Genomic DNA, 69,295 nt, shown 5'->3' on the forward strand with positions numbered 1-69,295 from the left:
GCAAAACAAAAACAACTGCATGGGAGAGCGAAGGCTAATTTAATAGGATTTAATTCAGAGAGAGGGAGTAGTGAGGGGAGCTAGAAGCGAGGCAATTGAAGGCAGAGTCTTTTTCATGTATGGCAGGAATACCTCACAAATTACAGAAGGAGGGACACAATGATGCTGATGATTACCTTTGAGGGCCACAAAACAAATCGGGCCTTTTCACATTCAAGGCCATGGTGTGTCTAATCAAATGAAGGCAAAAGCCAGTAATCCGAGCATTAGAGGAGAAAATGAACCGCTGCTGTCACCCATCCAGATTCACACGAGAGCATGAGGAGTACATCGAAGAACAAAAAAAAAAACCTTGTACACACACACACACACACGTTTGTCATATTCTTGTGAGGGTCAACCATTGACATAGTGCAATAAGAATATATATATATGTATGTATATATATATAAATGCAACGTTAACGATTTCAGTATGCAATTGGTTCAAGTAAACATTACTTCTTTTCTCTTCTTTTCTTCTAACTTTGTGAGTACTTGCAAAATAATATTAAATTTAATCCAGAAAAGTGAGTAAAGTATACAGTATGAGTTTTGGCTACATATTTACATGAATTCATTTATCACAGATCTTAAAGCATTTATGTAATTCTAATAATCTGCTTTTTATGGTGTTAAAATCACAGATTTGTTTCTGTCATATTTACTGAACCACTGAATCAGTTTTTTTTAGTGCTGGAATGTAGATGGTGGTGCAGAGAGTAGCATTGCCAAATCGCAGCTCCAGGCTCCCTGGTTTGATCTTGAGATCGAGTTACTGTCATAGAGATTCACACGATCTCCTCATGCTTGTGTGGGATTCTGCCAGGTTTTCCAGTTTCCTTCCACCTCCCAAATACATACCTATAGGTATATTCTTCATTCGAAATTTCCCCGAGGTGTGAAATGAGCATGCAAATCTGCGTGTGCATCCCATTCATTGTGTACTCCAGCCTCATGCCCAGTGTTCCCGGGATAGTCTCCAGATTCATCCTGACCTCTGACCAGGATAAAGCTGTTACTGAAGATGAGTAAATGAATGAATGAATGAATGAATGAATGAATGAATGAATGAATACACTTGGTGTGTAAATGACGTATCTCAAATATGACTAATTAAAATACAGATTAATAATATTAATCAAGTGATGTCACATGATGAACTAAAAGGAGATGAAACAGAGGGAATGATGGCATTGTGTTGCATCCAGCCTCAAACTGAGCTTTACTATGAACAATGACAATATTAGAAGATACTCTAACCAAGCAAACAAAATCCAACAACAGCCATTGGTTAAATGTGTTCAATTTTTCCATGACATCAGGATGCATGCAGTAATATATAGAATATAGTGGCAACATGATGTAGGCCTTAAACTTAAAGTCGCACAAACAGGTGCTACGGGAATGTTTCCCTGGTCTCTGCTTGGCAGATAATGGAGGCTGTTTGGCTGTCCTTTCTTGTTGTGTATCAGCCGTGTCTGATTCAGGAGCCTGAGCTCTGGTTCAGAGGGGCAGATTAGGTCATCAGTTACCTGCAGTGCAACCATTGTGTCCCGGCGCTAGCTGCCTGCTTTGGGAGTCGTTCAATGTGATACGTGGCTAATATCTACACAGGGACACAATGGGCTTGGCTGCCTCTGCCAGAGCATTTGTCTTTGTACATGGGTCTTTTTGCTCACTGCTCCCATGCAGTGCCGAGGAACCTATCCGGCAAATTCGTTGTACAGTTATTATATTTTACTTCGGCACCCACTTTTCATAGTGACAGTTCTCTGAGAAAGAGAGAGCATTGTGGGAATCACATAACGCCCCAAATTGCCCACAGGAGCAAGAATAAACAATATACCACCTGCTCAGGAGACTAAAACACCTTTTTCCCTGCTTGGGAGTGTGCTACAATACAACATGGGAATAATCAGAATGAAAATGTTGTACAGAAAGATGGTTACTCCTCTAAACTCCAGGTCTCTTACGCCACGTGTTCAATGGAAGCAGCCGAGATCACAGCATTTGAATAATACCAGCTGAAGGCACCTTTTTTACTAGCAGAAGGGATTAAAATTCCGAAACGTGTAAACGTCTTTAAGAGGCTGGCGCTCGGTGATAAAGCATGACATTCGTCTCTGAGGGAGAGAGAGAGAGAGAGAGTAAGAGGCATATGAGATGAGCGGAGAAGAAACACACAGACTTTGGCAAATGTGGTCTCTTCAGGATCTTCTGGGCTGGGCTATACCTTCACTTTGACTGCTTGCCCTTTTTCAGCAGCTGGTAAGCCTTCAATTAAATGACGGCTACCTTTTTCAAGTTAGTAATCCTCTTAGCACAGAGCCTACCCTTTTGCCATGTACGGTTTCAGTGCCTGGCAAGACAGTGCACAAACTCAGTGAGCAGAATTATACCACTCCATGCTGCTGACTTCAGCAGCCTTAGCACCGATAAACACATCACACACATATAAACACACCCTTTCACTATGTTCACACTAGGAAGTAACTGGCAACCATTCATTTTCTATGAATATGTGTGACACTGAAAGTGTGGTCAAACATTCCTTGAGTTCCCTACTCAAAAATTAAAAAAGAAAATTCCCATTTACTGTCTGACGCACAAAGATAAAAGAAAAAAGCTTAAAACCGTGGTTTCATCATTTCCTGTCATATTCAATCACTCATTAAATGTGCATAGAGAAATTACTAAATCAAATAAAGCTTTGAAGGAAGTAGCAGAGATCTTTGGTGCCTCTGGTGAGTGATTGCTACTACAGTTAACTGTGTTGACTGGTTATATGATTAGCTTGGCTAATATGCCAACGAAGCTGATATGACATCTAGCTACTACCGTTTCTCATTGAGATGCTGGATACAGGTGACAACAAATCCACAAGCGGCAAACTAAATGTGACTTGTCCCTTGTTAAAGTGAACATAGGGTTGAGTTACTTCCTGTGAATGACCTGATGGTGACCAGACAGAAATGTCATCATTAATGTCACAGTATATCATCACTAACCCATCATCACCATCATCAACAGACTCCAGGCCACTCTGTAATATAAATGAAACAAGATGTAATAAGGTCTTGGTGAGGAAAATAATCGAGTGGACCTCAGGATCTGGTCATGTGACAATAAGACATTCAGCTGCCCATTTTCAGACTGTACCACTCTCACCCTCTTGATGCTGTTCAATGCTCTTCTGTCTCCACTCCAAAGAAAAAGAGGGCAGCTTAAGACTAAATTTCAGCTTGTGTGATTGGACAGTTCTGTAGACCTTTCCCTTTGCGCCAAATTGCCCTTCCAATTTCCACCCCTCTACAATTTAGCCAATCTGAGTGAGGAAAATTGCCATTGTTAAATATTTCATTTCCTTCCGTGTGAATTTGGTTCTATCAACATCTCAAGTTCATTACATCTAAGGAAATGGGTGGACCGTAAAAATTACATCAAGGCTATATATGCAACTCGATGTTCTTGGACATAATAGGGTTGTATCCATTATAGTAAAGAGTTCTTGCAAGTGTATAGCAAACCCTTTTCAGTTGGGTCTTGGTCACCTGGTCTAGGTATAGTCATGATTACAGCTCTCATTCACTTCAGATATGTCCTGGTGATCATGTCAAAATTGCCAACTGTCCACTGTTATAATGGTGCTCCAAACTCGGGCAGAAAGTCACTTCCTATGACAGCAGTCACAGATTTGCGATTCATCCGCTAACCTAAAAGGTGGCCAGTATTCTGGCTTTTTGTAACCCTGGTGCTACAGTATCCTGACAACCTGCACTGAAATCACAGCATGATTCCTAATACTTTTGACTTCATAAATAATTGCTAGCTTGGCCTGCTCCTGTCAGAGAAACTGGACGTTACTTTGCATGTCATCCTAATGATCACTCTGCCAAACAGGGTCGGCAAAAACACAGTGTATGCAGACTAAAATCACTGCAATATTGGCTTGGTCAAAATGGGCTAAACCACAGGGCAGGAGCGAGGGGAGGGAAGAGGGTCTCCGCATGAGAGAGCTTTGTCACATCAAGTCACAGAGCGTGGAGGAGCTGACACACGCTATAATCAAACATATTTACCTCCACACACACACACACACACACACACACACACACTCACACACACACACGTATTGGCCCAGGGCTTTCAACACTCCGGCAGCTTAGAGTCTGGGAACAATAACACTGGACACACAATACAAACACTCACATCTCAATGTTCAGCGTAAATACAGCGAGAGGTGGAGAGGAGGAAAAAGAGGGAGGGAGGGGGAAAAGTGAGTGAAAGAGCATAAATAACAGAGGCTAGTGACCCATGTTTGGTGTGGCAGTGGAAGAAGAGGAGATGGAGATCTGCAGTAGTGACACCTTCCCAAACTCTCTTCCTATTGTTCGGTTAGGAAAGACCTTGGGAATTGTTCAAATGATTCTTCAACTTTTTCCTATTTTACACAGTCAGTACAGTCGATCTTTTTTGAATGCCACAGTCTAATAGACTCATTAGAGTGAACAGTGCAATTGGGAATACACTGGGAAGGACATGAAAATTTGATAGAACATAATGTAAATTGGTAATGGTGAATCACGGGAACAAGATAAGCCAGAATCTGACATTATTTCAGTTTCATGTGCATGAAGACAGGTTAAACTGGGATTCACTGATTTACAGGACAGCTTTCTGGCTCCTTTGATTCTTTTTCAATAAAGTACGATTATATTAACACTCTGCAATCCATCCATCTTCTATATCGCTTATCCTACAGGGTCGCGGGGAACCTGGAGCTTATCCCAGGGAGCATGGGGCACAAGGCACCCTGGATGGCATGTCAATCCATTGCAGGGTATGATCACATACACATTCACACACATTCATACACTATGGACACTTTGGATATGCCAATCAACCCACCATTCATGTCTTCGGACTGGATGAGGAAACCAGAGTACCCAAAAGAAACCCCCGCATGCAAGCTCCGCACACAGTGGCGGGAATCGAACCCCCAGCCCTGGAGGTGTTTCAAAAGCATTTTAAAACAGTTTTCATCCTGTTTGTCCAACAGATGGGTCAAGACTGGCACGCTTAATGTGCAAACACACAAATCACTAAAAGCTAAACAGTGCTACATACATAAACATATGCAAGTGATCAAATCCAATTATTTATAATCAATACTGAATTATACTGTACTGTGCTATACTGCATACAGAGTCCAGACCGGCACAAGGCTTTAATTGAGTATTTGTTCTTTAATCTTTGAAAAAAGGTTTCAGTTTAAATTGCATCTGTAGCAAGCATTCACATTTCTATACTGAATTGACCAGAACATACTGAGGGAGAGACAATATTCAGTTTATTCAGTTAAAATGTATGGGTATAATATCAACTTGGAATAATGAAAATAGTTTGAAAATGCTATAAAGTTCTATTACAATGGTAGAGGCATCTATAGCAGAATAAAATTAAGGCATGGTAAGGTATAAAACTATAGCTGCATCTGAATATCCCTACAACCGTACTATACAGATGGCGAAAGGCATTACGCCAAAGGAGTAATATGTCCGAATTTTCAGTATTCATAAAACAGTAGGCGTGAAATACCCAGGTGGCATACTGCTCCTGCTGAGATTCTGCAGTATGGAACCAATGGACACTGCGCTCATAAGACAAAGGGACTGCCACAGTCAGAACCAAAAATGGTGGAAGGCATCAGGTCACCTCTTTTTAAGTGTAACTGCTACAGGTACTAAACGCTGTTCATTAAAATTAAATGACGTCATAGGTCACATGACAATGCCAACTTGGCAGATGTACAATAGTCCGGATTGTATGGCCAAGCAGTAGGTACTGAATAGAATGCAGTAGGTACTGTCTCAGTACCTGATTTCGGACGCAGCCAATAAAATTATTTAGCTGGAAAATAGTAAAGAGTTAAACTAGAAGGCTCAGGAGAAAAGCACACTTTGGTATTCATGGTGTTTCTGTAGGATATGAAATATATGGGGATGGGAAAGGACAGAGGTGAGTTCCATTGTGTCAGGTTGCAGCCCCATTGTTCATGCAGTACCATCTTTCTTTGAGATACGGAATATGAGAAACACCATCAGTGTTTAAATATCCCTACTTCAGACTGCTGCAACATTCCAGCCTGCTACAATAAAACATGGCACTGTTATTTACAATCTGTGCACGGCTGCACCAATTAGCAGCAATTAACACCAGGCATGGAGCACCTGCAGCTTGTTTTTCAGTGAGCGCCGGGCCAATGTTGGTGGAGCACATGGTGAGAAATCCCTCCAGGCTATACCCGTCTTTCTCTTAAACATCTCAGCATGATCAGTGCAAGGAGCAAGGACTGGAGGTGTGTTTGTTCTACATGCCAATGACCAGAACAACCTGCAACAACGGGTAAAACAGCTGCGAAGGAGAGAGAGAGAGAGAGAGAGAGAGAGAAGGAAGGCATGGGAGAAGAGGTGAAGTGGATAAGATGTGAAGGAGAACAGATGAAAGAAACAGCTGTATACAAATGACAGGCGCACGTCACATGCAGACACCCGCTGGGAGAGGTCCGTGTGCGGTCATCGAGCAGCTTCAAAAGCACCGGAGTCAGCCGCAATGCACAAAGAGACTCGAACACTGTTCTCTGTCCTCTCCCTCTCTATTTATTTCTCTCTCTATATATACAACATGCTGCCTACATACTGGCACTTGGTACAGTGTGGGGAAAAAATGCTGAAGGATCTGCAATATGAAACTCACTTCTGCACCAACAGGAAAATCCCTGCATTTTATGGACACCAGTATTTGATAGAGTACAGGAAAGGAATGAGATATTGGATAAGAATAGGAAAAAGGTCATTTTAGTGTTGAAAAACGTTTTAAGAAACATAGGCATATCAAGTGACCTACATGTTTAGATAAGACTTCTGAAACTTATGTGTATAGAACCCGAACAAGAACAGACACTACAGGCTGAAGGGATGAACAATCCAATCTGTGCACTTTTACATCTCTATGTGGGAGCTAGATCACCTATTGTAATTAAGAAAGTGGTCCAGTTTCACCAATGATGCCATAAAACGTGAAACACAACTAAAAGGACTGGAGTTAAGCATCAAGCATTGGGATGGGGAAAAAACAACAACAAAAACAACAACAAATCAAATACATTTAGAAAAGTTGAAATTGCAGCTTTCTGAGGTTAGCATTAAAAAGTTTACACGTTAAAACGTCACTTTATGATAAAGAAAACAACTCTTCACATAAACATGATTTAAATATTCTCAGTGATTCCCATCCTTCACGTCACATGGAAATTCTCTATAGTTCACTATTGTTTTACTCTGTTACTATTATAATTATAATGTGGTACTTTACTGTCACATCTTCTGGTAAACGATGTGGTGTTTATATCATCTGTTATAACATTTCAGTTAAGTTTTATCTGCACAACAGTCTTAGACGTTCTGATTGCAGATTTATAGAAATCTACAGTGCCCTCCACTAATATTGGCGCCCTTGGTAAATATGAGCAAAGAAGGCTGTGAAAAATTGCTGTCTTTGTTGTTTAACCTTTTGATCTTTTGTTTTAAAAAAATTACAAAAATACTCTGCTCTCGTGGATATCAAACAATTGCAAACACCATACAGGTTTATTAAAAAAAAAAAAAAACTAAATAAATTAAATATAGGTGTGCAACAATTATTGGCATACCTATGAATTCATATGAGAAAAATATATTTGACGTAAACCAAGGAATACAGCTGTGATGTGCGGCAAAATGTTGTTGAGCTTCACAGATTGGGAAGTGGCTATAAGAAAATAGCAAAAGCATTGAAAATGCCCATTTTCACCATCAGGGCAATAATTAAGAAGTTCCAGTCAAGTGGAAATGTTATGGATCAACCTGGAACTGGACGTGTGTCTATATTGTCTCAACGCACTGTGAAGAGGATGGTTCGAGTGGCCAAAAAATCTCCAAGGATCACAGCTGGAGAATTTCAGAAGTTAGTTGCATCTTGGGGTCAGAAATTCTCCAAAACTACAACCTGAAGTCACCTACATCACCACAAGTTGTTTGGAAGGGATTCAAGAAAAAAGCCTCTACTCTCATCCAAAAACAAACTCAAGAGCCTTCAGTTCGCCAGACACTACTGGAACTTCAAATGAGATCAGGTTCTATGGTCAGATGAAACCAAAATAGAGCTTTTTGGCAATAAACACCAGAGGTGGATTTGGCACACACTGAGAGGTAGCCATATGGAAAAGTACCTCATGCCCATGGTTAAATGTGGTGGTGGCTCTTTAATGTTTTGGGGCTGTTTTTCTGCCAGAGGACCTGGACAATTTGTTAGGATACATGGCATCAAGGGCTCTATCAAATATATCAAAAGCCTGACTGCCTCTGCCAGAAAGCTTAAAATGGGCTGTGGTTGGATCTTCCAGCAGGACAGTAATCCAAAACCTACATCAAAATTTAATGAGTCTTTATTGGTCACATATACAGTAGAGCACAGTGAAACTGTTTTCTTCGCATACCCCAGCCTGTCAGGAAGCTGGGGTCAGAGCGCAGGGTCAGCCATCAACACAAAAATGGTTTACTGACCACAAAATCAAGGTCATTCCATGGCCATCCCAGTCCCCTGACTTGGGGAGAGTCCACCAGCATGGACCTTGAAATTTAAAGGATCTGAAGATAGAGATTCTGTATGGGAGAATGGTCTCAGATCCCTTGCATTGTATTCTCCATCCTCATCAGGCATTATAGGAGAAGACTCAGAGCTGACTCGATTATTAGTATTATTATTAAAAACTCCACTGAGTGACATCTCTTAGAGGAACCTTGATGTGTAATAAAAGGTATTGTAACCATACGTCATCATTCATACATCACACAATAAATTGTATACAGTAATCTTACAATAAATCTGTTCAAACTGAGGGATGATCTAGTGACCATAATAGTAGTAAAATTATCACAGACATACCTTAGTAACGATTTTATGGCCAGGTTATTTATGGAAAAGTATGGTTTTCTTTCATTCAAAATATTTTTTCATGAAGATCATTTTTAGAAAGATTCCTGAATAATACATGGTATATAGGAACATAGCGTATAGGAATAATGCATCCCTCCAAATGTAGGAGGTGATCTTAATAGAAGTTCACTATGTACCATTCAGCCTCTTTAATCTCATCACATTCGGCTGACCACGGCAAACAGGAAGACAGTCTAAAGCATGAGAGAGGGGCTATTATTCTGAGGGGCACCACCATGGCAGAAGGGACTGTATTTGCTGTCTTGTGTCTCAGCACCAAGCAGTTTTGGATGTAATTCCCTCACCTGGAGTGCGGCTGGGTGGGGGGTATTTACCGGGGTTGTTGGGGTGTTGAGGGGGTGTCTGAGAGCTGAAGTGGGTGCGGGTGGTGTGGCTAAGAAGGGGGTGAGTGTTACCAGGAGAAGGAATCGCACCTTCACGACACCCCATAGTAATTACACACTCGAGTGGCTGGACTGTAGAGGAAATTGAAGGCCTGAGCAGGAGCCCAGCTGCCTTGCTCTCCCTCCCCATCAACGTGCCCGTGATTGAGGCTGCTTACACACACACACACCCACACACACACACACACACATACCCTCCACTTCCCTCAATCCTCAGAGGAAATGCCGCTTTGTGTCCTGGTAATGAGATTCTCACACACCAACCTTATTTACCATCCCAGACAGGGGAGCAGCGAGCAGACGAGAACAGAGGAGGAGAAGAGAGGAGAGGGAGTAGTGCGCTGCACAACTTTACCTCTCAATTACAGAGACACTAATCAAACCAGCTCCAGAAGTGTGCCTCTGCGGTCTCATGTCTAAAGTACAGCAAATGGAAAAAGAAGTTATTTCATAAAATAGTAAGAAATATATAAATAAATATAAGAATTTAAGGTCTCACTGTGGAGCTGCATAGACAGACTCTTACTGCCATGACTCATAACTTGACCACATTGTCATCTATGTCAGTGGCTGAGCACAGGATAGCCTAGCTTGAACAAAACTATGCTGTCCCAGCTAACATTATTTGAACATTCAGTAATGTGCTTGACAGGTTCTAAGAAGGTTAGGCTGAAATTCTACCATCATGTTGTTCTAAAAACTCTGGATGTAATACAGTTTCAAGAGTTCGTTGGATGGTTGTTTCAAAGCTTCTAAAAGGGCTCTACTTGGAAACATTTATGAAAGACAAACTCTGTTGTAGGGTTCAACATAGAAACTTTAAGGACTCCCTAAGAGGTTTTGCTTTCAGAAAACATTCCAAGTAAAACCTGTTTGATCACTAAAACCACTGACTATCCAAAGAACTCTTCAATATATTACTATATAAGACTATATTACATCTGATGTATTTAGAACATGGAAGGTTAGGTTCCCCATACAACGTTCTTGCATTGTACTAAAAACATCCCAAACCCCTCTTTTTAAAGATTGTATGGCACCCAGTGGTTTTAGAACATTGCAAGGACATTCCTTCGATGTTCTGAAAACATGGGATGTAATGGAGTGTTTTCAAAAAGGGTTCATCAAGAGTTCTTTGGATGGTTGGATTCTAGCTTTCTAAATGGGATAACATTCAACGTGGAACTTTTTATGAAAGGCAACCCCTGTTTTTAAGGTTCTGCTTAGAACCCCTAAGGGCTTCCCCAGAGGGACAAACTGAAGAAACATTTTAGAAGCATTTGTAACAGTTCTGAAATGTTTGCATCTGAACGTTCTCAGAGTAAAAAGATATATTATTAAATTGTATGAACAACCCATCCTTGTGGTATTTACCACTTTTGAAATTGAAATGTTGCTGTTTCCCAGTGACTTTCCAGAAAGTTCTCAGGAAATTCAGTTTGCGGTCAACATTAAGTGTACTTAGAATGTAATTTTTGTCTTTTTTCCAACGTATCTGGGACATAAGGTTGAAATTCCCAACCATTTTGTCTTGTTTCTGCTGTCTCTCTGACTTTAAACTGTACATCCAGTAGAACACTTAGCAGCTTTTGTGCTAGCTAGCTAGATCATTAGTCATTAGCTAGCATTCATGCTAGGTGTTTGTCTTTCTGATTCCTACAGTGTTCTCACTAACAGTGTTCTTAAACAACAGTGAGCGTATCTTTTGCTAGCCTACAGCTAAAAAATTTCATCAACCATACAGGAATATTACAGGAACATGCTTAAAACTCAACAAAAAGTTCATGAAAACTACTGCTGGCATGTCACATTCTTGCTTTTTTTTCCATTTGGAGTGTATCTGTGATGAAATGTGTTTCTTCAAACTTTTTTGTCTTCACACAAGGTGAGTAAGGCAGCTCGCTCGGCCTGCCTGCCATTAACATGGTGACCAGCAGGCCTTCTCTACCGGCACAGTGTGAACACACACTTGTCACGGCAGCCTGGGAACGCACACAATTAAACACGTCAGCATGTGGTAACTGCCCCAGGCCAGCCGGGACATGGCTCACACTGCCGCCACGCTGCCCCTGGACACCCCTCTGTGTGAGAGTGTGTGTGTGGGTGTGTGTGGATGCACATTCAAGAAGAGTTGATGATTAAGCTAGTCTGCGCAATATACAAAACAAAGCTTGCCTGTGACCCCAATTTACACCACACCACTCCAAGACCCTGCAAGTCAAAAGTAATGGATGTACCGAGAAACCATCAGCATCTGCATGACCCATATTTCTGACATCCCAGTTAATATTTTCACATCTATAGTGATAGAACTCTGTCAACTCTCAAGCTATAAGCCACAAGTTAGTCTGAGCGATTCAACATCCGACACCCGCATGTCTGCTCGGCAACACGTGTTGTTTTTGTTTGTGATAGGCAGAGGCAGAATTACCACGATAATGTGCAAAAAAAAAAAAGTCAATTAAATTAACTGTGAAAGGCTATTTATTTTGACCTGAGGATACATTTCTTCTCCGTTCTAAGAAATTATATTGAAAGTAGCACAGTCCTTACATTGGCAAGAGAACAAAGAACGAGGCATTGGGTGAAGTTGTGCTTGCATCATACTGCCATCATGTGGGAAGACAAGGTAGCAAAGTGCTGCACCACTCTGTTGGCATCATCTAAACGGAAAAATATCCATGACGAGCGCCATAACCACTGCTGACATATATATTTTTTTAACTATCATGTCACAGACTATCATAGGCCAAAATATTTTGTGTAGTAATATGAACTAATGCTGTAAAAGGGCTGTTGGATAGAAAAGCACAAGAATTAGTGTTTGCTGTTTTTGGCAGTCTCATAGTAATTTGGCTCCATGGGTCTCGAAGTGGAGTAGATGTATACTGCGTTAAAATATTTTCAAATGTTTTTGTATCATATCAACAGCACTTTCTCATTTTATTAAAAATATAATTGACAAAATAGTTCCCGTAAGAACATTGATACTAGTTGATTGTGGTGTATAAATAAAAAATGACCAAATAAAAAGCAACAACATAATGACAGACACACAGACAGACAGACAGACAGATAGATAGATAGACCCTGCTGTATTTATGTCATGAACTGGGTGTCTGTGATTGTATGCATGTATGCAGTGATTTGTTTGTATATGGTTGTTATTTGATTGTGTTTTTTATTTCTTTTATTCTGTTATTTTAATATTGTTTACAATTTTTTTTCATGTATTATGTTTAAATGCATTACAGTGGAGGAGATCACGATCAACTAGTATCAAACTATTTTAGACAACTGGAATATGACTGCAGGGGACGCGGTGGCTTAGTGGTTAGCAGTTAGCACGTTTGCCTCACACCTCTGGGGTTAGGGGTTCAAATCCTACCTCTACCCTGTGTATGCGAAGTTTGCATGTTCTCCCTGTGTTTTGGGGATTCCTCCCTCAGTCCAAAGATATGCATTGTAGTCTGATTGGCATTTCCAAAATGTCCATACTGTGTGAATGCAGCCCATCCAGGATGTACCCCGCCTTGCTCCCCGTCACTCTGTGTAGGATACGTGGTAAAGAAAATGGATGGCATCTAAAGATACTTTGTATAAAAATGAGGCAAAGTGCTAGCAATATAATACAAAACATTTTGTGTAACTTTCTTGGGATCTCTTTGTAAAAGGTTCCAATACAAAAAAAAAGCTGTAACAGCTCCAATTAATATGCTGATACACACTTGCCTATTGAGCAGAACATTTAAATATTTTATTTATGTTCATGTAATAATTCTGTGCTATGATACACACTGAAAGGAGTCTTAAGTCTGTTCTAGGTGACTAAATGTGGTCGGGGGAAAAAAAATCAACTGACGAAGCTTCTGGAGTGAGTGACAAAATGTCGTGAAGATTAAAACACCAATGGGCAAGATGTTCAAAAAGACCTGGCTGATTGAAAACCATCATACACACAGTTCTTGGTTTTTGCTGCGAATCTCTAATGAACACACACATATGCAAACACACACATACAGAGTCATGGCTGCACACCGACACATGCTCATCTGTACTGTTGGGGTTTACAAGGAATATCTTAAATGTGATTAATTAAATCCTTCAAATGGAAGTACAGTATGGCACGGTAGAACGTTTTCTATCACAAGCACAGAGAACTAATCCCACGGCACTGACCGTGCAGTCATACAGGGAGGAAAAACGCCTGGCTTGTAGAGTCTTGTTATCCGTCTACCTGCTGGCTGGAGAACTGGCAGAATAGAGTGAGAAAGGCTTATGTTGCCTCTCTCCTGATGGGCTGCTCTTCAGTCAGTCACACACACACTGCTCAGGATATCCTGCAGCTCCAACTGAGTCACACGCGCGTCCCACAGCGTCCTCATCAGCTTCCAAACCCTGGGTCTTAACTAAGAGAGAGCAAGAACATACACTCAAAGACACCCCCCCCACACACACACACACACAGTTATATATTCAGCATGTTCTATAAAGGTTCTAGCTAAATGTGATCAAATTATAAACATGTGTCGTGGAAATTAGACAACACTCACAGACTCATCCTCTAAAGGTAAAAAGGTTTATTACAGAAAGATGGTTAATACAGGATAGAATAAAGCAGGATAGAATAATGAGAGCGCTCTGAAGTGCTTGTGCTGAACCACTACTATATATGAAAAGCAGCGCATGACACACTTCTGTGTACCGATAAGAAGCGGTTTGAGGCAGTTCAAACAGGCTTTGTTTTATGGTCTTGGAAGATGTGCAGACGAACACTGAACAGAAGAACATGTGTGTGTCTCTGTGAGCAGATAAACATTCTGTACTGATCTCAGTGACATGACATGGCCTTCTTAGGCGTTATCCTCAGATGAACAGAAAAAGAAAAAAACTATTGCAAAGTAAAAATGAGTAATTTCTCTCACATTTCCCACATTTTATCATTACAAGATATTATAACTAAAATTAACAGAGAAATTACTAGGCTGTGAATACATCAGAACTTCAGAATCCTTTCACAGTTCATCTGAATTCATCATGAAACAGACATGAAGGCGCTACAGCTGTTTTGCAGATATAAAGTATCCTGTTGTCAAGCAAGCTTACTTTAGGGTGAAATGAGAATTGTACTGGTCAAATAGACGTGAAATGTATGTCAATGGGTCATCATCGTCAGTGTCGATGGCAGAATCTAGTTCCAAGTCAGGTTTAAGATACAGCTCGGGTTGGTCTTCGTAAGGGTCATAGTCACTTTTTGTGGACGTTTTAATTAGCATCAGTGTTTGGTCATCAGTCATTGCTCTTAAAGCGGAGAAAACACCGTTTTGGAGGGTTGCGTATCACAAACTGCATGCGGTCAATGATAGAATAACCATTATGTGTCTGCGTGACGAGGGGACGTGTGACGTGTGGGTAGCACTGTTGGCAATGACAAAAGGCGATACAGAACAGTTTAAAGAGGTGGACAATATCTTGGCATAGGGGCTTTTAACTACTAATGTCATACAATCTGCAGCAATAGTCTACTAAAGAACTTCATGGGCTTATGTGGGACCTATAGAAATCACATCACCTTAGGCATTTTCGTCCTCCTATTTTGCAGAGCGCTGGCAGATGCGTCATGCTGCTCCTGATGTCTTCCAATGTCCAGGGTCTGTGAACTAGCGTAGGGCATCCTTCTCTGGCCACTTCTAGCATTGGGGCATTTACCACGGCATGCACTGTCCCTTCTCTGTCCAATTTTGTTGGTCTGAAGCCCTCAGGCAGCAATGTTGTTGATCCCTTCACTTGGGATCTTGGATGTAACGCCACTGGTGAAGTTGGACGGCTGGAACATAGTTCAGTGGGGGTTGGTGGGTCAGTTCTGACAGATTCGGATGGAGTGGCATAGGCTGGGCTGCATCATTGTGAGGAGGTGCCTCTGAAACTGCAGGTACCTCCCTCCTTACTGGCTGTGGGCGTCGCGGTGGGGCGGAGTCCAGGTTGGGATCGGCTTTCTGCAATTTAGCACACTGAGAAACAGATGAGGGCCCTGCCTGACATTTTTTCTCTCTTTTTTGTGCCTCTCTATGTCATTCATCAAATGCCTTCCAGTCTGCTAAAAAATGCACTTCGCTCTTTGTTTAAGGGTCTCTCTCTCTCCTTTGTCTCTAAATTAAGTTTCAGTTGTTCTGTCTGAGACTAAAACTACCATTTTCAGGGAAAGCACATTTTTTTACCCATACATCATATTTGTTCAAACATCGTTCCCCTAAATCACATGCATAAATGTGATATTAGGATCAACATATGAGCACCCTGTACATAGCATAGCATGTCACAGGAGTGTTTTGCTACGTTTTCCCCATATATATATATATATATATATATATATATATATATATATATATATATATATATATATATATTTCTTTATAACCTTCTATAATTATATAACTTTCAAAGTCCATCTCTTTTTTTTAATTATTTTTTTTTTATATCAGTAAAATTTACTTGTGTGTTAAATTTGCCAAATATATCATGTACCACTGATATGATGGAATGAGTCAGTGGGGCATGCCACTTGATAATAACCCGCCACAAACATACTGCGCCTCTTGTGCTTCTTAATAAGTACTCTCTTTACTTATTTATTGCTCGAACCGGACTCTTTCCGTTAGCAAATATTTTTACTGTTATTATCTCTCTCTCTATAGATACCCGTCGGTATATATCTTAGTTTTGAAGCTGTGATCTAAGAAACACCAATATCTCTCAACGTAATATACCCATTTCTTATATCATTGACTCCCTTCCATACAGACAGTAATACACAATGACTTTATAAAATTCTAATTCATTGACTCACTTCCATAGAGACAGCAATACACAAAAACTTCATAAAATTCTAATTCTAAATTCTTGATGATTCCTACCAGTCAGTGCTAAGGCTGCATCTGTCTTTCGCTCTGCACAACAAAGAGCAAACCGCCTGCGTGTCAACGCGGGCTTTAGGGTGAAACTTTTCCACGGGCGTCCTCCGGTTTGCTTGTTGTCCAGAAAAGCTGAAAAGACTTGTGCAGCCCAGCCAGGAGACTCCAAATTGTCGTGGAAATTAGACAACTCTCACAGACTCATCCTCTGAAGGTAAAAAGGTTTATTACAGAAAGATGGTTAATACTGGATAGAATAAAGCAAGATAGAATAACGAGAGCGCTCTGAAGTGCTTGTGCTGAACCACTACTATATATATGAAACGCAGAGCATGACACACTTCTGTGTACTGATAAGAAGCGGTTTGAGGCAGTTCAAACAGGCTTTGTTTTATGGTCTTGGAAGATGTGCAGACAAACCTTAAACAGAAGAATATGTTTGTGTCTCTGTAAGCAGATAAACATTCAGTACTGATCTCAGTGATATTACATGGCCTTCTTAGGCGTTATCCTCAGATGAACAGAAAAAGAACAAGAACAAAACTATTAAAAAGTAAACATTAGTAATTTCCCTCACACATGTTTATAATTCCTTTTAGTGTAATTTAAAATGAAATATGTATCAATAACATGCTGGACATGCTGCTATAAATGTTGATTATTTTCCAATAACAGCATGCCACAAAGTGTTTTATTCCTCTTACACCACTGCATTTTTTTTTTTAAATTAAAGAACATCACATCATATTTTTATCCATTTATAGTTATATTTAATGTTATGAAATGTTCACAAAAAAAGCCTGTTATAACTTACATTAAAGCAGCTCCCAAACTAACCTCTCTCTCTCTCTCTCTCTCTCTCTCTCTCTCTCTCTCTCTCTCTCTCTCTCTCTTACTCATACACTCGTTCAAAAACTATGCAACTTACCATGTTACTAGGAACCCTAAGAAAAAACCTCTCCATCACGTTATGATTACAGCTTTACATCTGATTGTTACAGGATTGACACTGGAGACTCCTTCCAAAAAGGATAAACAAACATCTTCTCTTAGAAAGCTTCACCATATCAATGACTGCACACATGGTTTTTAAAGTAAAATCTCTTTATGTGGAGCGTCTGCCATACAAGTCCATGTGTTGCCTATTACTATAGAAATGATAGTAAGTATGAGTACATTGGTATATCTGGGATTTGCCTTGCTGCCAGAACAAACAACGCTGTGGTATAAATACTAATATGAAATGTATAATTAAGACGCATCATGATTTTGACCTAGCCACAAAGTAAGACCTTTTACTGCTTCAAGTTCTTCTTCAGCAAAAATGTGACTTATGAAACAGCACTGTGTGGTATGGAAATGAGGTTTACTGCACTCTGAGCATGTTAATGATGCTAATCCTGGGATTACTGGCACATTTTCAAGGTGCAATTACATCACCGAGTGTTTGGGATCACCACAACCAGAGATTCTGCTTCGGGGTAATCCTGTCACATTCATTATCAGGCCAGGTGGAGAAGCTGCTGTGAAATGACGCTGAATTAGACAGCTTTGTATTTCACAAAATGGATGTAGATCAACCTCAGATTTTGCTGGTTCCAAGAACATCAAACATTACAGGCCATATGTTACAAAGCATATGGTTGTTGTCTAAAGCAAATTACCATATCCATATAATTTAGGGAAGAAGGATTTTTAACCAGTCTACCGTTTAATCCCAGTATACTCTACATACATTATTGACAGTGGTGAAAAGAGTACAAAACACTAACCATAACATGATGTGTAAGAGTAATAATTCACTTGAGTAAACATAAAACTGTCAAGAAAATGACTCAGATAGAAGTAAATAAGTTGTCTGGTGGAAAAAAACTACTCGAGTAATCACTACACAAAAGATAATGCTCTATATTTGAGTAACGCATTTCGGAACAATTATGTTAACTAACTAGCTGTGCTGAAATCAACACCACATCCATTATCAAGGTAATATTAGCAGGCAAGTTACCCCTTAGACAAATGCTGTTGAGGTTTCTGTAGCTTGCTAGGTTCATTAGCTAGCTAGCTCACGTTAATGCATACATGTTTCTAGCTGAATCTAACAAAGACGCCCTTACTGATTATCCTGAGGCTTTTATAGGCTGTAGCAGCATTTAGAGACATTTAACACAACAGGCAATCACTAACAAACATCAAAGCGACATCCTGGGATGGAGGTTGAGCTGCGGTAACACTTTACAGAAACAGTACATGAATACTTATTTAAATATGTACTAATGATGAGTTAAGGCATGTACTAATCGCAAACTAATAAAGAGCTGAGTCTTATGATTTTATGCATGAATAACGATCACCTTAATTTTGTTAATGCTTAATGTATTAATTAACACGTAGGGCAAAAGAGCAGTGTCCCGGACCCTAACCACCCTGAGAACGTACTAGTACTACAGTGGGATTTGAAGAGAAATGGATGGAGAATTATGCAAAACGGGTTGAGATGAAATTATTGGTGTTTATTATTAGTGTCTTTTTATGTTTGTAAGGAGGATCAGTGTAAACTAATATTTTAACTAAACAAAATATTTTTGCATGGTTTTCTTTGTTAGTAAATGAGACCTTTTAGCTGTACTCATGTTCAGCACACGTCAATCAAAGAGGACTTTGGCTGAATGCACGTTGTGATTATGTCACATGATGCGTCTTGGCCCAAATCTGCTGAAACTCTGTGGTAATTCTGAAAAATTGAAAGTTCCTCTGAATATTGCGGAGTTTGCTTGATTTTGTGTTCATTTCCACGATCACAAAATCCTGGAGGGACTGGTTAAGGTTAGCTCTTCATTAGTTTGTGACTGGTATATGCCTTAACTCATCATTAGTTTATATTTAAATAAGTATTAATTCAGGTATTAGTGCATGATTATTCATGTACTGTTATTGTACAGTATTAACTGAACTGCTGATATCAGCACTGGTTTATGCAGGTCATTATAACACCATTTCATTTGATCGATTACAAATAATTTGACGCAGGGATTGTCTCCACAGTCTCAGACATTGCTGCTTCCGACTAAGCATTTGGCACCTGAAGTGTAGAGTTTCCGCAGGAAACTGCTTTATTCTAATTGGCTCTAGACATTTGTACATATATTGGCTTATGTCTTCCAGGTTAACTGTATTTGTTTACTTTGTTACTGAGATCAAATAAACACATGTGGTGAAGCTAAATATATAATTTTAAAAAACTACTGTGAAAAAACTCTAAGTACTATGATTTAATTATACCCACATGAACCATGTATTCAAGCCCTGTAATGAGAGTACATGCAGTTTGCTATTCTTGTGTCTACACCTCTGATATTTATACACATTATTATCCTAGCACACCTTCACAAGAGAAATGAAAATGATTGAATGGACAAAATAGAGTCACTGAAGTGTTTTCTAAAAGCTATTCCAACACTATACAACACAGCAGCACTATAAGGGCAAAAAATACACACATGAATATGCAAAAGGATTGGCACTATCAGTCTATTTAACGTGCTAATCACCTTTCTGTTGAATTAACAGCTGTTATACACAGGGCTGGCCTTGTCATGTGGTGTTGTACAAACACAAAGTGCAGCCAGAACAGTGTGTTTATAAATGTCTCTGGCACATTTCAAGTCTGATTGAATTTGATCATATTAATACAATAGACTCAAGTTACTTAATGGCATCCCCACCATTATAAATATAATAGCTTGCAATAGAAACTGATCCAAATGCTTTCTAAAAATATCATTTAAGCCCTATTCACAGTGTTTGGTTTCTCAGGGTGGCATCTGTAATAAAATGTCTCTACTAAGAAATATAACATTAAATCCCTCACATAAACTAACATGGCATAAAACAGCTTCTGGCAGGTTTATTTCCCTATGTTTCATATTTGTGTCACATATGATCATTTTGTTGATGGTTTCTGATAGTCATCCTTTTTGTTCCTATCACTTTTCAAAACAAAGGCAGACCTCTTATTGATGCATTTGGGTCTTAAATGAGTTCAGTAAATGATTTATATGGGGTGAAGGAACAAAACGATGCCCAAATGACTGCTTTTAAACACATAACATAACAGTGTAGAGCATTAGAGTTTGCTCTTGCCTCCTGATGTTGCATTTTCAATACTTAATACTCCACATATAATAATTTACAATAATAATTCAACAGAAAAATCGTAAAGACCAAACTGCGGTATAAATCAAATGTTTATTAATCACTAGAAATATAAGGTTTTCGAAGATGAATAAAGTCAGTTTAAAGTTGCAAATTCATCTGTGATGCGCTCATACAAACAAATTGAAGGAAAACAAATGAACCTGTGTGTAAAATGTGGCCAGATAACATAAACACACATACACCAAACCTCAATGTGTTATTTTGTGTTGTATTTAAATTTTGGTAATGCTTTTCAGGTTTAGTGCTAGAAAATAAATAGATTTCCAGATATGACCGGCCTGGGTAAAGTATGTGTCGTTATTTTACTGCCTGCTTGAAAACTTACTGACGTGTTCTACATATAAACATAGTGCTTGACTCTGATTGAGTGAAAGGTGGTGTTGATTAATTCAAATCATAGGTCTATATTAAGGCACTCGTACTAGTATGTTGTCATCTCAACATATTGTAACAACAGTCATTCACAAGGACTTGCATGGCAGACACTTCACATGCTGTAACAGAAGACTCATAATAAACATTTTTAAAAAGAAAAACATATATAAACGAAGATTTGTGCAAGGAGACGTCTAATTAACTTTCCATTTTCTCAGTAACATGACAAGCAGGTTGGGTGTATTTTTTTTTTTTTTTTTTTTTGTCCCAAAAGTCTCCATACATAGGATATTAACACTTTTTAGCAAAAGGTCTTCCAAAGATTTCCATACTTAGTTTATCTTGTTTATTTATTTATTTATTGTTTCAGATAGCCTTTAAGAGTGCCTTTGGCAAAAGAAAAATGTATTGAAATCATTCTCATGGCTAGACCCGGGAAGCTGTCACAAAGTTCTGATGGACTTTAAAATGCCAAGCACATCACACATGACACTGCTGCCAAATTTATTAACAAATTCAAACAGACGGAGTGTTGCGGACCGACCGAGAAGTACATGTTCGCGAACATCCATTGACAAAGGCACAACCGACATGGTGCTGGCAAACATACTCCCCGACTTTTCTTATGTATGACTTTCGGGACACCTTGTAGAGCGGTGTAGGAACTATAAATGGATATAAAATATCACATGTCCTTCATTAATAAAATTTTAAACTGAAATCCTTGGCATAAGAAGAACAAAACACTTCTGGACATGCTGTTATTGGAAAATTTGTGGTAGGAACAGCCCTCCTCTTCACATCACACCATCTCAGTGTTGATTATTTTCCTGTAACAGCATTAGTTTTCAGGATGTATAACGTAACACAACTTTGCTTGCTGAGAAATCCAGCTTGGTCTGACCAGCTCCCAGCTGCCAAAACACGGATCGAGTTGGTCAAACTGGGAAAACCTTTTTGACAGCTGGTAAGTGCTGGTGGAAAGGAAACTACATCTCGCTACATCTTGGGCAAGTTACTTTAAAGAAAATAACACAGCAGTAAGGCAACTTGAAAATCTCAAGCGTTTAGTGATCAATTTAGTTAATTAATAAATAAGCTGGAAAATATCTTACCAACTGGCAAGGTTGCTCTACTAACTTGACCAGCTACTAAATAGACCAGCTACTAAATTGACCAGCTACTAAATTGACTAGCTACTAACCTGACCAGCTACCACATTGACTAGCTACTAACTTGACCAGCTATCAACTTGACTAGCTACTAACTTGACCAGCTATGAACTTGACCAGCTACCAACTTGACCAGCTACTAACTTGACCAGCTTGGCCTGTATTATGGCAGCACGGTACTATCTCAGATCTTATACTATCTTATACTGACAGGATTCTAGTTTTTGTATTACATTATTTTGACTTGTAAAGAATATAAGCCACGTCACTCATGTGGGAATGTAGCCCGTTAAATAGCGTAAGCGGAAGTGGGCGTGGCTTACGTTTAGTTATTTCGATGCAGGCTAGTCTGTGTTAGCTAGCTACGTGACTTGGCTAGCTATCCAAATCTAACATTAGTAACACTGTCATGATAATAAATGCTATATATAAAAAAATAAACATTAATTAGATATATTGATAAAAGCAGAGTCAACACAACAACTACGACCAGAGAGTGATATAACAGACTTTCAAGGTAGGACCCGGCTAGGTAAACTAGCCTAACACTTAGCTAGCTAGCGTTTTAGCTATATATTTTTATTTAATTTTACTAACGCCAAGAACGTTTAACGGTCATTTAATTTCGGATATATCTAAGTCGTAACCCGATGTACTCCTTAACGTAAAAGTAACACTCTAGCTCATTTATTAGCACAGCATTTATCCTAGTTAGCTTTGTAGCTCACGTTGCTCCAGCAAGCTAGCATTATGCACTATGCAGGTTAAAAAGTGTTTATCTTGACAATAGGTTTTTATTCATTTTTATTATTACTACGGTTATTTTATTTGCCTATTACATGTCTATGCAGCAACTCGTAGTCCAAAATACATTTCCTTTCGGCGACAATAAAGTACACTTTAAAGTTAGGTATGATAGCTAACTTTTAGCATGCATGCTAAATAACAGCCAAGGAGAGGGCGGAAAGTTGAAGAAACCTCTGGAAAGGAGGCGACTGTTCTGCCAGAACTCATTACACAGCAGCCAGGAGCTGTATTCGTTCAAAGCTCATTTCTCTTTCACTTCAGAAAGTTAACTTCAGCAAAGCAGGTTGTTTTGTGTGTGTGTGTGTAAGTTTAAGTCACTAATAATTGAATGTGTTTCCTGTTCTTGTTGCTGGCAGCACCATGGAGGAGCAAGAAAATACCATGATAGATGTGACTGTGAAAACTCTGGATTCTCAGAGCAGAAGCTATACTGTGAGATCACAGGTGAGAGAACTGCTGCTTTCTTTAAAGTTGTTTTATCAGAGGAAGTCAGTTAGACTTTATTGTCTTTCCTGTAATCACAGACAGATACAACGTTAACGGTGCTACACAATATTAGACGAGAGTACAAGTAACACCGTGGTTTCTCCAGGGAGCCATGAAGCAGAGAAGGGTGTGTGCGATGTTGTTGTTGTTACTGTTGTGAAAACCACACGGTCATCAAACATATTCTGTGTATTTATGGGTTGTTTTACATATTAGCTGTGTGTCTGGCCCTTTGAATTTGAATGTGTTTCATCCAAACCTCAGCAACTCAAAACACAAATAGATCGATAAATAACGTCAAATTGGACGTAATATGTCCTGTCTGTGAAAGCTTTAGGGGCAAAAAGCACTAGGGTTGTAATATGTATACGAACTATTATCGTACATACTTAAATAATCTGTTTGAAATAAATCTCTAGGCTAGTGATGGCCTCCGTGGAATTTATTTTACTGTTAAAGGTGCATTAGGTTAGTTTTGTGAAAAATATGTCTTTAATGGTTAAATGGGTGGAGATGAATAAGGTTTGAATGATTTTTTTTTTTTTTTAACTCATTGAACCAGCCTCCATTTCTACCCATGTACACAAAGCTCCACTCCTAAATCTTATGGTGGTTCAGCTAGAGTTCGTATTGGTAAAGACTGTCATGACATTATTTTCACTGCAAGCGTGCAAATACAGCATACAATGACAATAAACGTGATTTAAACGAAAGCTTTTTAAGCAGCTAGCACCAGTTTCCCCCGCCCCTTGCACACACTGGAGCATTTTGGATATAAACACAAGTTTTGTGCTCATGTATCACTGTTGTGCTTCCATGCTACACAAGTATCTTCTTCACTGTGTTTGATATAAAATGCTCCCATGCATTAGAGGACTTGGGTTCCACACTTTATTTCCGCTGTCACTTGATTACACTTCTGTCTGATGGTGACTGTAGTCATGTTGGGAATAAAAGGTAAAGCTGACGTATTCTGCTAAAGCTTGCGGCGTCACATTACGTACGTTTGACGTCATGTCCCATCGCCTGGGAAACGGTTTATACTTCTGGTGAGTAAAAAACTGCTGGTGCTCCATTTGAGATGATAATACCCTTCTAAAATTCACACACCAGACGATAGAGTGCATAGTGTAAGAATATAGTACGTCATTTGGGGGACAACTTATCTGAACTCTCCAGTGTGTGTTTTCGGAACAGAAGTAACGCAGTGAGTAAACGTACCCCGTGCTGCGCGCAGACCAACTAATTGATAATTGTTTTTTTGTTTTGTTTTTTCTTGAAGACAATTGGGTTTGAAATCAAAAGATGAATATGAGACGATGGATCAGAATTTCAGTTTTTATTTCCTGATATTTACATCTAGATATGTTAAACAACTTAAAACAACTTATTTGTTAAGTTACACCTTTTCATTTTACTCCATAGATCACTGTGAAGGAGTTTAAAGAGCACATATCACCCTCAGTGGGAATACCTGTTGACAAACAGAGGCTGATCTACCAGGGAAGAGTGCTTCAGGATGAGAAAACTCTGGCAGAATACAGTAAGTGCAATCAGAGATTTGCATTGACGCCTGTTTAGAATTAGATTTTTTTCACAGTTTGTCTTTAAGGGGTGTCCCAGATGTTGACAGCAAAAATGAACCAAATTTGACAGACTAACCTTGTTTGACTCCATTGCTATTGATGCTACTGACATTAGAATATATTTGTGTACAGGATATTCAGTTTTCCCTTTTATCTTTGCTAAATCATCCATTTTCATAGCTTCTGAATAAAAACTCACTTGTTTTTTCATAGATTTTTATATGCAACACTGCTGTTCTGCTGACACTTAGCAAACCTACATTTTGTGATCGATATTTGTGTGTGGACACCTGACCAGCACATCTATGTGTTTGTTGAAAATCCCACTCCAGATTTCTTCTCCGTTTGGTGTTATAAAAAAATAAAAATAAACCTCTGCTCTTCTGGGAAGACTTTCCACTAGATTTTGGAGCATGGCTGTGGGGAGGCTGTGGGGATTTGTGTCTATTCAGCCACAAGAGCTTTAATAAAGTCAGGCACAGATGTTGCCTGGGTTGCATTTGGCGTTCCAGTTCATCCCAAGGTTGTTCAGTGGGGTTGAGGTCTGTGCAGGACACTTGAGTTCTTCCACTCCAACCTTGGCAAACCATGTTTTTATAAACCTCACTTTGTGCACAGGGGCATTGTCATACTGGAACAGGTTTAGGACAAAGACATCCTATATAATTGTGTGCTTCCAAATTTGTAGCAGCAGTTTGGGTGAGATGGTCAGGTGTCCACATACTTTTGGCCATGGTGTGTTTCTGGCATATTGCCCACTGCCACTAACAGCCAGGGTACACACCTTTTCTTTTTACTTTAAAAAAATAATAATAATTTATGATATGCCTACTGGAGCTCTTAGGACTGATGGATATAATGCAGATCTGTAAAGATGCTCGTATTTTCTTTCAGGTAACGTTCTTTTCCTGTGAATATCGTGTATTTGCACCATGTATAAATAATGCATCAGTGAATGATGCAAATAGTCCTATACCGATGTACAATATCGGATGCACTTTTGTTTATTAAACTCTTCTTAACTGCCAAAGCACACCTAACTCGTTGTTTATTTGCGTTCATCAGGATTTTCTCCTAATGAAGTTTTGATAATATACAAAACAATAGCATTCTTTTTAAGATTTATTTGTAATGGCATGCATGGAAGCTAGCAGGTAGATGTTGATTACTCAGGACAAATCTTCGTTTTCTTTTGAGCGTGAAATTTGTTATGAAAGCAGAACGCTTAACTCTCTGTCCCCGTGTTTGCAGATGTAAATGGTAAAGTCATTCACCTGGTGGAGCGAGCCCCACCCCAGACGACTCCGTCAGGATCAGGTTCGGGGGGAGTACCTGTGACTTCAGGAGGCTCACAGACCGGAAACACCACAACTCCTCAGGCCATGGCTCACGGAGCCACACATGATCGCAATGCTAATAGCTATGTTATGCTTGGTACCCTTAATCTCCCAGTGAACATCATGGACCCCCAGCAAATTCAGGCACGGACATGGGCTTTCTTTATTGGTCAAACATAAAGATGTCTATTGTCTTTGTATATAATACGCACCATGTTCTACACACTGGAATGACTGCCTGTGAATAACCTCAGAAAAAATTGCCACGTTTGCTGTAGACATATTAGTGTCTGAAACGTAATTACGCTGATGAAATTTTAATGTCGTTTGCGTATGTCTTTCCTCAGATGTCTATCCAGCAGATAATGGCAGGCCTCGGGGAGGGTGTTAGGAATACACGAGTCAGCAGCAGTAATGGGGTATGAGTGTCATTTTAGACATTTTAAAATCACAAAGTCTTTATTGAAAGTATTGAACATAATGATGTGTGTACCTTTCTCTGCTAGAACAATGGCTCAGCAAATGTGAATGTTGATATGGATCAGACCCTGCAGAGCGAGCCCAGGCTGCGACTGCTCCTGGCTGAAAATTTGTTGCGAGACACCATTACCCTGATTCAGAGACTGGAGGTACTGGAAGCACATTTCACATCATGCTCAGTGAATGAATAACTAGTTACCGATTTGTATTATGTCCTAGTTATTAAATTAATGTAGTTGAACAAATCCCCTAGGTTTGCAAGGTTGAGAATAGCTGACTTGTCGACTCGCACTCATTATCTGGTCTTACTGAGCTTATAGGGTCAGCCCATGGATGCGTCCTCAGCGCAGGAGTCTGCACCTCCTCCTTCTTCCTCCGCCTCTACACCTTCTCCTTCTGTCCATCCTATGGATACATCCCCACCGCCAACCAGCTCACCTCCATCATCCTCTACCTCCACTCAGACTGATAATGCACCTCCTCCTCCTCCTTCAGGCCCCAAGTAAGGATAGACACTGAAAAAGAATTGGTCAAAATGTGAAAAATATCTCTTGCACTTTTAGTTCACTTAGTTGTGTCTATTGCACAAATAGTTATTTCGAAATAGCCCTATTATTCCTAGTAATCGTTCTTAAGTTATTGGTTGCAAGTAAAAGTATATTGAATGAGTGTGTATTAATTCTTTCTTTTTTCAGTGCAGCAATTTCCTATTTTTTTTATTATGCATATTATCAAAGAAGTGTCCTACTTCTCATGTATCACCCTCCTGTGGTTCCTTCCATCATTTGACCAACAATGTAATGTTAAAATGATCTTTCACTGCTGATGTACAGTAAAGTGGAGTAAGAAACAAGCAAACTATATTTAAGAACTCTTTCAGATGTATGAACTTAAATTGAGGACGTGCAATGAGACAAAAAAATAGCATGAAACTATAGCATCATTAGGTTTGCTAATAAACTGGCAGCAAAATAATAGGGTTATTTTTTTTTTGTTCAGTGATACTTTAATTTAAAGTTTATGAAATAAATTTACTTAAAGTGCACCTGTTATGCATTTTCAAATATTACATTTCATGTAGTGTGTTCTAGAGCTGTTTGTGAATATAAAAAACTCTGCAAAGTTTCAAAAATCAAAGCACATGACAAACAGAGCCCCGCCTCTAGTCTTCACCGGCTCCTCGCGTAGTACAGACGGAGCTGAAACTTTTTAGGGTAGTGGCCGTTCCTGTTTGACACATGCTGATAGTAGTAGACCAATTACAACAGACTGTGACATCTGACCAATCAGAGCAGAGTATGCCCTTTGAAAGGAGGAGTTTAGAATGAATCATTTAGAATGGATCATTGAACGAGTCGTTTGTGACAGGGGGGTGGGGGATGTGCTGCAATTTACATTATGAGAAAATGAAAGTGTTTTTTTACCTTGGATGCATGTACATCCATTGTGTGAGACCTTTAAAACAAAATTAGGCATGTTTCAAAACCATAGTAGGTGTGCTTTAAGGCTGAAAAATAGGAAGAATCTGAATTTGTAATTGTGCTTAACAGAAACTAATTGCTCATCCGTACTTGAGATGACATGTTTTTTTGGGTGAGTTGATAATTTCCTGCTAGAAATTTCAGTTCTAGTTAGTATCTAGGTCTTTTCCAGACTTTTGGTTCTAGCTCCTGTGAGGGTTTCTGAAATACTATAATCTCGTAGTGTTGTTTGAATTGTATATTCAATTTCCCATCAGCCACCCCAGCCCTGCAGTACTGGTCGACATGTTAGGTGAGCTGAGAAGAGTAGAAGAGAGGCTCCAGCCGTTCATCCAGAGAGCTCACTCCATCCTGGAGGCAGCCACCACTGCCGATTACAACAATAATGTATGCAAGTGGTCGTCATGATCATCCAGTACACAATTAAGACTTTTTTAATTGGCATATTAGATTATTAATTAAATTTACATCTGTTTTATGTTTGTCACATATAAGTTTTTATAATTTTTCTATATGAATAGATCAATAGTTTATATCAAAGCTCTTCACATCCTGGTATAATTATGAATATCCACAGTACATGCTGAAAGTGGTGGTTGAGCTTACAGCAGTATTACAAGTTTGAGCAAAAATATAAAACATACTCTATCAATTATCTTATTGTTATTATAATTTTATTTATTTATTTTATTATTGGGTCAGGGATGTGCTAAAGGGATATTTTTTCAGTGCCAGTTCTTTCCCATTTATAAACATTATCACTCGTATAACTGTCTTGCGGATTTCATTAATTAAGTAATGGTTTCTTTGCAGACACAGGAGAGAGAGGAGGACCAGCATGTTCTAAACCTGGTGGGAGAAGCTCTTCGGCTCTTAGGAAACGCTCTGGTTGCCCTGAGCGATCTGCGCTGTAATCTGTCGAGTGCACCTCCCCGTCACCTGCATGTGATCCGGCCCATGTCTCACTACACTTCCTCTGTTCTACCACCAGGTGGAGTGCCTCACATGCCTATACAGGTAAGTAAGTTTTAAACAAGAGGCAAAGCCTCCCCAGGGATTCTAATAACCACTGAGAGAAGTTAATGACTGAACAGGTGAAAGTGCTGCTGTTTGAAAGGAGTGATTGAGTGTTGCTACAAAAGTTGACATATCTGTACCACTGCTGTAGCATAATTCTCTAATAAACAAATACTATTGTGTATCAAGTTATTTAGTTTTTGTTGCCATATGCATATACCTCATACAAAATCTAAAAATAAATTGAAGCAGAATGTATACAGTATTGATTTTGAGGCCAGTGTGGTAATGGTTAGCTTTCAGAGCTTTACTTGCTATATGCTGTATGTTCAGACAGGTTTTCTGTGTCCTACTTATAACAAAGTCAGTAGTGAGATGTCCAATCAAATATAAAAAGTAAACTTTCCCTTGATATCTGGAGAAACCTTGATGCGTAGCGTGTGTTTTATAATGAAGCATAAATCATCATCCTTTGTGCTTGAGTATAATTTGCCATTATATTAATGAATATAATTGCTTGACTATATATTCTTATAGGTTAATTTGGGGACCACAGTGACCATGTCAACTAACGGCAGACCACAAGCTGAGAGTCATCCTCAACCTGCTGACCAATCAGAGCAACAAGGGCAGGGACAAACGCCCACCCCACAGCCAGGTATGGCCAATCAGCAGACTGGACAGCCAGGGCCCAGAGTGATACGCATAAGCCATCAAACCATGGAGCCAGTGGTGATGATGCAGATTAACATTGATGGTGGGTCTTTCGTGTGAGTGGGCATGTAGGTCTGTGTATGTACATGCACATATGTGCATGCCTGCACATGCATTACACAACACACACACACACACACACACACACACGTACAACTTTAAAATATACATGTAAATTTGTGTTTCAGATAATGGAAGTAATGCCCATGCCCCTGGACAACAGAATGTTGCTGGTACTGGACAGTCCGGTAAGAGATGAACACTTTTTTCCCCCTTCCCCTCACAGCTACATAAGTTTTTAATTAGCCAGTAATCACAATAAGGGTTTGTTTGCAAACAGTACAGATTTTGTCTGTTCTTGTATTTCCATCCCAGGCACCACTCCTATACAGATACCTGGTTTACCTCCAGAATTCATGCAAGCCATTGTAAATCAAGTTACTCAACAAGCTATGGCCATGGCGAGTGCTGCTGCTGCTGGTCAACACGGACAACAAATCCCAAGCCCTGCCGGCACAGGTCTTGCCCCTGCTGGCACAGGTCCTGGCACAGGTCCCGCCCCTGACTCTACAGGTCCCGCCCCTGACTCTACAGGTCCCGCCCCTGACTCTACAGGTCCCGCCCCTGACTCTACAGGTCCCACCCCTGACTCTACAGGTCCCAGCCCTGCCGCCACAGGTCCCGGCACAGGTCCCACGCCTGCTACCACAGGTCCCGCCCCTACCGGCACAGGTCCCATACCGGCTGGCACAGGTCCCCCCCCTGCCGGCACAAGCCACTCCACAGCTGGTGCAGGCCCTACTCGTCCTCCTTTTCCTCCTCACCCACATCAAGCTAGGTTTGTATTCACCTTGCCTTCCTTTCGTCACCGCATGGCAAATCCTCCCTTCACCACCAGAGGAACCACCATCAATATGCGAACTGCTCTTCCTCCTACCATGGGTCAGCATCCAGGCCAGGTTAGCACATTAACATTGAGTGTATCATAGAGAACAGTTACAAACCTGTAGTAACCATCAAAGAGGCTCTAAAATATAGAACATTTCTACTAGTTTACGTTTATAGTTCATATGCCAGGTAATTCTTTTTGTATGTATATTTCTTTCTTTCTTGCAGGCTACACCAATGAATCCAGCTGCTATTAATCAAATGATTAGTGGAATGATGGGACAGCTCTTGATGGGGGTTTCAGGCCAGATGAGTATGTTTTTCAATATGTCCAGTTTCATACTTTCAAAATTAACTTAATGCAGATAACTTTTGCAATACGGATTAATACCTTTTTTTTTCTACAGACAGTGATGGCACTACCTTCTCCTCATCCTCCTCGTCCTCTTCCTCCTCTTCCTCCTCCTCCTCCTCCTCTCAGACATTCACGTTTTCCACCTCACCTTCTTCTTCCTCTTCATCTAATTCCTCATCCTCAACCTTTCCCCCAACATCTGAATCTACCACCAGTGCCTCAGGACCCACACACTCCACAAGCACCAATGCAAGCAATGCTCCCCAACCTGGACCACCCCCTGCACCTGCTCAGGGGCCTCCCTTAATAGGGAACTTGGACCAACTTCTAGGCTCTGTCCTCGGAGGGGTGGCAGCTGCTGGCCAGGCTCCAGGAGCAAATCCTTCTGTTACTATGGCAATGCCAGGAATACCTGCCTTTATTCAGGGAGTCACTGACTTCATACAGGTCAGAAATCAGTTCAATACTAAACACGTTTACCGAGGTAGTTCTTAGTAGATGATCTCTGACTATTTGGTGACCAACCGCATCAACAAAAGCAAGTTAAATTTGCATTTGGAGCATTCAGATGCTCTTATCCAGAACTTCCACTGCACAACCTGTGCCATAATATGATCTGTTATCATGGACCAAATGTTGAATGTGATTTTTAAATGTGCATATTCAGGTGGCTTCTATATGGTAATTTACATGTATCTCTTTGTCAGGCCTCACAACAGAGCCATGTTCAGCCCCCGACAGCTCAACCATCAGACCCCACTCCTACTCCTACAACTGCTGAACCACAATCGGAGCCTCCAGGAGGTGCCGCAGCTGAAGAAGTCCTGGACCCAGAGCTGTTCACTGGGATAGTGCAGGGTGTCCTTTCCACTATGATGGGCTCTCTAGGTGCCACTCAGAACAACACTGAGAGCATTGCTCAGTTCATTCAGAGACTCTCCCAGACCAGCAACATTTTCACCCCCAGCACAGGAGAAGCCATGGGTGAGAGTTTGTCAAGCTGACAGTTTGCTTCTCGCACTACTTCGAGTGCCAGTTGTAATTGCTGTTCTGCCATAATAAATATCAGATTTTATTTTTTGCCTCGCACCTCCGTGGTTTGGGGTTCGAATCCAGCCTCCGTGTACTCTGGTTTCCTTCCCCCAGTCCAAAGACACGCGTTGTACGCAGGTTGATATTTCCAAATTGTCCGTAGAGTGTGTGTGAATGTGTTCGATCATGCCCTGCGATGGGTTGGTACCCTGCCTTGTGCCCTTAGTCTCCAGGCTTCCCTGCAACCCTGTGTAGGATAAGCGGAATGGAAAATGGATGGATGGTATGATTGAGATAATGATAGCTAATCGTTATATATCTTAGTTGGATGTATCAGAATTATTTTTGACTTTCATACATAGATTATCCCGTTTTAATAAACAGACAAACTGCATGTTGTGTCTTTTGCTCAATCTTTTTTTTTTATTATTAAAATATACAGCACTCAGCCTAAACTCTATCCGTCTGTGGCATAAAAGTGAATATAGAGGTAAAAATTTGGGCGAGGATTAAAAAAAAAAAAACTCTTGCCCTATAACTCACTTTATAACGGAAGCCTAAGATCACTTGTTATATTCCGTTACCATGCGTTTCAAATGTACAGCTATATAATGCAAATTCAAAACTACATATGGAGATGAGCGAATGTATTAACCAGTACTCATCTAATGATGTTTTTGAGCCACTGGTGCGATAGGTTTAAAAAAAAAAAAAAAGGTATTCTGGTTGCATTTTTATGGAGAGTTTGTGTTATCCATGTGGAGTCAGACTTATAGAGCTACATCAGTACCACATGACCACAAATTCTTCCCTCTGTCTCTGAACAGACAGATTTCAAGCTTTAATGAATGCTTCAAAGATTTTGTCATTTAAGCATTCTAACAAAAAAGGAAGCATTAATGAATGTCCAATAGTTAAATATGTTTCTAGTCAATAGGCTTTCCATTCGCACAGTACTACATCACTTGAGTATTTCTTTTATAGAAGGCTAACTGTGTGTGTGGTGTGTGTGTATCTGTGTGTAGGTTTCTTTGGGGACCTGTTGACTCTTGTGTGCCAGAACTTCTCCATGGTGGACATGGTGCTGCTGCTCCACGGTCAGTCTCAGCCACTAAGCCGTATCCAGCCCCAGCTAGCCCAGTTCTTCTCAGAACACTTTCTGCAGGGCAGAGAGCCCACTGAAGCCAACATAGCAGTAAGTCCCACCTTTCATCAGCAATATATCACAACGATTTCTGTCAGTACATTTCTTCACTCTTATTGTTCATTCTTCTCGTCCTTCTCTCAACCAAAGGCAGCTGCAGGTAATCTAATTGGGGAACTAGATGAATACATCACAGAGAGTTTCGTAAGTGAATCAGAGCAGTTCTGAATGTTACTGTACATGGACTAATAAAATATTTATTGTGCCTGTCTTTTGTTCTTATCTCGGACTCTTTATCTCTCAGTCATCAGTTACAGTACGGGATGGGCTGGACATCACACAGACGAACCGAGCATTTCTAAGGCAGCAACTTATTGACATCGCCACGCACATTCTTCGATGCACCGGTATGTCTAGCAACACTTAACGTACACTACTTATACAGTTCAGTTCTGTAGGTTGAATACGCCAATTCGAGTGAAATACTTAAAGCTGCAGATGTTTCAAAGGCATACCAGAACTTCAACATTGAAAATGTGCCTCTGCCTCACAGAGGATCTTTACAAAAGCCAAATTTAGAATACAGAGAGATCAAAAAAGAATCTAACAATGAATAGCACAATTTTAAAACTCTTATTTCCAGCTACACAGAAAAATCAGGAATACTTCTGTTCGGTTGTCACCAAAGCCTGCAATCACACTGACATTGCCCAGCCTAGGTTTAAACCAAAATATTTAGTGTCTCATACATTTTATATATATATATATATATATATATATATATATATATATATATATATATATATATATATATATATATATATATATATATATATATATATAATATAATATAATACACACATTTATATCGTGGTCTGTCTGACTACTCGATTCTGATTGGCTAGAAGGTGTGGGTGCAAACAGTGTATACCATGCCGTAATTCACACACGCACAGTCTCTTTCTCCAGTCACTTGTCAGTGCAAGTGACAATGGTATAAGCGGGATCATCCACAGCTAGGTATGTGTTACACGATTTTTAATGCACTCTGCCGAGGCAACCACCCTCGGCTTTGCGTCGGGAGATTCTTTGCTCCGCGTTGTTCATTAAAATCGTTTAACACATACCTGGCCATGGATTATCCCTTACTTATTCATTTGGCAGATGCTTTTATCCAAAGTGATTTCTAGGGCAGAATATAATCCGAGGAGAAATCAGAGCAGTTGAGAGTTAAGGTTTTGCTCGAGGGCCTTACAAAGACTCTCTGGCTGTCCTAGATTTGAACTCCCAAGTATAAAGAATAAACACTAAAGTCTTAGCCTTAACCTTAACTATTACAAATAAGAAACATGAATAATGTAAACATTGGAATGCAGATCCTTTGCTGTGATGTAGGTATGCTTATGTGTTGGTTATGTTTAACTTCTTGTTAGATCACACTTTTGGACCAAACTTGCTGCAGCTGTGTAACCGTGCACTATTTGAGTGTTTGGCCCTCAATCTGTACTGCCTGAGAGGAGAGCAGAGTGCCCTTACTGCAGTCATCAACAACCGCATTGTTCGTACTATGAAGTCTCTCTTCCACAAACAGTATATTTCCTTCAGTTTTATTACAAGTGTACTAAACACCCTCTCACTCCCTCTCCAGAGGACCATGTCAGCTGAAGTGAACCCCAGTGTAGTGAACTGGTTGACCAGTATGATGACTATGAGACTGCAGGTCATTCTGGAGCACATCCCAGTCACAGAGGCGCAAATCCTGCATTACGTTGTCCATGCTCGGGTGACTGTCTTATAACGCCAATACGCGCAATCATTTGTACTTGTACATGCACATAAAGCTGATATCCTGAAGCGTCTTGACTTTTGTGTAAATGGAATACCCATTGTAGTATACCAAATAGCAAATACTTTATTTATTTATTTATTTATTTATTTATTTATTTATTTATTTATATTTTGTACCAAAAATTACATGTAGTAAGATGATGATAATGATGATACTAATAATAATAATAGTAATAATACATTGCTGTTTTACAACATTAACCTTATTAGAATTTCTAGTGCAATATACCACCATATGACACAAAAGTAATAATAAGAAAAAGCTATGCACAATCGATAAGGCAAAGTTTGAGTTTTGTTATCAACAACATTTGAACATGGAATTTCACATTAGAGTGAAGAAGCAAGAGAAGCACACGAGTCAGAAAGTCATCCTATGGAGGTATGTATATTTATACAGATGGATAAATGTAAAAATGTTGTCTATGCACAAAACTTTATGATCAATATGACCAAACTGTGGTCTCTGATTACTTGAAATATAAGCTGTAACCTCTGTTTACATCCTCAGATGGATGACACGCTCTCTCCCACTCCAGCTACCACGGCAGAGGAGGCCATGGTAAGCTCCCAGGAGGAAGGGGCAGTTGGAGGAGGTTCAGCTGGAGAGATGGGGGAAGCAGCAGGTGGAGAGGAGCCTGGAGAAGAAGCTGAGGCCTGGGCAGCTGCTTTACCTCCTGTAAGCCCTCCGTCCTACTCTTTATTCCGTTCCTGTGATAAAAAGCATGAAAAAGCTTCCTTATTCTATTGCAGGAGTGGGTGCCCATCATCAGACAGGATATAAACAGCCAGAGGAAGATGAAGGCCCAGCCTCCTCTATCTGATGCATACCTGCAAGGGATGCCTGCAAAGCGCAGAAAGGTAACTTTTTTTATTTTTTTATTCCCATTATTTTTTTGTATGATTTCTCTCTCACTTTTACTCTTACTCTTACTTCCCCCACCCTCTAATTTCACAACCATGCATGAAAGGCTTACTGATGTTTTGGTAAACACAGTCCTGATAAGCTCCCCTATTTATGCACACACACACCAAACTAGGTAAATTGTGCTGTATTTTAGTATGTCCTTGTTAAAAATAGTAATATATATACAGTCTCTCAGTTTAGATTTCCTAAAAATATTGTACGTTTTTGTGTGTTCAACAGACGGCACAGAGCGACGGTCCCAGGCTCACACTCTCTGAGGCAGTGAGCCAAGCGGTGAGATCAGTTGGTGTCGCACCCGTCACATCACCCAGTGCCTTACAGGAAGACCTTGAGAGACCAGAACTACAGGAGGCTTATGCACAACAGGTACAGTGCATAGTAATGGAAGTACTAGTCACGCTAGATTAGTGTCTTTAGAGTAAAGTTGAGGAGAAAGACAGATCCATGTCTCTGTATATTTTGTTTTGATCTGTTTTAAGTTTGTTTACATAAGTGACTCATTTTGATCACGAGTCTTTTCCTGTAAATTTGAATTTCGTCAACATTGATCTGAATTGATGAAGATTACCCAGATGGTAAATGGTCGACACTTATATAGCGCCTTTTAAACTTGGAGGTTCTACAAAGCGCTTTACACATTCTCTCTCTCACACACACATTCTCTCTCACGCACGCGCACACACACACACACACACACACACACACACACACACACACACACACACACACACCCCAATGACAGCAGAGCTTCCATGCACGGCACTAGCTTGTCATCGGGAACAACTTGGGGTTCAGTGTCTTGCCCAAGAACACTTCGGCATGTGGAGTCATGTGGGCTGGGATTGAACTGCCAACCCTACGATTAGTGGACAACCCGCTCTACCACCTGAGCCACAGCCGCCATTATATCGTGCTGCAATACAATGCATTTGTTTGTGAAGAGTGTTTTAAGTGCTTGGCAAATACAAAATCCAATTTTTTTTAAGCGAAGTCTTACAAAATCTGAAAATGTAAAACGTTCATTTTTTGCTGCGTTCTCTGAAATTAATCTGCCACTTTCCTCATCAGATATATGTTCTGTTTTTCATGGAAGGTTTACTTCCCTGGAATGATGTTGATTTGTAATAACAGATTTGGTGCTAACAAACTTAACAGAATTCATTTTTCGCATTTGATTGAAATGGAAGCATCTGTTTAATCATTTATTCTTTACATTCTTAGATGAAAAACGACATCAAACAACAAGTAAGCGAGGACCCCAATTTCAACTCTCGAAGGTTTCCCAACACACACACGGTCTTCTCACCAGACTCATAACCTGCATATACATCTCCTCCATGGCCCTCCTTCGTCTGCTGCATGTGTATGCTCTTTCTGCTTTCTTTTTAATTATCTGAGTTTAACAAAAGACCTAGAATTTTGAAACTATCAGAAGATTTTATGCTGTCTTATTGCTTACGACTCTAGTATTAAATTATTCGACAAGACTGCATTACGGATTGTCCAAGAGCCGAGTCTGTGACCATTTTGTTCCGGTTTGTGGAAAGGACGCACAGCTGGAACTTGGAGAGAAGACGGGGTAAAAGAGGACGATAATGTTAACGTTGAATGAATCCTTACCTTCTCAGTTTGCCAAGATCGTGATCAGGTATATAAACAGACATATTGTTTAATTATGCTGAGTATATTACTGATATTTAAGTATAACTTGCTCCCATGTTTAATCTCTTAAAATATAAAAAAAAAATCGTGATATTGTTACAAAGGTAATTCCATGCAAATGGTAACCTTGTAGTCCCAGGGGGGGAAAAAAATCCAATAAAACCAGCAGGAATGTCTAAAATGACCATTTCTGTTTGAAGGTGATATGTCCATTATTTAATGAGAGAGATCAAACCCCCATTACACATTATAACTTGTAGTTTTCCTGCTCAGTGTCCTCAGTAAGGCCGAGGTTAAATCCAGGCTGGAGGAGATTCTGATTTAATTCTTTATTCATTTTCTTTGTGTCATAGTAAACCATGCATCCAGCTGCTCTCTGTTAGTCAGTGAAGGGCTGATTCAAACCTCTCCCATCCATAGCACATGCTTTAACTTTACTAACGTGTGTGTGTATATACCAAATCAAGAAATATTTTTACGACTATAATTAATGTTTATTCAAGTCTTTTTAATACATGTACAATTTTCCTGCTGAAGTCTTTAACATTCACAGCATTTGTTAAATGCACTGCGTCTTCAATAAAATAAATAAATAAACCTCATCAGGATTTAACTATGTTCACAATACCATTTTCACGGATATGAGGTCAATATCACTTCATATGTCAAATCTATAACGCTGGAATAAAAATCCTACCCCCCCATTTTATTTCTTTTTTTCCTCTTTTTTACTTTTCAGTTGCCTGCTGTGTAATTCAGAGGGAAAAAGTCATATTGAGTTTTGACATTATGAATGTAAAATGCCTAAAATTAAACAGCTTTGAAACATAAATGCAATGTTGCTCTTCATTTGAAGTGGGAAAATGTCTGTGGTGAAAGAATGTATTTTTGTCTTGGGGGTTATTTTATGTGATCTGTAAGAAAAAAAAAATATATATATATTATATATATATATATATATATATATTATATATATATATATATATATATATATATATATATATATATATATATATATATATATATATATATATATATACACACATATATATATATATATACACACACATATATATATATATACACACACATATACACACACACACATATACACACACACATATACACATACATACATACATACATACATACATACATACTAGATTTTAGGGTGTGGCTGTGGGGATTTGTGTTCATTCAGCCACAGGAGCATGGTCAGGTGAGGTCAGGCACTGATGTTGCGTGAGAAGTCCCTGGTTTGCTGTCAGCGTTCCAGTTCATCACAAAGGTGTTCAGTGGGGTTGAGGTCAGGGCTCTGTGCAGGACACTCGAATTCTTCCACTCCAACCTTTTGCAAACCATGTCTTTATAAACCTCACTTATTGCACAGGGGCAATGTCATGCTGGAACAGGTTTGGGCCTCTTTTTTTTCATTTAATTTTATTGCTATAGCATACAGAGGCATTCTATACAGTTGTGTCCTTTCAATTGTGTGGCAAAAGTTTGGGGAAGAACCACATATGGGTGTGATGGTCAAGTGTCCACATACTTTTGGCCATGTAGTGTATATCTAAAAAAAAGTTTCCATTATATACAGTATATAGTTTACTATAATAGTTCAAGCACAGCTGTTGGAATACTGGAATGATATTTGAAAAAGTAAGTAAAAGTGTGAATAAAAGTCCTTTGGAGTCACTGATGATGTACTATTTAGCCGAATCAATACAAAAAAAAGAATAGTCAGAATATAAATAAGTAGTCACATGAGTCATTGTTCAAAATGAGTGTAATTCAGAAGTGACTGATACACACAAAGTAATCGAAGAATAAATTTGTAAGACATTTTATTGCTTCTCTGTTCAAAGTGGACACTACATTATGTATAATACTATACAGGTAAACATAGAAGTCTCCCAAAACTGACTACTATACACATTTTAAAACCGCAGTGTGTGCAGCCTGATATGACATTACATATAGCTAATGTATTTTAAACAGCAGTTGGCAGTATACGTGTATCACAACTCATAATTAATTCTGAGGTTTTATTTATTTATTTATTTATTTTACCCCACTGCTTATTAGGCATTCCTATAGTTCTACCTATAAAAAGCTCATTTCCTCCTCCCTGACAGCAATAAACATTACTTCATAGAAAGCACAGTAGACACATTCAGCAGTCATCTGTATTTATCTGGTTGGATAAGATCTCCGTGTGTTGGCTCAGCCGTATCCAAATGAATGACGTAGCAGTTCCTGGTCGTGTCCTGTTCAGAGTGCAACCATGTGGCCACGGATGGTGTGTCTCTGGGCTGAGGTCAAATACCTGCGTGCTAACTTAGCCAAGTAAATCAGCAGTTTCCACTTTCAATTATCACAAAAGACAAAAACAAGCTTGTTTTTCCGATTTGGTTTTAGTTTACAAAGAAATAAAGTGTACTATACTTTCATTAATGGTTCTTATTAGTTTGGTGTTTCACTAGTTTATCAGGTCAGTCCAGTTTAACACCTCCTTTCTTGGTGTGTGTCTCGTTAGCTTTTTACAAAAAGTGTCCATATCACAACACTATTTGTCTAACGCACACTTTTCCAATTTTGTAATTATTATTGTAATAGTTTTTAGCTACTTAATCTTAACTTAATTCACTGATATGCCTTACATCTTACAAAATATTTTTCAGTTAAACATATTAATCATGAGTTACATTTCCAACAATATAATGTAAACCTAAAGCAAAAACAATAGCTACTCAGTATTCAGTTTAACCACACTTTCATCCATTTAGTTGTTGTGTTTTTTTTTTGTTTTTTTTGGGGGGGGGTTGGCGACAGTTCATGTAAAATATCAGCATAGGAGTCAAGCACTGTAAAATAGCAATTTGCTCTGTGATTATAAAATACTGAGCAGCAGCTTACTTATATGCACAAACTGAAAACAAGAACCTTCTTAAAGGAACGCATGAGGATTTAAACGAGGTTTTTTCAGATTCCTATATCTGTATGTTAACCAAACACCCAGAATCTGAAATGACAAAAAGAAATAAATTGTTGAAATAAAGCATAAAATATAATGTGGTCAGAAACTTGTAATAAACAATGAGGCAAAATACGAATAAAAAAAAAGTTATTTCCTATTCAAATCACACTTGATTAATGGAAAAGCAATGCACGTTATACAGTAATAAGCATGTAAACTAAAACCCATTATTTGAATAACAAGGATGCCGTGACTCACCTCTGTGAAACTGAAGAACAAACTCGTTCCTCCCACAAAGTGCAGTACATCATCAGCATACACCTGAATTTTTCCTGAACAAGGCTCGCAATTTTGAGCTAAAATACAGTTCTGTAGGCAAAGGAAGGCAAATAACACTAAAGCAATATAGTGAGAAAAGCACATAATACCGAAAAAAAAAAAAAGTACTGTACCACAGTGCTGCTGAATCTTCGATTCTGATTGGTTAGAATATTGATTCATTTTCTATAACAGCAGCTCTGACAATAGTTCCAGCTGCAAGGTTTATATTAATGTGCTCGGTCTAAATACATTCTTGTCGCTATAGTAACAGCTTACACAGGGACTTGTATGGCACATGTTCCACATAAACGGATTTTAAAAATGTGTGTAGTCATTGATATGGTGAGGTTTTCAGTGAGGAGACTTTTAGTTAGCATTTCCAGTTTCAGCACTTTGGTACATACGGGGATAAATTTGTAACTTTCAGTTTTCTTGACTTTATGCTTTAAGGCATTTCAGTAACATAGTCATGTTAATAGAGAGAAAAAAGAGAGACTAGTGAGGGAATGGCTGCTGTAATGTACAGTAAGCTATAACCGGAGTGAAGTTGTTTCAAAACTTTTAACATAACTGTAAACGGACACTGTGTCGATTGCTGGTGCTGTAGTATATGAACTTTGCAGTTCATGTCAGATTACGCCACATCACAAGATCACGTCATTAATGATTTCCCTGCCCTGTTTTATGCCTTACTGAACCATTTATTACGATGCATGTGAATGTACAGTACTGTGCGAAAGTTTTAGGCACCCTATTTATTTTAGTACAAACTTATAGTTTTAATGTTTTTATTTTATGACTTCTACATTATCGGGTCCGTATAAAATCATTTTAGATTCCCAAACATTTGTTGTCCAGCAGAAAATTAAATGTTACAGAAGATCTTTTGTATGTTATTAAAGCAGTATATTACGTAAGAGACAATTTTCACACACACAAAAAAAAAACCCACAATGAAGGCTGCTGGATTTTGCTGCCGAAATAAGAAGCGATTGCGACAATCGAAGTGTCCAGATGAACCGTAGCTGGTTCTGCAAGATGCTCAATAAAACTTACAGCTCATTTCCTTATAAAACTGCACTAATTGTACCTGAGACTACTTTTTTTTTTTTTTTTTTAAAGCCAAGGGGTGTCACACCAAATATTGCTTTTGTTTCATTTACTACTGTTTACTGTTCTTTATAGTAGTTATTTTAATGGAGAAACATTTAATTTCATTATTTTTGAAGGCATCTTTGAAGACTCTTGCACAGTACTGTATGTGCTACAATAAGCAAACTTATTTAATTTAAAATATAATTTTAAGCACATATATCCAAAAAAAATGTAAACAATTACAAAATGTAAAAAGCCAACTTGATGCACATTATGGCAGCAGCTTCCTCAAGCTGACTTTATAAATAAAACCAGGCTACACCTACAGCTTCGCATGTTCCATTGTAGATGACCTCAGAGAAACCACAGCAGTCCAAGGATTTCTCCAATTCCATCTGCACGGCCTCAGACTTATTCCATCCGATCTCCATGAGTAATTTCTGCAGGAGAAGACACCTTGTAAAGTACTTTAATGCCCAAAATGTGGAAATGTAGAAGATAGAGCTGTATTAAATCAGTCAAACAAAAAAACATATCGAGATTGAAGCTCGAAAAGTAATCCAGCCATCAGTTTACCTGTTGATCCTTATTGATAGCCAGGCTTGCGCATGACACTGAGAACTGCACAATGAACACCATGAGAAGGATAACCATGTACTGTCTAAAGTTAAGGATGTTCACACTTATAAAAGCCACACAAATGAACTAGACTGGATATCATTAACATTAACCTTGTGAAAGATTCAATATAAACATCCATCACGGGGAGCCTGGAGCATCCAAGGAGACTCGGGGCACAAGGTGAGGGACACCCTGGACGGTGTGCCAACCCATCGCAGGGCACAATCACACACACATTCACACGCTACGAATAATTTGGAAATGCCAATCAGCCTACAACGCATGTCTTTGGACTGGGGGAGAAAACCGGAGTACTGAGAGGAAACCCCCAAAGCACGAGGAGAACATGCAGACTCCAAGCGTGATTGGAGCCCCCAAATCTGGAGATGTGAGGCATACAGGCTAACCAATAAGCCACCATGGCCCCCTGTGAAAAATGTGGAAGTTTTTATAAGGGTGTGTGATAGAAGATGAAGACGGTAAGGTTGGGTAAAAATTCTTTTAAAAGGAGCAGATTCTGAAGGATACAAAGAACAAGAGGACTTGGTGATGCTTCATAGCGGCACACAGACCCAGCATTGCTACGAAGAAGAGAAAAACACCCACTGCGATGATGGCAGCGACCACACGAAAGCTGGAGAACAAATCGACCCATTTTCCCCAGGCTGCTCCTGCTATTAACAGCAAACTCACCAACTGCATAGGGTTACAGAGACACCATCACTTTTATTATTATTATTATTATTTTTATTATTATTATTAGTATTATTATTATCTTTCTTCTTCTTCCTCTTATTATTATTATTATTATTATTAGTCGTCAAGGTTTATCGATAATTTGTACGTTATGTTAAGACATGCTTCTGGTGAAATGACACGCAACATTATAAGGCACAAAATATACAACACACACACACACACACACACACACACACGAATATGATTTTAAAAAAGAAAGTATGATTAAAAATAGAATAAAAGTTCAAAAAGAACACAATATACCAATTACAATAAGTGGAAATGAGGCAAAGTGTTGCCATGTACTCAAGTATGGCATAAAATAACTGCTTTAAACTGCTGAACCTCCCTTCACACAAGCAATAATTATTTATTAATTATTATTTTATCTTCAGCATGAGTACATTAAATAGGCATGAATGCATATTCTAGCATAAATCATCATCATCATCATAAAAAAAATACTACAACACATGGGAAGTCCAAAGATCTATCAGAAACACGTATAAAGTCCATTTCCAGGCAGCTCCTAGAAACCTGGATGTCTTTCAAATTCAATCCAAAAACGCACCTCATAAGTAAACAACACCTTTCCAGAAAAGCATGTTATTTGCGCATTTAATACTTACCATATAAAGAATGTTCAACGCTAAAAGAGTATATTTCGAACAAACAAATCCACCACACGCCATTTTAAAAGTGTAGTTCTGCTGTTTCTGTTTAACTCCTGCTGTTGTTCCAGGTAAAGAGAACGGAGAAAAGCGAAAGGTAACTTACTGCGCTTTCCCCATGGCGCACCTGCGCAGACGGAGCGTGATGATTGGTCACTTCCTCAACGTTATGCAAATAACCATAGCTCAAAAGGTGCAGCACTTATGGGTGGGAATTTCGGTCAACCATTGTCAGTCGAAATGACGTCGTAAATATATATTTACGACGTCATTACAACGATTTAGATCATAACATCTTGCTGAAGTACATCACATTATTATTATTTAGTGTGGAGTCTACTAATGACAGGGCTTAATTAATAACTGTTAATAACTAGTTAAGTACACTGCATTAATAATAATAATAATAATAATAATAATAATAATAATAATAATAATAATAATAATAACGATTTCTACCAGGTTTGCCGGATCGTGTCTGACAAATTGGTAAAACCATAAATATTCTGCATTGGTAGCAAAAATAACCTTGTGCTTTTCTCAGTTTATAGTGGTTTGTAGTCAGTTTGGATTCAAAACCTCTATTCAAAGCCGGCAACCCTAACAAACAAACAAACAAACAAACAAACAAATACTGTTAAAAAAAAAAAAAACCTAACAGTGTATAAAGAGCTGACGAGGTTTTTAATTAGAGGATGTACTTTAAACTTATTATGAATTTTTAATGTTTACATTTTTAAAATGTAGTTTTAAAAAAATGTAATCAATTAAAGCAATGCTCTTACAATCCCAGTATAATGAACAAACAAATATTTAAATAATATGTCTTTATGAAGCGAAAAGAGAATTCGTGCTGATAAATCTGGGAGTCTGGGATGAATTTTCTAGACTTTGGTGGCCTAAACCACTACAACAGAGGATCTCCACTGCATAGCTATTTTAGAATATTACTTAATCTATTTTTTTATGGCGCAACTACGTTTATATTACCAATAAGTGCCATTTTCGTATATATTTGAATGCAAAAAGTATCACCAGTGAACGCTGCAATTGGTTATTTACAGCTGAAAGTCGCACGATACACCCCTCTTTAGTGTACACATGGTACAGCCCGCTTGACAGCTTTGGTAAAGCCCGCACGCTGCAGCTGCACTTCTTGCATATTGTCTGGTATTCACTAGAAACCGTTAACGCCACTACAGCAAAGTTATTTATTTAGAATTTTCAGATTGAAACGGCTGAGTTAACTTTATATCAGTATGTCTGTTATAAAGAAAGGAGATTTGACCGACACTGAAAAGGAGCTACTGGAGGTTATTGCTGCAGGTAACAGCTAGCTAACAGTTAGCATGCTAGCCAGCTAATTTAGTTTTAATTGATTGGATGATAATAACATTTTTAATCAGATATATGATATATGGCGGCAGTTTGTTTGATTTGACACGAATAGTTATTAAAACGTGCTGCAGTTTGTTAACTCTTTGATATATTATTTCATATGCTTCCAATGTTTAACCAACAGTGAGATTAAGAATTAGCCAGTGAGCTATCCCAGCTAGGCAGCAACCTGTTGTTGACCCCTTTAGTGATAGTTGAGATTTGTGCTCTCTTATCACCATAATAAACTTTAAGGAATGAGACTGCATTGAAACAAAGGCTTGTTTGGTTTGTCAGTCATGGTGATGATTGGATGTACATCATTGTTAAACATGTGTATATATTTTATATCTATATTAAAAGTAGAAATACACGGCATGTTTAATTCCATGTAATAATGTTTAACAGCACTGGCATGTGAAGTAAGTAATGTGGCTGAACTGTTCTGTGTAGGAAATGTACAGGAAGCCTCAAGACTGCTGGGCTCTAAAGATGTCAGAGTCAACTGCCTGGATGAGGTAAGTGCACCGATTACACCTTTCTATTTAAAGCATGTTTTTGTGGTTTAATAATAAAGAAGGAGAAGAAGAAATACCCAAATGAAACCAAGTGCTGACAGTTTTGTCCTGGTGTAATAATCAATCCCATCATGTCAGTAGAAGACCGAGGCGGATCGTTGCATGGTCTGCCTGCCAAAATCAGATGTCAGGGACACTTGGCTTCCACAGCAGCTGTTGTCCTAAATCAGATTGATTGCTTCGTCTGTGTTTGTTTGTGGCAGTTTCTTGTTCAAAATTGCACCTTAAGGCTTTAAGCATTATGGTTTTTTTCATTTATTTAACTTATTTACTGTGCTTGCCGATATATTTTTTACTAATCGTTCTCTCAATACATCTCTTGCATCTCTTAATGAGTCTGTGTATTTTGGATTGATTAATATCAAACCCGCTGTGTTTTTTTGGGGGGGAATCTTTCCTCAGTATGGCATGACTCCTCTCATGCATGCTGCATATAAGGGCAAGGCAGACATGTGTAAGCTGCTGCTGCAACATGGTGCAGACGTCAACTGCAACGAGCACGAGCACGGCTACACCGCTCTCATGTTCGCAGGACTGTCGGGTAGGTCTCGGCACACGCTAGGATATTCAGTCCTTTACTTTTATGACTGTTACTTCAATTCCAGGTCAACATCATACACTTTGGAAGTTTGTCATTTTAACATTGCTGCTTTCTTGTCACTCGTTTGTGTTTCAGGGAAAACAGATATCACCTGGATGATGTTAGACGCTGGAGCAGAGACGGATGTGGTGAACTCTGTAGGCAGAACAGCAGCACAAATGGCTGCTTTTGTAGGTGAGCTCACAAATCCATTAATATTGCTCAAAGCTCATAACTTTATACATCGACTAAGTAAGTAAGTAAGTTATTTATTTATTTATTTATCTATCTATTTATTTATTTATTTATTTATTTAACTTCAGACCCATGTTTACCATAGACACATTTGAGAAGCTGGTGCTGCTTAGGGAGGTACTAAAAAGTTTTAAATACTAATCATTAGAGATGCACCGGTGTGTCGGCCAATAAAGGCTATTTTTCCTGCTATAGGCTGATAGTTTAAAAGCATCCGATGATCAGGGCCAATTATACCCCCCCCCCCCCCCCCCCCCAAAATAAATAAATAAATAAATAAAAATAATATATAAATATAAAAAAACGGGAGGTTTTGTAGAATTCAGTCAATTAATTCTGTTAATATGAATTAATAACATTTAAGAAATCTTACTTTAATCTTCAGAATTTAGTTAATGTGTGAATGTTAATGTGAGTAATGTGTTTTCTGTTTGAGACCAGTTACTGTGAAGCAACTTGTTGAAATGGAGAGAATAAAGTTTTTATTTGCATTTCTTTCAGAATTGTGGAATTAATTATTATTCATTTAAAAGAAGGAATAAAAGGCAGAACTATCATATCGGTATCGACCGATATCACTCTGAATAATCGGTTATCGGTATTGGCTGAGAAATTTAGTATCGGTGCATCTTTACTAATTATTACAGAGTATTCTAACGGACAGCCTAAAAATGACTGACTGTCAGTTATTTTTGCAAGTACATGTTTGAGCCTGCAGCTAAATCCTACAGTATCTACACAAGCACAAAGATATTTCCATAGACACCAATTGCATGCAAGATGAAATGTTTTTATAACAAGGGTTATACGCAGCAAGGGTTAGACGTTTACAGTTCTACCCGTGACACATTGGTTAAACTTGACGCGATTGAGCAATAAAACCTCTGAAAACAGTACATTCTATACTTTAAAGCCTGCATTTAATTGCAAATTATCTAACAAACATTGTGAAACATACCTTACACTGATGGAAAGTGGGTCATAACACTATAAACTAACACATGATGATAAAGCACACACTAAAGCAGCAACAGGAGAAAATGTCATGATTTCACGCATGTGTGCTGAAGGGGAAATGAACTCTCCGGAGCACTATATAATGCATAATTTCTGCAGGTTTGGTCCTCCATGTTTCTCTGTTGTTGTGTGTTATGGTGCTTTCTTTTCTTTCTTTTTTTCTTTTATAGACATTTTTAAAGTGCGTGTGTGAGGTCATATCATACATCATCTATGCTTAGTGGTCATAGTGAATAAAGGGGAATAGTAGCACTGTTTTACGGCATTGTTTAATGCATTCGCTTTGACGAGTGCAAATATTGCTAATTGGCACTGCTTAAATAGAATTGCAGTGTGATGGTACTACTTTTAGCTCTTTATTCTATGTTTTATGGTTGCAGCGTGTAAGCATAAAGCAGTGTAGATCCTAGTCACTGTTTTGCAGTTTCCACTAACAGTTGGAATAAGCTGAGAATGTCTTTTTATTTATTTTTATTTTTTTAAATCACAAAATGATTCGATGTTGGATGTCGGCTCTGGCATGTTTTCTGTGAAAATGGTTTTGTACAGAAGCTATATAAGAAGCTTATTTATTGTACGGAGAGATGAAGAGACTATAGGAGTGTTCTCTCGTTGTCTGTTCTCTCTCCAGGGCAGCATGACTGTGTGACCGTTATCAATAACTTCTTCTCCCGGAAGAGACTCGACTACTACACAAAACCCCAGGGCTTGGAGAAGGAGCCAAAACTGCCTCCTAAACTGGCTGGACCTTTACACAAAATTATCATGAGCACAAATCTTAATCCTGTCAAGGTAGTTATTAATGAAATATACGCTTTGATTCACATACATCATGACTTGGCTCTTGATTTGATCATGCTTAGAAAACCATTTTATGTTAAACTGTGCACATCATTTAGTTTATTGAAAGCTGTTTTTGCACTGGTTGACGTGACTGCCAAGGTCTTGTCTTAAACATGCTTTCCTCCTCCTTCAGATGGTGATGCTGGTGAAGGAAAATCCTCTACTCATGGATGCAGAGGCTCTTGAGAAATGTCGTAAAGTGATGGAGCTGATCTGCGAGAAGTGCGTAAAGCAGCAGGACATGAACGAGGTGCTGGCCATGAAGATGCACTACATCAGTTGTGTCCTGCAGAAATGTGGCTCTTTCCTCAAAGACCGGGAGGATAAACTGGACGGCCTCCTCAAGAGGTACAATATTTTAGTTGCTTTAGGGCTATACTGACGCCAGTAAACAAAATGCGTTGGTCACTGATCGTTGATCTTGGATCTTGACAAAATGGGTGCTGATTTGTTATTTTAGCTCTAAGTATTGACCACAGAATTGTGGAAATCTGATTGTACCTCAACAATGATAATGGCGCAGTGCTGATGTTGAACAGTGAACTGTTTTAAGACCCAGCTCACGTTTCCACCAGCTTTGCAGTTGAACCGTTACATTATATAATTGGTAGTTTACTAATGAATGGTGTGAAAAGTATTTATTTATATGTAATATACACATTTACATCCTTCAGAATCAGTTCATAGCATTAAAATGGCTACTTTGGTTTATTTTATTGTTTCTGACGATAATTTTTAGCACACTGTCTATACCTCTGTGACTAATGGTCATGTCTTGCTTGAGTTGCCATGGTGACAGAATTAATGCTCAGATGTCCTTGGAACTGAACTGCACCTTGCCAGTGGAAAAGGTTTCATAAACCTCTCTTTAAACATATCTTTTTCTTTTCAGTCTACTAAAGGGACGAGACAGTGACTGCTTCCCGGTGTTCCAGGAAAAATTTATTCGGGAATGCATCCGGAAATTTCCTTACTGCGACGCTACTTTACTCCAGCAGCTTGTCAGAAGTATAGCTCCTGTGGAAATAGTAAGTAATAGCGATGATTCTGCTTCTGAGAATAGCTTGAAATTGAATTGCAGACTGTTATTCTAATTCACTGTTTTTCTCCCTCAATATGTTATATTTAACCATATGGACCTTTCATACAATTGAAACAAAAGCAAATGGAATGATGTGGGATATATGCATATAAAATAAACAGCTTGTGATTTTAAAAAAATTCTTTCCCTACCTCTATGGAGAGACAGTTTAAAGTGGTGCATGTTGTGTTTTGATGCAACACTACAGTAGATGGGGTGCAGTAAAATAATAATAATAATAAACAAAAAAAACAAAAAGTATTTTTACACTATTTTTCCCCCAGGGCAATGACCCCACAGCGTTGTCAGTGCTCACCCAAGCCATCACAGGACAGGTGGGCTTCATGGATGCTGAGTTCTGCACCACGTGTGGGGAGAAGGGGGCAGAGAAGAGGTGCTCCATCTGCAAAATGGTAACACTATTGTTCCTTCTGCTCAATCCATGTTGAGTATTGGTGTCAGAAGGCAGGTTTTCAGCTTGGGCATTTAATGTGGAAAAAGTGTAGCACTCTGAGATGTTAGATAGTCTAGGCAGTTGTCAAGAAGATTTTACAAACATTGACAACACGTTTTCCTGCTTGTTGGGTAAGGGAAAAAAATTATATAATGTCATTCTGTAAATTCCATTATTTAAAATAATTTTTATCAGTGTCATGTGGTGAGAAATAAGCTGCTGGAGACAAAATTAACATTTTATCATATTATGGGTCTAAATTAAGGTGACCAAGAGAGACATAAAACTACAAAACTTCCACAACACATACCACACCCCCAACAACGCGAGAAAATTGAAAGAAACAACAAAGGAAATGTTTTCTCACGTGATTAGACAAGGTGGAAATTCGGTTTCTACTCCCGTACAGAAAAACTGCAACAGGAACTGATGTATTGATCTGAAATACATGAATGATTGTTAAGCTGCAGCACATCTAGCTGTGGGGGTTGAGAAGTAGTTGGCCGTTATTTTTCTTCATTATTAAACGTGTTGGATACGTCACGATAGTAATAAGGTCTTATCTTTGTAAATCATGTAAAGCTTTTAAGATGTGGGCGTGATCGCTTTTTGTCTCATTTGTTTAAATGCACTTTAAACAGCAGCAGCATTTAATGCACTTCAATGGGAATTGAATTTTAAACACACCTCTTATTTAAACCCTCCAGAAAGTCATCAGGCACACCTTAAGCTTAACTTTATTCTGTTATTAACAATTTGATAGTCCAGTAACTCCTGTAAGGAAACATTTCTACTGTTGTTTTCCTAAATTCTATTGTATGGTTTAGATTTGATTGTTATAATGTTGTGTTGTCAGATTTTGTTTTGTGATAATAGTGTAGTGTTTAAATTTTTTTTTATGTGTGTATATACACAAATATGGCTAATAATGTGTCACTGATGTATCTAAGGTTATTTACTGTAACCAAGATTGCCAGAAGCTGCACTGGTTCACCCACAAGAAGATCTGCAAGAAACTCCAGGAGCAGAGGCAGAAGCATGAGGCTGAATCAGCCAAGCGACTAGAGAAACAGGCCAAAGGTATTCTCCGCCTGTGGCTTTTAATATGTTCCTTTTGATTTAACCACTTCAAGGCAGAGCCCTGCCAGTACTTTTGCTGTCACATTATAAAAAATCTATATGAAAAGCATACGACTCCAGTACAAGTGCCAGCCATTATTATTATTATTATTATTATTATTATTATTATGATGATGATGATGATGATGATGATGATGATCTGGGCTTCTATTTTCTACAGAATCCGAGGAGAAGAAAGCACTGGAAGAGACGAGTAGCAGCATGGAAAATCTTTCTCTCGAGCAGAGTGAAGTTAGCAGCACATCAGATGTTCAAATAGAAACCAAGAGCACCGACCCCATTCAGATAACTTCAGACTGAGTCATGCGGGTTAAACACAGGCGACATTTAGCCCTGAATCATTTCCATTAATCGCCGTCACACCCTGCCTCAGCCAGAACACTCTGACGTCCACGGCGTCCAAAATCTGGGGACCTTCTGAAGGTTTCTGTCAGAGGAGGAGTTTTTGGAGAATGAGATCTGATGGAAAAGCTAACAGAGCTTTCAACACATGCACAGGCTTTCCTTCAACATGCGACACATTTTACTGTACTATTTGTTCTTTTATAGCTAGCATTATGTGATCATGTATCAGAATTAGATTTGGTATAGAGAGTATATATTTATGACCGTAAGTCTTAAGTTAAACCTTATGTTGCTATGTGATGTTGCATAGAGGATAAAGATGTTGAAGCCTATGCCTTAAATGATGTTGGCAAGTCTGTAGTTGTGATTTTGGATGAAAATCATTAATACAGTCTACAGCAGACTTAAGAACACGTCAGTCTGAGTTGGTGTCTGCTTTTTCAGGAACCTCATAAGAAATAAAGTCCATTTGAAATGGAGTCACATATTTGAATGTTAAAATTTAGTGTGCCAACTTCCCATAACTAAGATGCAGGGAAACAGGTCACACACCTGAATAATGAATTAAAACTGCTTATTTGCATTTACTAGGTTTAAGATGGAGGTAAAGAAACCACACTTGGAAGTCGTGTGTATTATCTGAATTTGACAGTAAGGATCTTGGCTGCAATTGAACTCTGCTCCTCCAGGGGTTGCTGCTGAGCTCTTCTCACGCTGCTCCAGTCCAGAATAGAGAACTGCATGATGGAGCTCTGCATGGCCCTGCGCTCACAGAGGTCCTCGATCTCATCAAATGGGCATCTGAAAATACCAAAATACCTTGCTTTATCTCTGCATAAAGAGAATGGTGCAGCAGCGCTTTACTCCCTTAGTCTGTCCAGCTGTATCACCTCATCTGTATGCTCTCTCTTAGATCACTAAGTAACCGACCTGAGTCTCTGCACAATTCTTCTCCATTGCATTCTGCATCTTTGAGTCCAGCATTTGCTGTCTCCACTACATCTCCATTGGATTTCCCATTAATATGGTGAGTGAGAAAAGAAGCTCTTGTGCTTCTCAGAGCCAACACCTGACTGTTATCCCTTATATCTGAGTGTGTTGATATTTTTATTATTTATTTATTTATTTTTCCCCTTCTCACCAGTGTAACTGTGCTAGTAATGTTCCCTTGTGACATCAGAATCACACACAATATTAACTCCTACAGGGAATAATGAAAATACAGCACCAAACAACAAATTAGCACCAGAATCAATCATCACAAATAATTCCCTATAAAAATATTCAAATGTTTCATATTGTGTGTTCAGGGTGGAGACCTCCCCTTCATGTCTTTGCCATAGATGTACTTACTTTGTGCGCTTTGTTTTGGAGCTCCACTGACCTGGAGTAAATGGCAAAGGAGTTAAGTGCATCAGGAAAGGATACATGAACATTACTTCAGTTACAGACAATCGCACAGTATACAGTAAAATATGACTTTAGTCACGTCAGTGTCCATGTCCGTAATATTGCGATTTGATATGAGGCAGATACAACCTGTATTTTTCAATGTTAATAAACATTTGAACCAAACGCATTCACGGTCATGTATACGGTGGAAGTCTCAGGACAGTGTAGCATTATGGGACTAATGCTGTTTTATTCAAAGGTGATTCAGTCACTGAGGTGCCATTTATGTCCCACTGATATTACATTTATAATTACATTCATAAAGTAAAGCTCAAACACATTTTAAAATATGGGTCAAATGTCCTTCACAACAACACACAATGTACATATTTCAGTTATATATCCAAGAACAAAACCTAGCTATAGCCCATTTTTGCCTGTTCCAGCTCATGATAGCACTTCATTGAAACGTTGCATGAATCTATTTAACATCACGTGCTTGAAATGTAATTTTTCATAACTCATGCATTGTAGGTTATGAAAAATTTACATTTTACATCGTTCAACCTTTTACCTGAACATTTTCACAAGTTACATTTTGAACAGGAAGGCGAGTCATCCAGATTTCCTGAAGATCATGGTCGAAAGTCTGTCTCTCTTTTTTCATTATTTTCAATGATACTGTGATATTTACTGATTGGTCACCTTGCACGTACGTCCTTGTTAACCAACTTATAGACTGAAATTAAATTATTCAGTTTAAAAATATCCATTGTAAGTAAATCAATAGAATGTTCCTAATGTCCTCTCGCCATTGGCCTGGATATTACTCGACTCAAGTTTGGTGTATTTGATCATTCTACGCTAATAAATGCAACCCTGTTGCTTATTTAACAGTAAAAGGTTGCACAGAAAATGTATATTGCCTGATATTGGTTAACACATTTATTTTTAAACAGTTAAATGCATGTTTTGATAGATTCAGTGAAAATTTTAAAGAATGGTTCATTTTTAAAAGCTACAGGGGGTAAATGGCAACAGGAAAAAATGGAGCCAGCCGTATTACTGGCCTACAAGAGAGATGCACTTTTTATATAATTACTGATTTGTTAGCCTAAACCCCATCTGTAAGTGGAGGGAGAATACTATAACAGTGCTAGTATTATACATCTTATTTGGATGATGGATTATTCTCAGCGCAATACTTACACTAACACAGTAGTTTGTGTTCCTGGTACAATTGTGTCAGGCAACAATTTTCATGAAAGGTGCCAATAATTCTGGAGTTGACTATACACATACAGTCATATTCACACTTTGTGATGGATATGCTACGTGTTATTTATTTATTTTATTCTGTAGTGTTTCAGTACAGTTTTAATACCTCGTTGTGCGTCTTGAGTCATTTTCTTTTCCGTCAGTGCTCGTCTGCCGAAGGCAAGTCTGTCATGAATTGTCTGTCGCTCAGGACTGAAGAGTTTAAAGGCATGTCTCCTGTCCTCCTGTCTCACCTCTATCAATGGATTACATCGTTCACTCACCAGCTGGTCAAATAGTTATTAAAACAATTCCTAAACATGATGTATGCAATATGGCCAAAAGTATGTGGACGCCTGACCAACCATACCCATGTGCTTGTTGAACATCCCGTTCCAGATTTTGATATAATAACCTCCACTCTTCTGGGAAGGCTTTCCATTAGAATTTGGAGTGTGGCTGTGGGGTTTTGTGTTCATTCAGCCTCAAGAGCATTAGTGAGGTCAGGTGCTGATGTTTGGTGAGGAGGCCTGGGGGTCAGTCAACATTCCAGTTCATCCCAAAGGTGTTAAATGGGGTTGAGGTCAGGGCTCTGTGTGCGACACTCCAGTTCTTCCACTCCAGCCTTGGCACACCATGCCTTCATGGAGCTCGCTTTGTGCATAGGGGCATTGTTGTGCTGGAACAGGTTTGGGCCTCTTCGCTCCCGTGAAGGGAAATTGTAATGCTACAGCATACAAAGACATCCTTTACAATTGTGTGCTTGCAACAGTTTGTGGAAGAACTACATATGAATGTGATGTTCAGGTGTCCACATACTTTTGGCCATATAGTGTAGCTGAAAAGTCAGTACTCAATTACCTTTTCTGTCTAATAATTGAACAGAGGGCAAGCGATGGACTGTGTATTCCCAATACAGGGGGTCTTGTGTAAAGGGATTCAGGAACAAATCTGAAATGTTGCAACATTGTAATATTACTCATCACTTAATTTATGTAGATTTTAGGAGTGGTTGCATACAAAATGTTTATTCATTTATAGGATAGGGAGCCATTCATAACACACATTCTCACTCTCATTTACACCTAGGGGCGGTTTAACATAGGCAGTCCACCTACTGGCATGTTCTAGTGAGGAAACCAGAGAACCCAGACTAAACCCACAAAGAGAACATTGTGAAACCCGAGCTCAAGATTGAACCAGGGACCCTGGAGCTGTGAGGCAGTAACACTACCTGCTGCACCACTGTGCTGCCCCAAAATGTTAACTAAAAACTAAAAAAATCCTTTTGAAAATAACTTGGAGACTAGTTATGTAGGAAACATGTAGCTTGGATCAATTTTGTGTCAAGTTTATGGGGACTCACTGAGTGTTTGGAGTTGCTGCATGTTTCTCAGTTCAGCCACGGTTTCCTCCAGATTAAACAGGTGGTTATTGTGAAGCTGCAGCACTCGCAGACACCTCAAGTGCCTCAGAGCCCCTGTAGGTGCACACATAAGACAGACGGACAGACAGGCAGACTTTATTACTTGCTAGTTTTTTAGGTACATTTAGCTTAGTCCGTAGTCAAGCTCATTTTATCTGCTCTTTATAGGTGTATAGTTGCTGAATCTAGCTAAGCTATTTCTACACAGAGTGTGTCAATCCCACTCTACTCCCTTTATAAATGATCAATGGAAAATCACCATCATTGGACCACTGCTTACCAGATATTATATGGGTGGTGAATCACTCTCAATTCAGCAGTGACCCTGACATGACAGTGTGTGTGTGGCACTGGATTCAGTGTACCAGATTTGGCAGTGTTGCTCAGATTTTTAAAGACATCAGTGTCACGGTTGGGTTGGGAAACAACCACAAATATCTGGCTAGTAGCAGTGCTGTGGTCAGAAACCAACAGATCATTGGCTAATTGAAGATTAACAGTAGGGTGACCATACGTCCTCTTTTTCTCGGACATATACTCTTTTTAGGACCTTAAAAAAGCGTCCGGCCGGCATTTCTAAATTTGAGAATTTAGTTTCATTGTGATGCGTTTATGGTCTAATACTGAATCATGTGTGCGCAAATTTGCGTTTCTTTTTGCTATTATTATTTGCCATATTCTATATGCCATAACTATTTGCCATATTCCTGCCTCTCAACCATTAGCCTACTCTCAGAGGACGAGTGAAGGTCCTGAGTCGAAATTATGCCCATGGCCATATTAGGTCATTTTTAATTTCATGGTATCACACTGCTTCGTATTACATGGTCATTCAAATGTGTAAATGATGGCAGAAGGTTCACTCCTGGCCTCTAATATTTAATTTTATTCCATGACATTAAAAAAAAATAGGAAAAAATGTAAAACGTTGGCAGAGTGAAATCAATTTTATATATATTTAAGTGATGCTAATAGTGTGTCTTTTTCAGTGTATTAAAGTCTGTATTCAACAATAACTCTGTTTTGAACACTATTAAGGACCCCGACCCCCCCCCCCCCCCCCAGCCCCCACCACCACCACACAAACAAACAACAATAACAACAACAACAAACGTGCTCTTTCAGAAAACCAGAATATGGTCACCCTAATTAACACACTACCACAGACTGTGTTGAGGAAACGATCAGCTTAATCTCTGATTGTGCACTTAGAAAATGACCAACAAGGATGGACCTGCTAGGAAGATAGCCAGTATGTGTACAAAGTAAAAAAATATTTTAAAAAACTAGCAAACACAGTAACACTGCTATGCCATATACACTCATAAATGTCATTGCTGCTGCCGTGCTAAAAAATGATCCACCACCAAAATAATGAGCTGATCCTATGATGGGCCTTTAACATTATAGATGGGTTAGAGGAGAGCTGACACATTATCATCAGATGGACTACAGTAAAGAATGTACATAATAAAAATATCATATTAATGCACATTTTCATGTATTGCTAAAAAGTATTCTGTGTGAAATGATGATGCTACCAGAAACATTAATTCCTTCTCAGTTAGCACTTAGATCCTGGTTGTCATGGATCTGGAATCCCGGGAACACTGGGCAAGAGGCGGAAATACACCCTGTACGGCAATACACCATTCACTCACACCTAGGGGCAACTTAGTGTAGCCAATCCACCTAGCTCTCTGTTTTTGGATAGTAGGAAGAAACTGAAACACCTGGAGAAACCCCAAGACATGCGAAAAACATGCAAAATTCAACACGGATACCTAACTGAGCTTAGGATCAAAGCAGGGAACCAGGGCATTCACGTGTATAATGTTATGCTTGAGAAATACCTGTGATTGAGCTAATCTCATTGTTTTGGAGGTACAGCTCTGCTAAACAGCAGTGAAACACAGGTCCATGAATGAGCCTGATCTGGGAAGAGAGAAATTAGATTTGAATGCCCTTCAGGAAAAATATAATTATACAAAAACATGACATGTGTTGTGTGGAATCTAATTCTATTAGTTCAACTGAATTATTGACATTACGAATATCACGAACCCCACCCTGTTATTATTAAGCCAGATGTATCTCAGTTGGGTGAATCTAGACAAATCTGGAACATCTGTGAGCTGCCTGCGAGAGGAATAAAACAATATTACAAAGTTGAAGCTAATATTCCACTGATGTTCAATGTTGAACCTAGTCATGACCTTAGAAATCAGGGTTTCTCCAGGGTGGTCTTGCTGGTTAACATTTCTACTTGGAATCATTTCTATGTCTCTTTATATGACTTTACGCTTTCAGTGTACTAGATTGTAAACGTGTTTTTTTTTTTAAATTATTATTTATTTTATTTTTTTAAAGAGTGTATACTGTCATGGTTTTCAAAAACATACACATCTGACAGAAGTATTACCTTCTTGCAAGATAAAGTTCGCTGACATGGACACGTTTTAAGCTGTGCAGTGGGTCACTGTTTTCCTGCAAAATATGAAGCTGACATGCCAAATGAAAATGAACTTTAAAAACATTTTGACTTAAAAAAAGTATAGGTTATTAAAAGAAGATTGAATGCTACCTGGCTGCGTGACTCCATGTCTCACTCCGCCAACCTGTTGCCAAGACACACCATGCACATGGTAACAATGTTGAGTGTGTTCACAATGAGACATTCTAGCGTGAGTAACTTGACTATTAAGGCTGAAATTGCTGCTGGGTAAGTGGACCATTAAACTCAGAGTTGAACCTGAATAAGAATAACGCCACTATCCGGTCCCTCCAGGATTTTGCGACTCAATCGAACGCTGCAGTATTCGCAGGATATTGCTCTTTTTAAAAATACAGAAGATTTTCCACAGATTTGGGCCAAGATGTGTCATGTGACATCATCACAACACGCATTTAGTCAAAGTCCTTTTCGATTCATGTTTGTCAAACATGAGTACAGCTAAAAGGTCTCATTTACCAACAAACATCACTGCGAAAAGCCATTTAAAACATTTTCATGTCATTTAAAAAATTTATGCAAAAAAAGCACAAAAAAAAATCAGCAAATGACATCGCAAATTTTTTTAAAAGCAGCAGCAAAATCAAGCATTTTTGGCTGCAACAATCACAAAAAAAAACCTGTATCTATTCAATGCTCCAAATACAGGTTTCTGTATCCGTAATTGAATCAGTATCGGAATCTGAATCTGTATTGTGCTCAAAATATTTGTATCTGCGGCTGTATCTTTATCTGTTTGTGCTCCAGATGTATTTGCATTTGTTTTTTTTTTATTATTTAAACTTGAAGTGGGCATGGCCTGAGAGGGAGAGGGGTGTCTATGTCCCCCAGGAAACACTGGAAAACACTGGAAAACACTGGAAAAAATCCCAGAAGCACTGTCAGCATGGTGTGTGAATTCTGGCTCTGACAGTTCCTCGACCTCAGCTACATCACTCGAGTCCATACTTGCTCTCGTCTACAGATGTGTGCAAATTTAGTTGTTTCCATGTTTTCCTAAATATAAACAAACTAGCAGCTGCCTTTAAACCACAATAATCCTGACCAGGCAGTTACCAAGGATGAATGAATGGATGCTGTATATCCACGGTACTTGACTCCCTGGCACCCACACGAACATAAAAACCTCCCGCTCACATAATTTTTGTTATTCTGTGAACCTTTTTGGCAAGCTTTTCAAAAAACAAGTGCACCTCCTAACCTTTATCAGTATTTGTTTAGATCACATTATCTGTTCATTATGAATAATGTCTTCGTAGTCAGTTACATATTTACAGTTTACACAATATTACTGCGGTTTGTTTTTGAGGTACTCAGGGATTCATTCACAATGAGATTTTATTGCCACAAGAGGGTGCACATTCCCCTCAAATACTAGTTGATCGCCCCCACTCTTATAAAGATGATGATATACAGTACACAATATATACAGATGTGGACAAATTTGTTGGTACCCTTACAGTTCATTGAAACAGTGCTTTATTCCTCCTTAAAAGTGATTAAATAAATTAAAAAGCATTATTTATACCTGCATGCCTTTGGTATGTTACAGAGTAAAGCAAATAACGTGAAAAGGAATAAACGATTGCTTATAATACAAAGACATTCCAAAATGGCCTGGATAAATTTGTTGTTACCTCTAGAAAAGATGATAAATAATGGGATGATATAAATAATGATATTTCAAACCAACTTTTTTCTTAAATTAGTCTTCAATCTAGTAATCAGTCGTTCAGCCTATTTAAATGGAGAAAAGTAGACACGGTGTTGGTTGGTATTATCGTGTGTACCAGACTTAACATGGATGAGAAAAAGCAAAGGAGAGAGTTGTCTGAGGAGATCAGAAAGACAATTATAGACAAACATGTTAAAGGTAAAGGCTATAAGACCATCTCCAAGCTGCTTGATGTTCTACAGTTGCAAATATTATTAAGAAGTTTAAGGTCCATGGGACTGTAGCCAACCTCCCTGGACACGTTTGCAAGAGGAAAATCAACCCCAGATTGAACAGAAGGATAGTGCGTATGGTAGACAAAGAGCCAAGGAAAACTTCCAAAGAGATACAAGCTGAACTCCAAGGTGAAGGCACATCAGTTTCTGATCGCACCCTCTGTCGCTTTCTGAGCAACAGTGGGCTCAATGGCAGAAGACCCAGGAGGACTCCACTGTTGAAAGAAAAACATAAAAAAGGAAAACTGGAATTTGCTAAGATGCATATTGACAAGCCTCAATGCTTCTGGAAAATGTCCTTTGAACAGATGAGACAAAACTGGAGCTTTCTGGGAAGTCACATCAGCTCTGTGTCCACACACTGAAAAATGAAGCTTTCAAAGAAAAGAACACCATACCTACTGTGAAACATGGAGGAGGCTCGGTTATGTTTTGAGGCTGCTTTGCTGCATCTGGCATGGGGTACCTTGAATCTCTGCAGGACCCAATGAAATCTCAAGACTATCAAGAAATTCTGGAGCAAAACCTACTACATGGTGTTCGAAAGCTCTGTCTCAGTTGCAGGTCATGGGTCCGACGACAGGAAAATGAACCAAAACACACGGCTAAAAGCACCCAAGAATGGCTAAGAACAAAACATTGGACTGATTTAGAGTGGCCTTCTATGAGCCCTGATTTGAATCCCAATCGAACATCTTTGGAAAGAGCTGAAACATGCAGTCTGGAGAAGGCACCCTTCAAACCGGAGACAAGTGGAGCAGTTTGCTCAGGAAGAGTGGGCCAAACTACCTGTTGACAAGTGCAGAAGTCTCACTGAGAGCGACAGAAATCGCTTGTTTGCAGTGATTGCCTCTAAAGGTTGTACAAAAAAATATTACATTAAGGGTACCATCAATTTTGTCCATGCCATTTTCATTTGTTTAATTAAGTAAAATATTCTGTATTTTAATAACGTAAAGTCTGATTTTGATTAAATATGGAATAAACAACGATGGATGCTAATTACTTTTCTCAGATTTAAGTTATTCCAGAGAAAATTGTGGGTTCTTCTTTTTTCGTGGAAGGGTACCAACAAATTTATCCACATCTGTAGATTGTACCCCAATACCGATGTTTCTATATTCATTTCCTCTGTCCTATCATTCTCTCAAAACCAACTGTTGTCCATTTACTGTGCTATCATCTGTGCTCCAGTGAGTATATAGTGAATCGCTATTAAAAAATGGAAAAACATGCCCACAATCATACATCATATACTGAACAATCCAGCTAAATTTGACTCAGATGCATCCTTACTGTCAAATGAGTTGAACATGTTCTTGTGAGAAGTTCGCCCTCTAAAATGTTCTTCAAGGAAATAAGTCCATGCTGGACCTCACACATTGTGTTGATTTATTTATTTATTTTTCATTCATTTTGACCTTCAGGAAAATCAAAACAAATGCAAAGCAGCCACAGTGTGTTCTTCATGAGAATGCCTAAACGCCAAAGAAGCCACATTGCATTGAACGTACACTCCTTGCTGATGATTTTTTTTAACCTAAACTTGGGCTGCTAATACTATAGGATTATTAGATTGGTCATGCTGTGTATGCAGAGGAACACACAGGGCGTGCTAAGCAGAGTCCAAACTGAGGCTACTTCCATTAAGCCTGTTTCTTTTCACTTGCGTGTCCCTTTTACCCTGCAGAAAGTTTCTGACAGTCCAGCTGTTAGTCATTCATTGAAAATCTGGTCTCAAATAAGTTTACTTCTTAATCTCAGACATATTTCCGTTTTTAGCTCCTATTGCCCTGAATTTCGTATTTTCTCCGTCTTTAAAAAGTTCTTTGGACACCGGAAAGACCTTGGCCTGTCTAAGATGTCAGACATTTATCAGTGGAAAGTTTGCCACTTTTGAGGAGCTCCAGGAAAGTTTTTAAACTTTCCCAAATCTTGTGTTACTTTTATATTAGACTTTTATATTACTCAGACCTGAGCAATATGTCTGAGTTCCTCTTCTTGCTCTTGAAGTGTCTTGTTAAAGGGAGCAATTTCAAAACTTATTAAAAATAAGCAAAACGGTTTCTACTGAGTCTTCATGGTCACTCTGGGAAAAGGATCTGAATATGGCATTACAAGAGAATGTGATGGAGTCTGTTATACTGTAGGTAGGGCATGAACTATATTAGGAGTTCCCGTGTTATCCTGTTCATCATTGCAGATACAGTGCCAGTCAGAGATTTCTGAACACCTGGAGTTGCTTAGCAGTTGCATGAGTTTAAAAAAAAAAAAAAAGAGGCACAGAATGATAATTAAATGTAGAATAAATTTTAAATGAATGCGTAAATATTTTAAATGATAGGACATGGAAGGCTTTATTTGAATGCATAGACAGTGCACACAGTTCTCATATTCACTTGCATCTTTGAATTACTCAGCTTTTCTAATATAATATTTTAAATGAGCTCATGGATTGTGGATCAAAAGATTTTGGCATTGAAAATTACCGAATATTACTGAAATAATACAGTCTTCAATGTATCACTTGCCGTTTTATTAAAGTTGAATTACTCCTGGTGTCAAAGGTTTAAAAGGCACATTATGACAATGATATACAGAAACAAAGTATTAAACAAGAGTTCCATCATATACCTAAATCTTTAGGACTTCAATTTTAGGATTTAATACCTGGAAAGCTCTAAGCTCTAATGGGACTCTAAATAAGTGCTTTACTAAATGCAGGTGGATTAAAGACTCATAGACAGTGCACACCCTTTTCTTGATCATTCATCTACTACTTAGATTTACTCAGACAGCATTGTACATGAGCCTTAGTGTCAAAATATAGTTTTAGCAGTGAATTTTACTTCACTCTTAAGGAATCACCTTTAGCTTCATGGCATGCTTGGAGGCTAGCTAATGTCATGCCTCGCTCAATTCTCCATACAAACTCAGTCCACTGAAGATTCAGATCATGTCACGAAAACATCCATATTTTTCATGTTTATAAAACAGTGGACTTCCAAACTAGTGCACTAGGTAACGAAAGCTTTTCTGTTTTATCATTTGAGTCTTGCAGCACTTTTATAACTGTAAGCTCGATTAAAAGCTGCCACACGTGTAAGTTGCTTTGGATTTAAGTAAATGTGCTATGTTAGTGCCTTTACTGAGCTCCGTGTTAACAGTTTTCCTGAACGATATAATGTACATATTTCTCCTAATCCCTTAATAGTGCTTCCTGGTGTGTTGTAAGCCAACATTCTTTAAGTAATCCACAGAGATGTACGTGCTCTCAGGTCGCATTTAGCCAGGAGGCTTGTTCTTTTGGACTGGAAGTCAGACCGGCAGTGGGTGGGTGAGCTACTGCATTCTCTTTCACTTGAAAAGGCAAAATTCACATTGAGGGGAGCTTCTGTATATTTCAATAAGGTGTACAATTTGTTCTACATCTATTTTAAGGAGTTGGCAAAGATCCATTCTCAATTGTGCTTTACCCTGCACATCCACTTAATTGTTTTTTTTTTTTTTTTTTTAAAAACTGTCTTAGTACATAGACTTGTGATGTACTGACATCCCATTCAGGGTGTATTACCGCCTCAGACCCAGTGTTTCCGGATGGGCTCCGGATCCCCGTCAACCCTGATAAAGCACTTACTGATGATGAATGAATGAATGAAAGAAGGAAGTTGCTTGTCACTAGGACTACTTGTGTAAATTTAGTATGGATCCTTTCTCTGGAAAACTGAATGTAATGAACTTTTAAAGCTCATTCCAATCTACAATAGCTTGCATACGTATTCACCCCCTTGAACTTTTCCGTGCTAACACCTGGAATTAAAATGGACTTCCACTCTTAAATATAAAAGTTCCAAAAATGTGTTTTTCAGCCTGATGCCATAGGGGAACCCTTTTAAGTTACACAAAGAACAATTTACTCTCAAGTTCCTAAGAGAACCATCTATTTACTTGTGCTTTAAATAACCCAGAAATGATTCTTCACAGCAGTGCCACAAGGAACCATTTTATCATAAATTCACTAAAAAAAAAAAAAAAATAGAAATAAATAAATAATAATAATAATAATAATGATAATGATAATAATAATAATAATAATAATAATAATAATAATAATAATAATAATAATAAAAAAACTTAGTTAGTGCTTTAAGGAACCAAATTAAGGTTCTTAAAAGAGTGATGCCAGGAGAACCTTAAAGGGTTCACTTTAACCTGTTAAGGATGTTAAGAACCAATAAACTGCCCTGAGGAACCAATAAGGAAACATAAAGAACTTCTTTCATGTCCAAAGAACCATATAGCTCAACTCAAGAACCCTATACTATGAAAAATGTATAGGGTTCTTTGCAGAACCTATGGTGCTGTAAAGAACCATTGAAGAACCTTTATTTTTAAGAGTGTTGTTGGGAATTTTATCTTTTGATTTATACAACATGCCTAACATTTCAGAATGCAAAAATATTTTAATTGTGACACAAAGGTTAATTAATTGCACAAATATTAACCTACATTTGGTTACAAAAAAACCCCACACCCATGACAACTCAGGTAGAGAACTTGCTGATATTAATAATGTGTATTCGAGGTTGGAAACCACTAAAATGTGCAGGGCCAGGGTTAGGAACCTGTGTACTGGGTCAGTACAGTAAGTAAAACCACCTTTGGCTGCAATTACAGCTAAAGTCTTCTGGGATATTTCTCTAGCAGCTTTGCACATCTGGATCCTGATAATTACAAGGCACCATGCACTACCACTATCCATCCCAGGAGAAAATTACATACTAAAAAGACAAAAGAGGTCCCCTTAAGGGTGCCACCCAAGAGAGAAGCACTGGTGTTTAGTAGTTTAGTACTTCAGTACAATACCATAATGCTAATTGGAGAGTAAGGTAAAATAACCCCCAGATATGCAGGATATCTGAAGTGTGTTTATATGCGCCGTGATTTTATTTTACGCCACAATTTGCTGCTCCCATACATGACCTAGTTTTTACCGATTACGTCAAATAACCCAGTCACATCAGGCCAGATGTTACGGACGCGTCCAAAACCGCGCACGGTAGGTATCTTATGGTGGCGTTTTGTTTAGACGTCCTCTGCATTTCGGTTTAGGGCGTGGCCTGGATTCACCTCAGCGCGAGGAGCGCCGGAATCCGAGTGGGCGTGGCTGCGCGCGCAATACGTCGACCCGTTATTCACCTGAGCCGTCGGGTATATAAAGTCCAAGACATGCCGGGGAAACGGTCAACTCCAGTCGGACTGCAGCTTCATCATCGTCATCCTCCTCCTTCTCATCAGCATCACTGGCATCTTGTCCAAGCACGCGGCTGAATTCCTTTTTCCTAGAGCCATGCGCGTGCACAAGGATGAATCACGCAACCTCTTGTTTTTGTTGTGCTTTTTGATGAAGACCAGTGCTGCTATAAAGAACGACGCTACGGAGATTGTGTATCCCCACATGGCGGAGGATCCCAGAGAAGAACCCGCGGATGAAGCGGCTCTGAATCGCGCGCGCGGTGGAGGCAGGGGGTCCGAGAGCGCGGCGCGGGATCGAGCCGGTGAGTGCACGCGCGTCTCATCAGTGCGCTCTTCACGCACTCCTTAGGGCAGTGGTTCTCAAAGTGGGGGCAAAGCATGGCTAGGGAGGTCCGTGATTTCTTCTTCTTTTTTTTTGCAATATGTATTATTGTACATATATAGGCTATATTTTGTAAAATGTATTATATTTAGGGGTCCGAGCCCCAAAATCAACTAAGACCTAATGTCTTCTATCAGAGGAAAATTCAGGACTAAAAAGCCCTATAATGTTCAAGACACAAATCTACACTGAAGGTGTCTGTGGAATTTATTTTACAGTTAAAGGGGCCCCCGGCTATGGAAAGTTTGAGAACCACTGCCTTAAGGTACATAAGTAGAAAAGAAACTATTCCTGACCTTGAAGTGGTGTAGATCATGATCAGTGACTAAGTCAGTATAAGTCATTTTAGTTATACGCCCAGCTGGTTACTGGAGTTGTATAAGTGCAACAACGCAAAACAAATACAAACAATGTCAACTTCAATTTAAATGAAGTTTATATGATACAAACAGTTTGGAATCCACATTTTTTTGACGCAGTGTAACTTTTGGGATGACTTCAATAAATAACTCTTCGTATTCGCCTGTGTATCTAATGTCTGAACAGTTACATAACAGGAATAAAATAAATCTGTGATGAGATTATGATTATAAAAGGTCCAAGGAATTTTTTTTTTTTTTGGACGGGGTCCCTGGCTGCAGAGTTTGTGAACCTCTGTTTTAGGGTGCTTAGATTAAAAGAAAGGTAAAAAGAATGGAAGGAAAAACTACTTCGCTTAATTTAATTAGGAATACACAACACCAACACTTTATTATAATTATTATAATTAAGGTCTCACTCAGACAGTAAGGAGAAAGAATATATATACACACATAAATAATATATATATATATATATATATATATATATATATATATATATATATATATATATATAAAACATATAACAAAATAAACAAAATATATAATAACTTTTTCTTCGTCCGAAATACTTAGATTGTAGTAAAGATTTGCTCTACATCATTAATCAGGGATAAGAAGTTAAGAGAGTCCAACAGTTACTTATGAACTAAAAAAAAAAAAAAAAAAAACCCTCCTGTTATTATGAAGCAACCTTCATTCAGTTTCCCCAACCACTTTTAAAGTTTGCCCATGTTGTCAGATATAAGATGACAATCTCAGTGAGGTTCTGAAAGAGTGAATAAGTGTATATGGATGACACACTCTTTTGGCACACACCCATGTTGACCGGCAAAGATGAGAGAATTCAGACCACAATACCTGCTGACTGAATCCTGTCAGACTGTGTGAATGGTGCTGCATCTCAGTTGCTCACAACGTCTCCGGTCAGAACCGTGTTGATCTTGAATCCCTGCTACCTGAAGCCGGGAGAAAAAAAGCCTCTTCTCTCCATTCATCATTCGCTGTCATAGAGAAGGGGGCTCATTGTTGCTGAGGTGTGTGTGCTTGGTGAAAGCAGCTTGGCTTGGGTTGCACTGTCAGGTGGTGTAGCCCGAAGGTAGAGGAATGTTCATGTATCAGCAGCGGCGCTGATCCAACAACGGATTAGACGTTTAGACAACATCCTTCTGTGCGTGTAACCATTTCATTATATGCTATAGAAAGGCATGTAGGTGGAGTAGTGATGTAAAGTGTAATTGTGCAATAAATACATTAAACTTTGTTCATAAGCATGCAACCACTTTATGTGTATAGGGGAAAAATAAACAGCATATGTTTATTCAGATAGGGAACTGCTTGTTGGCATTGTGTGATTCATCTACAGCTATTCATAATATTGCATTATGAAGGACTTCATTTGGTATAAAATATCTAAAAAAAATGCTATTCATTGTCTAATTCCAGATCCAGGTCCAATGGGCTGCAGAGAACTGCGCTCCACGAAGTACATCTCGGACGGCCAGTGCACCAGCATCAATCCCATTAAAGAGCTGGTGTGTGCAGGAGAGTGCCTCGCTGCCCAAGTGCTCCCCAACTGGATAGGAGGATATGGTAAAAAGCCGAGGAGCCGACGGGGCAGCCAGGACTGGCGCTGCGTTAATGACAAGACCCGCACCGAACGCATTCAGCTGCAGTGCCAGGATGGCAGCACCAGGACCTACAAGATCACAGTGGTGACTGGCTGCAAGTGCAAACGTTACCTGAAACAGCACAATGAATCAGCAAACAAGTCTGAGAGCATCACTCAACGTCAGCAGATCCACAAGCCCAAAAGCAAGCGGAAGCACCGGAATAGCAAGGTGAACGGGAATTGGCATGAGTCGGAGTCCTGAGGCTCTGAATGAATATTTTAAAAATAAAGACTCTGGACTACCTATGAAAAAAGGACCGCAGAGAGCTCAGGAGCAGCGGACAATGATTATAAGGATAAAAAGGTTGAATGGAAATTGATGGCTATTCCAGATGAAATGGCTTCAGACCAAACTCAGCCTTCAGCAAAGTGCCACACAATCACTGCTCGTGCTCCCTATACAATCCATAACGACTTTATGCCAGAGATTGGCATTTCAGTATATCGAAAATATCACCTGACCATGACCATCTCTCTGTGAGAAATCATATCACTGGCTGCAATATGCATCAAAAGCCAGATGACTCTGAATATCTCATGTTTGAGAACAATATAGCTGTGTAAATAAACTAAATACAGTCTCTGTGTGTAAATATATTGCATTTACATATGTAACTGCAAGATATTTAGTTATTGTTAGCAAGTATACACTGATGTAATATATTCTGTATTGATGTTCTCATCATGTGGTTCATCTAATCCTTCATATACTTGTAATTTTATGCAGGCATTATATTGCACTATTTCATATGATGGCAATTTCACTGTTTTGACGAAAAAGTATTAAATGGTCATAATTTCGAAACACCTCATTTTTTTTGTCTGTTTTCTTTGGTCTCCTTTCCTTTTAATGTCTTAAAGCAGCATCCACACACTGTCAGTTTGTAATACATTAACTGTTGTCACTATGCATAACAGATCAAGATCATACACACGTAACTTGTTATACATTAATCTGAACGCGGCTTGTTATATATTTTCATACATCTTCTAGTTATTGAGAATTAACCAGCTATGTTTTCCTAAATACTTGTAGTGTTTGTGTATACTAGTAAACTATGGACTTTCACTCAT

The 69,295-nt window shown here is 38.9% G+C and overlaps 5 protein-coding genes across 9 annotated transcripts; 3 read left to right on the forward strand and 2 right to left on the reverse strand.

Moving 5' to 3' along the window:
• The first annotated feature begins 16,425 nt into the window (after positions 1-16,425).
• On the forward strand, positions 16,426-38,754 carry bag6 (BCL2 associated athanogene 6). 5 transcript variants are annotated; one of them, XM_017491045.3, is made up of 26 exons: positions 22,467-22,674; positions 23,321-23,408; positions 24,876-24,993; positions 26,288-26,517; positions 26,721-26,792; positions 26,880-27,002; positions 27,174-27,355; positions 28,592-28,721; positions 29,148-29,351; positions 29,889-30,108; positions 30,254-30,313; positions 30,441-31,024; positions 31,182-31,266; positions 31,361-31,755; positions 32,016-32,292; positions 33,366-33,535; positions 33,635-33,688; positions 33,789-33,891; positions 34,918-35,042; positions 35,133-35,267; positions 35,667-35,714; positions 35,844-36,011; positions 36,086-36,193; positions 36,480-36,626; positions 37,482-37,623; positions 37,728-38,754. In XM_017491045.3, exons 2-25 carry the CDS (start codon positions 23,325-23,327, stop codon positions 37,575-37,577), a joined length of 3,918 nt encoding a protein of 1,305 aa, XP_017346534.1. In that variant the 5' UTR covers positions 22,467-22,674; positions 23,321-23,324; the 3' UTR covers positions 37,578-37,623; positions 37,728-38,754. The 5 variants fall into 5 exon arrangements, with proteins under 5 accessions (XP_017346533.1, XP_017346534.1, XP_053543286.1 ...); XM_053687311.1 differs by having other exon boundaries at positions 30,441-30,605; positions 30,639-31,024; positions 37,482-38,754; XM_017491044.3 differs by lacking the exon at positions 22,467-22,674 and adding an exon at positions 16,426-16,606 and having other exon boundaries at positions 37,482-38,754.
• A 995-nt stretch (positions 38,755-39,749) lies between these two features.
• On the reverse strand, positions 39,750-44,463 carry tspan13a (tetraspanin 13a). The gene is made up of 6 exons (XM_017491583.3): positions 44,304-44,463; positions 43,465-43,632; positions 42,892-42,972; positions 42,642-42,755; positions 41,158-41,268; positions 39,750-40,944 (listed from the first exon to the last, which is right to left on the reverse strand). Exons 1-6 carry the CDS (start codon positions 44,364-44,366, stop codon positions 40,870-40,872), a joined length of 612 nt encoding a protein of 203 aa, XP_017347072.1. The 5' UTR covers positions 44,367-44,463; the 3' UTR covers positions 39,750-40,869.
• Positions 44,464-45,449: 986 nt separating this feature from the next.
• Positions 45,450-52,433, forward strand: ankmy2a (ankyrin repeat and MYND domain containing 2a). The gene is made up of 10 exons (XM_017491480.2): positions 45,450-45,671; positions 46,176-46,240; positions 46,703-46,841; positions 46,977-47,075; positions 48,784-48,944; positions 49,129-49,343; positions 49,888-50,023; positions 50,361-50,489; positions 51,481-51,610; positions 51,831-52,433. The coding sequence occupies exons 1-10, from the start codon at positions 45,605-45,607 to the stop codon at positions 51,968-51,970; spliced, it is 1,281 nt and encodes a 426-aa protein (XP_017346969.1). The 5' UTR covers positions 45,450-45,604; the 3' UTR covers positions 51,971-52,433.
• Positions 52,434-52,531: 98 nt separating this feature from the next.
• On the reverse strand, positions 52,532-59,054 carry LOC108277586 (leucine-rich repeat-containing protein 72). The gene is made up of 6 exons (XM_053687524.1): positions 58,160-59,054; positions 57,944-58,025; positions 56,031-56,144; positions 55,526-55,615; positions 54,770-54,920; positions 52,532-52,816 (listed from the first exon to the last, which is right to left on the reverse strand). The coding sequence occupies exons 1-6, from the start codon at positions 58,364-58,366 to the stop codon at positions 52,651-52,653; spliced, it is 810 nt and encodes a 269-aa protein (XP_053543499.1). The 5' UTR covers positions 58,367-59,054; the 3' UTR covers positions 52,532-52,650.
• A 6,599-nt stretch (positions 59,055-65,653) lies between these two features.
• On the forward strand, positions 65,654-69,028 carry sostdc1a (sclerostin domain containing 1a). The gene is made up of 2 exons (XM_017491481.3): positions 65,654-66,110; positions 67,996-69,028. The coding sequence occupies exons 1-2, from the start codon at positions 65,903-65,905 to the stop codon at positions 68,421-68,423; spliced, it is 636 nt and encodes a 211-aa protein (XP_017346970.2). The 5' UTR covers positions 65,654-65,902; the 3' UTR covers positions 68,424-69,028.
• The last annotated feature ends 267 nt before the right edge of the window (positions 69,029-69,295 follow it).

This window comes from Ictalurus punctatus, chromosome 17, assembly GCF_001660625.3.
Source record: "Ictalurus punctatus breed USDA103 chromosome 17, Coco_2.0, whole genome shotgun sequence".
NCBI lineage: Eukaryota > Metazoa > Chordata > Actinopteri > Siluriformes > Ictaluridae > Ictalurus > Ictalurus punctatus.

Coding starts and splice junctions, on each gene's coding strand:
- tspan13a (XM_017491583.3), bottom strand. CDS start 44,366: ATGGCGTGTGGTGGATTTGTTTGTTCGAAATATACTCTTTTAGCGTTG. Junction 43,633..44,303: donor CGTTGAACATTCTTTATATG/GTAAGTATTAAA, acceptor AACCCTATGCAG/TTGGTGAGTTTGCTGTTAAT. Junction 42,756..42,891: donor CTATCAATAAGGATCAACAG/GTAAACTGATGG, acceptor CTTCTCCTGCAG/AAATTACTCATGGAGATCGG.
- bag6 (XM_017491044.3), top strand. CDS start 23,325: ATGGAGGAGCAAGAAAATACCATGATAGATGTGACTGTGAAAACTCTG. Junction 35,268..35,666: donor ATTACGTTGTCCATGCTCGG/GTGACTGTCTTA, acceptor ATTTCACATTAG/AGTGAAGAAGCAAGAGAAGC. Junction 35,715..35,843: donor CAGAAAGTCATCCTATGGAG/GTATGTATATTT, acceptor TTACATCCTCAG/ATGGATGACACGCTCTCTCC.
- sostdc1a (XM_017491481.3), top strand. CDS start 65,903: ATGCGCGTGCACAAGGATGAATCACGCAACCTCTTGTTTTTGTTGTGC. Junction 66,111..67,995: donor CGCGGCGCGGGATCGAGCCG/GTGAGTGCACGC, acceptor GTCTAATTCCAG/ATCCAGGTCCAATGGGCTGC.
- LOC108277586 (XM_053687524.1), bottom strand. CDS start 58,366: ATGATTCCAAGTAGAAATGTTAACCAGCAAGACCACCCTGGAGAAACC. Junction 56,145..57,943: donor TGAGATTAGCTCAATCACAG/GTATTTCTCAAG, acceptor GTGCACCTACAG/GGGCTCTGAGGCACTTGAGG. Junction 55,616..56,030: donor GCAGCAACTCCAAACACTCA/GTGAGTCCCCAT, acceptor GCAACATTTCAG/ATTTGTTCCTGAATCCCTTT.
- ankmy2a (XM_017491480.2), top strand. CDS start 45,605: ATGTCTGTTATAAAGAAAGGAGATTTGACCGACACTGAAAAGGAGCTA. Junction 48,945..49,128: donor CAAATCTTAATCCTGTCAAG/GTAGTTATTAAT, acceptor CTCCTCCTTCAG/ATGGTGATGCTGGTGAAGGA. Junction 51,611..51,830: donor ACTAGAGAAACAGGCCAAAG/GTATTCTCCGCC, acceptor TATTTTCTACAG/AATCCGAGGAGAAGAAAGCA.